The 71,191-nt window shown below is 45.9% G+C and overlaps 3 protein-coding genes across 5 annotated transcripts in view; 2 read left to right on the plus strand and 1 right to left on the minus strand.

The window, feature by feature from the left end:
- The first annotated feature begins 24,776 nt into the window (after positions 1–24,776).
- On the plus strand, positions 24,777–52,217 carry LOC140503522 (leukocyte immunoglobulin-like receptor subfamily A member 5). 3 transcript variants are annotated; one of them, XM_072607585.1, is made up of 6 exons: positions 24,777–24,989; positions 25,265–25,300; positions 25,493–25,768; positions 26,250–26,522; positions 27,380–27,546; positions 51,843–52,217. In XM_072607585.1, the coding sequence occupies exons 1-5, from the start codon at positions 24,956–24,958 to the stop codon at positions 27,523–27,525; spliced, it is 765 nt and encodes a 254-aa protein (XP_072463686.1). In that variant the 5' UTR covers positions 24,777–24,955; the 3' UTR covers positions 27,526–27,546; positions 51,843–52,217. The 3 variants fall into 3 exon arrangements, with proteins under 3 accessions (XP_072463686.1, XP_072463685.1, XP_072463684.1); XM_072607584.1 differs by lacking the exon at positions 51,843–52,217 and adding an exon at positions 34,795–39,442; XM_072607583.1 differs by lacking the exon at positions 51,843–52,217 and having other exon boundaries at positions 27,380–31,778.
- Positions 47,120–56,983, minus strand: LOC140503519 (uncharacterized). The gene is made up of 2 exons (XM_072607579.1): positions 54,285–56,983; positions 47,120–48,481 (listed from the first exon to the last, which is right to left on the minus strand). Exon 1 carries the CDS (start codon positions 56,000–56,002, stop codon positions 54,956–54,958), a length of 1,047 nt encoding a protein of 348 aa, XP_072463680.1. The 5' UTR covers positions 56,003–56,983; the 3' UTR covers positions 47,120–48,481; positions 54,285–54,955.
- Positions 56,984–70,498: 13,515 nt separating this feature from the next.
- LOC140507375 (uncharacterized) overlaps positions 70,499–71,191 on the plus strand; it is a 7,579-nt gene continuing 6,886 nt past the window's right edge. Inside the window, exon 1 of the mRNA XM_072615477.1 lies at positions 70,499–70,552. Within this exon, the coding sequence (XP_072471578.1) occupies positions 70,499–70,552 (54 nt within the window). The remainder of the gene's footprint in view (positions 70,553–71,191) is intronic.

Raw genomic sequence — 71,191 nt, forward strand, 5'->3', positions numbered from 1 at the left:
GCTGCCTCAAAAGGAGGTGGTTTTCCCGGCACTGGAGGTCCCCAGACAGAGACAGAAGGACCACGTGCTACGTGTGTCTGGGTGGAGATTTCCTTTAGGAGTATGTGATGGATGAGACAACTGCTGAAGTTCCTTCCAGGTCACAGAGCCTGTGATTCTGTGGCTCCTGAACCCAGAAGCACTGACCCTTCCCTTCCACTTATTGCCATGGATGCATTTCACAGCCCTAAGGAACAGTTGGAGTCTGAGATTTCCACTGGATGGATACAAAAGGGGGTTCTCTCCAATCATGGGGAATGGTGCTGTTGCCTTCACTCACCACTAAGAGATCACTGCTGCTGCTTTTGCAAACAGATTGACAATCTCATCTCAAGTTCCTACCTAGGCATGAAGACAGATATCTGTACATGCAAAGATGGGCAATGAGGAAATGTCTCTTGCTCCAAAGCATCATAGCAAGTGTAATCTAGATCAGTCTCCCAAAAAGTACATCTCTGACCCTAGAGCCTAATGGGAGTATGTATGTTTGTCCTTTGTTGCCAAAGAAAACCATGCCATCAGAGAAATAATGACATGACTTGCACTTGACTTTGTTTTGAGTGAAGGAGGGCTGTGCAAGTCACCAGCCTCACTTGTCCTCCAGAGCCATCTGAATCCAGTGACCAGATATTCATCAGGATGACGAGATGACCCAGGATGAGGCAATTGGGGTTAAGTGACTTGCCCAAGGTCACACAGCTAGTGAGTGTCAAGTGTCTGAAGTGAGATTTGAACTCCTGCACTGGTGCTCTATCCACTGCATCACCTAGCTGCCCCTAATGGGAATATGGCAGATGCCCAAAGAGATTCCTTACGCCAGTAAGGATGAAAGTAAAATTCTACACTTTGGTTTGAAAAATCAATCTCACAAGCTGAACATTAAAAGGAGGGGAGCGTATCGCTGGACATCATCAGCTCATATGAAAGAAAAATCTGAGTTTTAGTGGACTGCAAGTTCCACATGGATTAACAAATGAAATACAATAGGGAATAGCTATAGTGTAGGAGAAAGAATTGCAGGGGAGGTAGCCAGGGGTTCACAGGAGGCCGACTCCCAGAAAGGAGCCATGACTTTGGAGGTCCTCATCCAAATGCCCAAATTACAGTTGACATGCTTGGTTAGGGTGACTCTAGCCCTAGAAAACTGTACCCAACTATAGCCAAGTCCAGGCACATTAGTTGCTTTTGAGCATCTATATTCCCCTTAGGTGAAATTTTAAGGGGGAATTCCCAGTTCATGGAACATATAGGATTACAAGTTCCTTAGGAATTAGGGGGCCCTGCTAACCAATACCACTGCTAGAGAAGTTAGAGCAGAATGGTTTCTTTGTTTTATGAACTATGAAGGGTTGTGCATTGGTGATCTGGTGCTAGGCATCCCCATTAGAATCTAAAAGACTTCTTATAGGCCTTTCTGCATCCTCAGACCTGGTGGATCCTTCACTCATCGCTATTTTCCACCTCCTACTATGCCTACTTTTGTCTCCAAGAAGGAACAACGAGGGGCCAGGGGGAGGGTTGATACTTAGCCAGACATGTCAATGTTTAGTCTTATATAGAGACCCCCCCCAAGGGAGGGAACCTCATCCCTACTCATCCTGGCACTGAGTCAGGTCCCTAGCTATAGCTCCCCATGGGACTCTGAGAGAGGAGTTTTCAGTAGTGAGTTGTGTTTGTGTGGTCAAGCCTGTAGTGGACCCCTCATTCTGGGGAAAACATACAAACCAACACTAAACTTGCAGATGTGAGGATAAATTGGGGTGAGTGAGTCAGCAGAGAGAGAGGGACAGAGACAGACAGAGTTGCTCCCAGAATGCAGTTGGGGCTTACTGAGAATATCTCTGCTAAGCTTCCTGGAGACAGTGTAGAATGACTACCTATTGCCTGTGCCCAGAACAAACTCCCCTCCTCCAAACTGAATCATCTTTCTGTTCCTTATTCTTTCTTCTTCCCAGAGCCTGCTGAGCAGCCAGAATCCCAACTGCTCTATGGAGTCCCCTCTCCCTTCTCCAGAGTCTCATGCTGCCCCAGAGGTCATCTTGGGGAGACTCCCCCCTTGGCTGGGTCTCTCTGTCACCACCATCAGCCCTACCACCACCATATGAACATTTCCTTTGTAGACTCAAGCTGGACATGAGTTTCAAGAGTTTCTTGAGCACTTGATGGAAAGAGACAAAATGATCAATCAGCACCTGAAAAATCTTCGGAAACACCAAGTGATAGGGGTCAGAGGGATTTTCTTCCAGCCCTTCAGACTGAGGCAGGTGTTGGCCAGTGACCTGGGAAAGGGATCTGAGTTATTATGGGGGTAGGAGAAATGAGAAGCAAGGCTACAGCCCCCCACCCTCCATTGCACAATTTCCTCCTAAGATATTGTGGGCCTCCTTTGGGGAAGCCAAGAGCGAACGGTTCCTTCCACCACATCCTGTGACTGGCCCCAGAGGCTACTTCTTCCCCACATAACTAAATCTGAGCTAGCCAAGCTACTGCTGGTGATCCCTCCCACTCACCTCTCTGCTTGGCACAGTGAGCTCCAGAGCTGGGCTACAAGAGTCTTTTCTTCCATGTAATGCCCACTAACAGTGCCCCATAGCAGCATCATTGTCTTTCCCTCTTTCTTGATAAACACTCTTGGTGACTTTCATCAGCTCCCATGAATTCAATGACCATCTCTATACAGATGATCTCCAGACCTACATATCTAACCTTACTCCGTCTCCTGAAGTACAGTCACCAAGTACCTTTTGGATATCTCAAACTCACGATGTCCAAAATAGAATTCATGACCTTTTTTCCCCCAAAACCCTTAAGTGAAGTATTTAATAAGTGCCTATCATGTGCAAAGTGCAGCACTAACAGCTGGGGATGCAAATAGAAAAATAAGACAATCCCTGATCTTCCCAAACTCCCATTCTATTTGGTGAGAAAACACCAGCTCCATGTCAAAGGGTCCTTTGTCCTTTAGGAGCAGTGGCCAAGTGGATGACAATGTCCCTCCCTTCTCAGTCATTTCCACTGATAAAATCCTATGGATTTCTGATGCTGAGTATTTGGCTGAGCCAAGACTTTGATGAATCAAAGTGAACAAAGGGAAAGTTTTGTCTTTATCTTTCTGCTTTGTGCCTGAGGGAGTTAGAACTTTTTACTCCTTTCTGACAGGTTAGGTTGCTGTACTCCAAAATATCAACAGTCCAGGTCCTGCTTGAATAAATTCGACTCAAGCCTTCTTAAAGCCAAGGAAAACAAAGTTTATTAAAGATTCACCACGTTGGGTTGACTCTTTAAGGAGCCTAAGCATTCATAATGCTTGTATTCACAAGCAGGCCAGATAGAATCTCAGATAGACAGAGGCTGAGCTGGATTGAATCTGAACACCTTCATGGAGGCAAGATGGACCTTAAACACAGAAAAGACTGTAGGAGGGATCTAGGGGGTGGTCTGCTAGTCTAGGGTGATGGGAGGAGGGGTTTAGGGAGCGTCTTGAGGAGATTGGGGTAACTAGTGATGTCCAGTAACAGACAATGGAAGGCCAAGCTAGGCCAAGGGAAACAGATTTGAATGTGAAAGATTCAGGAAGATCTGGCTACGAATTTGAATATGAAAGGCCAGATTACGTGGCAAGATTCAGGGGGACCCTGTCTGCAAATTTGAGTATGAAAGGCCAGGTGGGGAGATTCAAGGGGAGTTCAGGGGAGGTTTTCAGAGTCTGAACCCCATCATTTCCACTCTCCACTATATCTTTGGTGTGTGGAAACCTTCCTCATTACATAGATCAGGGAAGAAAATGGGCACATGGGGATGATAATGTTTAATATAAATTTTGGACTTTAATAAGGGCCAAAGCTTGAATTAAGAAGAGTCTGGACCTAATAGTCTCCCTTGTTATCTTAAGTAATCTCAGAGAATGCCTTTTCTCAGCAAAGCAAATAGGGTTGACTTAGTAACTTCCTTAGGAGACCCTTCTCCTGGCATCTTAGTGATAAGGAAAAACACAGATGTCCTAGGTTGTAATTTCAATTGAACCTTTGTTAAAGGTACCCTTTCCTGTGTCAGCTATTTCAGCTACCTGTTTAGGACAGGAAGCCTGCCACCAGAGTGGTGGGATTTCCTTCTTATCTTATGTCACAGAGACATATGCTACAGAAAGGAAATTCACACAGCTTGGAATCATAAATCCCAAGTGACACTACTTTGTTAATTGTTTTGTCTTACTAAATTTATGATTTGTTGAACTAAGAGAGTTCCTTTCTCACAGTAAAATGTATATAAGCCAGAAGATTTCTGTACTGGGCAGTCAGATAATTTTTCTGACTCCATAATGTATTATGTTACTGTTTTCTTTAAAAGGGAATTAATTAATTAAATCATAAAATGTATGCATTTAGACTGTTGCCTTTTCTTTAACCAAGGTTTAAGGTTAACAGGGAGAAAGAAAGCTCTGAGAATTTTCCTATTTTTCTTTTCTCTTCTAGATTTATTAAAATTGCAACAATCCACGTGGTACATCTGGACCAGTGAGTGCAGAGGGAAGAGGAACATAGAGCAAAGAACTTCCCAAAGGGCAGGGGAACAGAGCCTCGATAACAGCAGCAATTTCTATTTTTAAATATTTCTTTATATCTACAAAATAAGAACCTGGGAATAGTTGCTTATATCTGAGTTGTAGTTTGAAAAATTCCAAAGTAGTTACCTCCAGAGAGGAAACAATACAGGTTTGGAGCAAGTTCTGTGGTCTGTAGGAGCAATTGTCACCTGCTAATGGATTAACCTTCTTGGCCTTGGTGATGGAGAGGGACCTACTGAGCACCACCTGCTGGACCTGGTGCACTCTCATGAATCCCAACCTCTTGGCTAAGTTTTTAATCATGGGACCACAGAATTGGTATTGAAGTCATGTTGGCTCAGTGACCCGTTGTTCTCAACCCAGCTTGTCAGTGTTGAGGGAGGAGTCACCCAGTCTGTAGTTTTCTTTTCCCTGCTATTCGTCATGTAGTAAGTCACCCCCTCCCTGTTTGCCCCTGATAAACATCACATAGCCATCATGTACAGGCGGTTGGGCTGGTGCTGACATGCAATGGGGTCATTCTCTTTTGTTGATGTTGACCTATCTGAGTTGTCTTTATCTCAGCATGAAAGTTATCAAGAAAGGCTGGTTCCATCGTGACTCCCATGCTGATCTTTAGTGATCACCCCATCACTACCAACACATTCCTATCTTGATGTACTTTTAATAAATCTTTAATTTTCTTTTCCTGAGTTTTGCCTTGTTAATCATGGTGAAAGCCCAAACAAAAAATTTGTCTTTTAACAAAGTATTCACTAATGGCACCCCTACCAGGATCCATCAAAGATGTTATCTATGAGAGGTCATCATCCTTGTTCCAGTTAATCCCTTTAGATATTGTATAGGTCAGTCAGGATGGAGAATCTTCATCAAAAAGATGGAAATTAACACTAAACATAAGGGTGTAAGAGCAAGGGAATGCAGAGGTTTTGTTCAGCCCATATAGTTTCTGGGCATGGGTCTGCATGGATCTGTCTAGATGTGACTGTCAGGGAGGCAAGAATAGATATCTCTAGAGTCTCCTCTGCCTACCTTCTACCAAAGAAAAGCTGGATTCCTGCCAGGAGTCAAAACAGGAGCTGAGGACCTGTAATGGCAATCAAATTAGGATCTTTTGCTGGTTTTGTTTTACTAAAAGTGCTTCTGATTGAATAATGTGATTGGGGAGGATCTCTCCCACCCATAGATCTCTACCTGCCCATTGTGGGAAGCTTGATTTGGGGAGTGGTTTTGTAGGAGGGTACCAAGTACCTTTTGTTTTTTCTATTGAACACTGGGTCAGAGCGCCCTCAAGCGCTAAAGAAGGGTATAAAGACGTTGAGGGTGAGGTTTCACTTTGGGGCTTTCTGATTGGAAGTGTTTCTTTGGCCAGAGAGACTCTGGGAAGCCACTAATGAACCCCACACACACACTATACCCCGCCCCTCAACCCCACTCCCACCCCCACCCCCCACCACCCCCACCACCACCCCCCGCTAAAACCCAGAGGTTGATGCTTCTCTCTCTGGCAACTGTGTATGTATGTAATGATCAGACATTTTGGAAGCATGTCTGTTGATTTTTTATTTTTCTGTGTTTTCTCTAAAATTTTGATTTTGATTTTCTCTGATACCTGTGCTTGATTCAAGTGATTTTTAACCCCTCAAAAACTGCCTTTCCTTTTATGATCTAAGATCTAAGAACCTATGATATCAGATACCCCTGTGTCAGTTGGGGTGCCTACTGTTAGAGGACCACAGAGGCTGACCATTCTGCTCTCCTCAGAAAAGGGGGAATGTACCAAGGTGGAATTATATCTATGTTTCCCTCAGTCTAGGGGAATTAATTTTTAGGTTCAATCTATACTCTTGATGTGGAAGGAGGGCCCCAAACTATATAACCAAGGCTTGATTCCCTTCCTAATAGATGGTGTTGACCTGAAAGTTTTGGCTAAAGAAAAGGCAATGGGTTAAATGCATACATTTTATGATTTTAATTAATTAAACAATTCCCCATAAAGATAACGGTTACATAGCGCTATGGAGCCAGGATCAAAACTGGCTGTCTGGGACAGAAATCTTCTGGTTTAAATACATTTTGCCATGAGAAAGGAACTCTCTTAGTTGAACAAATCATAAATTTAGTAAGATAAGACAATTAACAAAATAGTGTCAATTGAGTTTTATGATCCCAAGCTATGTGAATTTCCTCTCTATAGCATATGCCTCTGCAACATAAGATAAGGAGAAAATCCCACCACTCTGATGGCAGGCATCCTGCAGACACAGGAAAGGGTACCTTTAACAGTTTCAATTGAAATTACAACCCAGAACATCTGAGCTTTTTTTCCTTATCACTAAATTGCCAGGAGAAGGGTCTGTTAAGGAAGTTACTAAGTCAATCCCATTTGCTTCCTTGACATACCAAAAGGCATTCTCTGAGTTTACTTAAGATAACAAAGGAGACTATTAGGTCCAGACTCTTCTTAATTCAAGCTTTGGTCCTTATTAAAGTCCAAAATTTATATTAAATATTATATGTAGCAAATAACAAATAATCTCATTTATCCAAGCTGATAGCAAATAGAAATCAGAGAAGGTACACATATGAGAATATATATCATATTATACACAGAGTCAATGAGATCTAACACTGGGAGTGAGCTTTCTCAGCTCAACTGAAAGAGAGGAAAGTAGAGAGGAAGGGGGAGACACAGAAAGAGAGAAACAGATGGACAGGGACAGAGACAGAGACAGAGAGAGACCTGCATCTCATCCAGGTGGAAATTTTCCAAAGTCTCTTATGTAGTAAATTGGGGATTGGAATGTGACCAAGGTGACAGCTCCTCTACATGCTAACTTTTTCCCAAGGTCTTCCTCTTCGTTTAGGGGCCTAAAGAGAATCCAGAATTGAAGGTTTTCTCTCTTGAAGCTCAAGCCAGAAGACTAGGAGTTCTCTCCAGCTCTCATCAACTTCCCCCCATGATAAAGACACAGATCACTGAGTAGTCAATCTCCACCAATTGGGAGAGTCTCCTGCGAATATTATTTGAGCCAGAGAGTATAAGGGCAAAGAAAATAAAATATACACGACACATTCTAAATGAAGCCTTTTGCTCTTCAAAGGATCAAGTCACCTCCATCCCATTATGCCTTCCTACTCCTTTCCCAAAAAGTCCTCTACTCAGTGCTCTCCTCCAGTAAAATACAAATACCTTGAGAGGAATTCATTCTTGTCCTAGGAACTAAAAGCACAATGTCTTGCACATAGTAGGTATTTAATAAGTAGTTGTTGGGCTAAATTGCATATTTCAGTGAATTGCTGATATCATGAATGTGGGTACTCTTTCCATCACTGCCAATCCAAATCATCCAGACTTCATTCTGAGGGACTCTTATCTGTGCCCCCTCATTAATTACTCATCCACCAGCCCCCAAATGTTGCAGGTTGATAAATTCAGCAGTTATCTTTAAGGGTTGGGAAGACAGAATCAAGAAGTAATATCAGGATGACTGAAGGGTTTGTTCAGTTCCCTCATTGGAGTCATGATAGGGAAGAAAAAAGGCTTTTATTTAATTAACACATTGCCAACAAAAGTGTCATTTTGAAGTAGAATGCTATAGCAGGCACTAGATAATGATATTGGATTGGATTGGGTACCAAGTAAAGGGCACAGGATACCAAGGGAGATAAGAAAGAAATCATGGGAATGTGGGCAATCATAATAAGCACAAAACTTTCATCTAGGATTGAGGAGAGGAAAAGGATACACTAAAAATAGGGGAAGGGTGGAACTTACAGAATTGATTCTATCAATATGGAAACTGGTGGATGTTGTAGATAATTGCTTAGGTATCTTTGAGAGTAAGAAACAGAGGAAAAGATAGAAACACTTAAAAAGTACAGTCATAACTGAACTACAAATTATAATTAATGTAGTAGGTATGTGTAGGGTAAGAGTTTGGTTGTCTATAAAGATTGGGGTTTGAATTGTATATGTTATCATGGAAGGGTGTCAAAGTGTGTGTCTGGGTGTCAGCCTGTGACTGAACTAATTTAAGGAAAGTAGATTTTCATTTTACTGAAAAGGCAAAGCATAGAGGAGAGTATGATAGAGCAAAACCCAAATTGAACAATTAGATCCTTAAATGCTGATGGATTCAATCCCCCTATTAAAAGAAAAGAGGTTACAAAAATGAATCAAAACACAAAACTCTATAACATGTTGCCCACAGGAAACACATCTAAGACAAAAAGATACTTCTGAGTTTAAAAGGAGAGATCAAGGGAAAAAATTCACTCTTCAACATGGGAATTCCAGAAATCTGGGATTGTGTTTATTATCTGAAATAAATCTCAATCTGATTGCCAGTGAAATAAATGTGAACTATGCCATAATTAAAGGGACAATAAACAGTGAAAACATATCCATTGTATACAAATATATGTATACACATATATAGTAAATGCTATGCACCTAACAACAAAGCAACTAATTTTTAAAAGATATTCACTAACTTCTGAAAGGATTTAAGAAATGGAAACAGTGTCGGGTTTTATGTTGTTGGGCGCAAAGTCAGCTAAGTGCACGGTAGAAAAAGTGCTGAGCCTGGAGTAAAGAAGATCTGAGTTCAAATCTGACCTTAGAAACTTATTAGCTGTGTGACCTTGAGCAAGTCACTTCACCTTTGTTTGCCTCAGTTTCCTCATCTGTAAAATAATGATAATGATGATACCTACCTCACAGAGTTGTTGTGAGGATCAGATGAGATAATAATTGTGAAACTCTTAGCACAGTGCCCAGCATATAGTAGGCACTTAATAAATGCTTTTCCCCCCATATAAGGGAGTGGTACACAGCGAAGGGAGTTTTGCTCTGGGAAATCAGAGGGATGGCAGATTGATCCACAAGTTGGTCAACTGGTACACTCTTTCTAGAAGCAATGGTGGAATTGATTGGATTACTGTTCTCTGCTAAATCACTGTACCTTGATAAATCAATTGACAAATGTATGAAGTAGGTGTTAAGAGCCATCCCCGCCTAAGTACTGAGAGCTGGGAGGTGTAAAGACAAAAACAAGCCAGGCCCTGCCCTCAGGGAGCTTACTCCTGCACACAGAAGACAACATGGTTGGTTGGTTGTTGTCCTTCATCTTCAAAGAGGACCAAAATGACATCACCATGATAAAGTGAAGTTTCAGTGTGTCTGACTGTGGCTGATCAGACCAATACGAGCTCAGAATGCTCTACTCCAGGTTGGGCACAGATAGCCTGTGTGAATATTAGGGGTTGATATCCCAAATTTGCACATCCTACATTTCCTTTGTGCTGTCTCAATTCTGCTTTGCTCATAGAGCACAGCACCCTTTCTGATGTGGGCATACCATGCTGAGCGGTCCTGTGCCAATGCCTCCCATGTTGCACAGTCAAGTCCAAAGCAGAGAAGATACCATATAACTGTACAAAGTGTGACATTTTCCATCATGGTCATGTGCTTGATCTTACCATCACAAAGAAATGCACCACTGCCATGTTCATGAACTTTGGGGTTCCCATCTGATACTAATCTCTTGTCATTTTACCTCCCTCTGAGGATCATCCCCCTGAAGTGAAGTCCCCCCCACCCAGCCTCATTCTCCATCAGTTAACTATCCCAGTCTCCCCTCAATCCCTTTCTGTCATTCTTTCTCAGTGCCTCACACCGATTCCTTAGAAGGAAGAAGTCAAATGGAATTCTTTTGTATTTGTTTAGTACTTTATTTTTCCCCACTTACATGTGAAAACAACTTTTAACATTTCTTTTTAAGTTTTGAGTTCCAATTCCTCTCCCTTCTCCCCACCAGCCCCCCTCGTTGAGAATGAAAGGATTCCTTGTAGCCTCCATAATGTGACTGGTTGCCACTTGAACTAAGTTGGAAGCCAAAAAGGGCCAATGAAAACATTTCCGTAACAGTCATGTTGTAAAAGAAAACAGACAGAAAAAATCAAGAAAAATAAAGAAAGCAAAAACTGAATACTTCACTCCGTATTCAGACACCACCAATTCTTTCTCTAGGGATGGACAGCACTTTTCATCATAAATTCTTTACATTTGACTAGGAGTTCAGCTAGCCCAATTAATAAACTGATTATTACTTACACTGAAACTATCTCTCAGACGGTTCATTCATCTCATTGCCTGTGAGCCATGCTTCCCATCTCTCTCAAACTGATACACTCCATTCTGAACAAAGCCATCTTTATCCTTTCAGGCATTGCCAACATTCTCAAATGTATGGTGTATGTCAGTGGCCCCTGGTCTCTCTCCTCCCAGGCAGAAGTCAAATGTTAGCACCAAATTTCTCAGTGTTTTTTGAGAAGAATAGTCAGAATATTTAAAATCTCTGTGAGACTAGCTATTTAGGCTGTCATTACACATGTGTACTCACCTCCACTAACAAAATATCGGATTCTTTGGGAGCAGAAAAAGCTTCATTTTTGTCTGTGAGTAGCCAGCCCCTACCTTAGGGTTGTTCGTAGAGGAGGGGCTTAATAAATGTCTGCTTATTGAGTGGAATATCCTCTGGAGATGTAATCATATTTCTCTTGCCTGTTTTCTCTTGGGCATCTCTGGGAGCTACTGCTGCTTTCTGATGCTACCAATTGTGGCAGGGATGGGGCTCCTTCTCCTTAGTAGGAGGAGTTTCCTAGCTCTTTACTGCACCAAGGTGTCAATTCTTTCATCACATAAATCTCTTGACCATTTATTTAGCCATAGAAGCTCTTCCACATTTTAAGTCTGTCATTTCAATTGCTTTTTACCAGATGCTACTCTAGAGATCTGTTTAAATTTTTATTTGAATTATGGTTCAAAAATTTCCTTCAACTCCTTTCATGTCCTTGTTTCAAGAGATTTCAAATCTCTTCAATCATCCTGTGGATTCCACTCAGCAGAATTTTAAAGAAAGACCTGTGGTAAAGGGATTTCTTGCAACTTCCATAATGCAACTGGTTGCCACTTGAACTAAGTGGGAAGTCAAAAAGGGCCAGATGGGATCATGGAATTGGCAGCTTCATTCTAATTCCTACTCTCTATCCAAATCCAGTATACTCCCCACATGATCAGTTCTGTACCTTGTTGCTTATTTATTCTTGTTTGATGCATTTTGGAAGTGAGATTTTTATATATTTCTCATTGTTCAGTCATTTAGTCGTGTCTGACTCTTTGTGACTTCATGGGCCACAGCACATCAGGACCTTCTATCCTACACTATTTGAATCAAAATAATCAAAAACTCTCTTAGGACAGAGATTGTCTTATTTTTTTTTTCATATATATCTCCAGCACTTCGTACAATATCTGGCCAATAGCAAGAGCTTAATTTTTCCATTCATCCATTTGTGAAATTTTGTTATTCTGATTATGGGATTGTGTCAAAAACCAAATTATAGAGACAGTTAAAAAAAGATATTCAATATAGTTGCAAAATAATATGACATTAAAGCACTGGGGATGCAGATAAAGTTGTTTTTTATTTCCTTGAACTCATATGTGAACAAAGATAAAAAAAGAATAATGAGATGAGTTTACTCTGGGATACTTGGATGGGTCTTGTCATGATTAAAATTAACGTAAACTGAAACACAGAGTCCGAGCATATTAAATTTTTTTGGTAAGGCTAACAGTTGCCAACCAAAAAAAAAAAAAAGATCCTCCAGCTCCTCAAAAAGCCAAAAGACCTTAAATGAAGGTTGACAGTTTATTTTTACAAACAAAAGGAGTATCCAAAAGTCAGAAAGCAGCATTATAGATGAAGGAAACAATACAATTGGTTACAAAGCCAGAAGCATCCTACATGTGGTGGGTGATATGACTGGCTGAATGTTTGGTATGCAGAACTAGCCACAATTCCTCCTTCCATCTTGTTACTATGGACAGCTCCTTACTGGGGGCCCCTACATGACTAATTAGTGTCACAACGATAACAGACCAGACTTCTTGAAGGACAGCCAGTATTGCCGAAATAACAGACCAGGCTCCCTAGCATCCACCTGCATCCTTCAAGGATAACAGAATTCCTCAACAAAAGAATAAAACAATTATTATCAGGAGAACTGGACTTCTAAACTTAATTCAGAGACATTGAGTGATTTAGGTCATTACACAAAATGTCACAGGAATACAAAATGAAATCCATTACAGAACAGAATGAATTTCATTTCCTCAATGTTCATCTCGTCAACATCAGTATTCTCTTCAGAACTGAACATTAGATCACAACTCAGTCATGCCCTCTTTTGCTTTGCTGGTCTTGCCCATGTCTTCCAATAAATGCTCAATAGAAGGTCCACCTAACATGCTGGTGATCTTCCTCTCCATTTTAACACAGTATCCATTCAGATGCTGATGGAGTACCAAGGCCATAAAGTCATTACATCTCACATATACCTCACTGTCCATTAATCTTATGATATCCGTGAAGCCACATACTCTAGGAAGTTCTTAGACCCATGGGACAATACATGGTAGGAGGGAAAGGGACCATGGTGGTTGTTTTGTCCAACCCCATATTGATAGATGAAGAGATTGGAACCCAAGGAGATGACATGACTTGTCCATGACTTTCCAGGTACCATTTGTAGGTACCTCTGTAAGGCACCTCACAAAGTAGAACTTACAGTCCCAGATGGTGCTTTTGTTGGGCAGACAAAGAGGAAGTGGTTTGGCTTACAGCAAGGAGACCTTCAGGTCTAGAGGTCACCTTACATAGGAGAAGGAGAAGAGAGCTTATAGAGAGGTCTACCCTGACAATAAATGTTACGTGCAATGGTGTGTAGACATCTCAGAGAATTGGGGTTTGATTGTTGCTGTCTCTTTTCTTGCCTTTCCTCTCCCCTGTGATCCTCCAGTGATTTCCACTGCTATCCATTACATAAGATAACTATGTCTCATGGAGGTCTGCTCATTAATTCATGAGAAGCCTGAAGGCCACTTACACCTCCAGATCTTCTTCAGATTGAACTTAAATTTTTTCATTCATTCATTTGTGAAATCCTGTTATTTTGACCATGAGGTTATGTCAAAAACCAAATTATAGAGACACCTGACCAAGCCTCCCACATCTCATACTTGTAAACCTGACTTTTCAACCCTGAATTGAGGGTTTTAGGATTTAGGAGTTTGGGATCCTCTTTATTTATGGAAGGAACCTCAGCCATGTTCCTATGATGCTTCAGGGTCAAAGAGCTGTCCTCCTTGGAAGATTGGTCTGAGTTCATGAGAGCTTCAGGCATGCAGTTCTGTCCCTGAGCCTAGTCAGAGACCCAAAAGGAAAGTGCAACCATCTGAAACAACCAAGCAGATGATTTCTTATCTGAGGTGGAGTAGTGGCAGCTGAGGTGGGTTCCTAGGTCTGTACACACTTGGTGGCTAGAACCACACAAACATTCTTGGGTAGGAGGAAGGTTGTCCAAAGTTCCTTCCTAAGTTTCAGGGGCCTGCAGACTCCTATCTTTCAGTTCCTGATTTAGTGACAATGCTAAAAGGGAGTTGTATTTGATTGCAATTTTATTCTTGCATTCTTTTCATCTTCAATTATTAAGGTGGTATTAATTGGATTTTATGGTTCTCCAGTTCCTGTTACATTTTTTATATGCTTAAATCTGCCAAAACAAGGCAAATTTAGGGTTAGTCCACAATAAAGGGGTGCATTCCAGTGAGCCTGACTCCTGAGTGTAGCTTACTTTGTACTCATTCAATGGACAGGCCTCTCTCCTTGTCAATGCTCCAACCTCCCAGACACTGGGCACATGAACCCACTGATCAGTAGAGGCTCCTAGGTTTCTGGGAGCCAGGAGTTGGCCCGTGTGGGGAAGACTTAAGAAGGTGACTTGGTTTTCTGGGTGTAGAGGCCAGTGATTTGGTTATTGGCAGGAAAGCATAACCAAAATGGTCAACTGGCTGAGGGAAGCAGAGCACAGGACAGCTCCACCTACTGCTTTCATCTCTGTTGATTTTCATGGCATATAAGGGCATGGTGTAAGGGAAGGCTGGTAGGAATCTCTTCAATCCAGCTTTTATACTTTGCTAACTGGAACCCTAGAAACTAGGGCATGAAAGGAATTAAAAACAAATTTTCTGCACACAACTCTGATGAGCATTAGACTAAGAGAGTCAGAGGAGACCACCAAAGAGAAGTGTTCCTTTCAAAACCATGCATCTGGGTACCTCTTTAAGTGCTCCAGGGACAGGTTTACACCCCAAAAGGAGAATCAGACTGTTCTGCTCTGTCTTGGAAGACAAAAGTAGTGACAAAGGGGAGATATGGCCATGGAAAGATGGTTATGGAATCATGTTTAGGCCTAATGTCAGGGAAAGTCTCCTAATTATTAGAGCAATCCAAAAGAGCAGTAAACTACCTCGAGGAAAAGGGGGAAATCACCCTCCTTTGAAGTCTTCAAGAAAACACTGGATGAAGATGCAAGAGGTGACTCGTAACAGATTCTGGCTGGACTATCTGACCTCTTCTTTCCACAGCTGTCAGTCCCTTATAATTATATTCTCTCATTTTCCTTACAAAGGCTCTTATTTCTACAGTGCCCCTTCTGGGCCTACCCCCTAACTCACACTCAAGGTTTAGGTTCCATTGGTAGCAACACCTCTAGGTTCAAATATGCTTATGGGTCTATACACCTAATACTATGCTCATGAACCCCCACTGGTATACTTATCTTCTATAGTCAGCCCAGAGACACAATAAGCACAAAGCAAAGGCATTAACTGAGACAGCATTACAAGAACTACAAAGCACTATCCCCAGCCCTGCCACAAACTTGAAATAGAAATGCTGGAAAAAAACATTGGGGTGTGGATAGTCCTCCTGCTACTGGTTCTGGTCAGCTATCCAGAATGGTCCAGGAGAGGTTCTTTGACAAGCCATAGAGGCATCCAAAAAGGATATTTTTTCTTGGCTGCCCCATTACCTTGCTGTTCAGTCATGTCTGACTCTCTCTGTGACCCTGTGAACATCTGTCCTTTGGGTCTTCTTGGTGAAGATACTGGAACAGTTTTCCATTTCCTTCTCCAGTGGCAAACAGCTAGGTCCAAGGTCAAACAGCTAGGAAATTTCTGAGGCTGGATTGGAACTCAGGTCTTCCTGACTCTAGAGTACCACCTAGCTGTTTTTGGGTTGACCCTTTTGCTGACAGTGTCTGGTGACAGACAATAATTCAGAGAGTCCTTGGACTCCCTCTGTGAGGTCCACATGTGATCCCCTGACTAACAAGTGTTGGTCATTTGCCTTGCTGTCTATTAATCTGGAGGCTTCAACTCTGAGAGTTTGGAAAGATCAGGAGACTGAACTTTCCCCAAGCTGGCAGCATGGTTGAATTCAACACAGATGCCCTGAGAAGCAAGGAGCAGCCTCATGGAGTGATCACTGGGACCTAAGCCAATGGTAGCCAAGACAAGGGTTCTTCCAATGGTAATGCCACCTTTGGATATGAACTTGGTAAGACACATGCTATGGAGAAACTGTACTAAATCTGAGCTCACACTCTGAAGACTCCAAAGTAGGAGAGAGGAGGATATGGCTCTGAGATATCAAAGCAGGGGCAGGACTTTCTTGAGGATGCTTGAACATCAGTTTTGCCCCATTTTCAAGGTGTCTATATCCTTTTGTAAAAGCTAATTGATATTCAGGGGTTAAATGGAACTGAGGTACTCCTCAGTGGCAGGGAAAACACAACCAGAAGGGTCTCAAACCAAGAGCATCAGAGAAGTTATTCCCCCAGGCTATCAGAGGTGCTCTAGGGGAGTGGGAGCAGCCTAGCTCTGAAAGGGTGAGCCAGAACATACTCATTGAAGCACCTTCTCAGAGGGAAGGGGAGGGAAGGAAAAAGAAATGGAGGAGCTGGAGAGGAGGAGAGAGGAAGGGATGCCTACACGGGGCACCAAGAAATTCTAAGGAAGGTCAGAAATTAAATGTTCCCTATTTCTCCAGTTTCAGTGGGTGTTAGAGTTGGGGGTGGAGAAGGCAATGGTGTCACCAAATTATGTGGTCTGAACCCAGCCTTGCTGCCTCTTTCTCCTTCCTTCATCCAGCTGTGGCCAAGCAAATTGGTTCAGGATAGAGTCATGTTGCCCACAGTCCCCTCTCTGCTGTGCCTTCATGAGTGCCAAGGCCCCAGACTGGGCTGGAGGGGAAGAAAATTCTGAAAAGGTCCTTGGACAAGGGCTGTGTGGGACACATGAGACTGGGGAAAGGCTGCCTAGACACAAGAGACCACTGACACCTGCCCCTTCCTCTGTTTGATCCACAGTGAGTTAGTTGGATGGGATGGGGTAGGATGCAGAGGTAGAGTTGCTGGGGCAGGATCCCCTGTAACCTGAGCCTCTCCTTCAGGGCTGTGTCTGAGACAGATCACAGTTCCAGAGGGTGAGTCCTTCCCCTCAAAGTGCCCCTGCCAACATTCCAGCTCAGTATGGAAAACCATCTCCAAGGCAGCCAGTGCTAGGAAGGAAGGGCATCCCTTGTGGGTGGTGACTCTGGTTGGGAGAGTAAGGGTTGAGGGCAGGAAAAGGGCAGGGCTCTGAATTCCAGGTTCCGATTTCCTTCCAGGGACACTCCCCAGACCCTCCATTAGGGTTGTGCCCAGCTCTGTGGTCCCTAGGAAAACAGAGGTGTGCTTCTATTGCCAGGGCCCACAGGGAAGCAAGACTTTTCAGCTTTGGAAGGATGAAGCATTCTTTCTCTAGATGCATTCCTCCAAAGAGGATGTTGAGCTGCACTCTCCATATAAGGACAGTTATCATGTAGGCAACTACAGCTGACACTACTCACAGGGACCCCAGAGGTCAGAGTCCAGTGCCCCGCTGCAATTGGTGGTGACAGGTAAGGAGGAGCCTGGGAAGACCTGGCTCTGGTGATCCTGATATCTGAGTACCAGGGTCCTCTGTGGGATGTCATTTTCCCTCTCACAGTCCTACAAATCCTGGTTTGCTGAAGAGGCCACCTTTGTTTAGCCTCTGAATCCCTTTTCCCTAGACTCTCCTACCCTGGAAAGGAAGCAAAATACATCTTGTCTTAGTCGCACTAGAACCCTGGATAGCTCTTTTTCCTTAGGACCTCTGCTTCAGGCTGGGGAAATTCTTGGCTGGAACTGATGCTGGGGTTTCCCTTACCACTCAGGCCTATGAGATTTGGGGTGGGGACATACCATAAAGACATAGAATCTCAGAGCTGGAAGATATAAAGAATTGCATAGATAAAGAAGACTGCGGAGTCATGTCTAGTGGTGACAACCCATGTGGGATATGTCTCTGTTCTCAGGGAGAGAAAGTGGTCCTTCAGACACACACACTGAGCAGGAGCCCATAAACGTGACTGCTTCAGAGGAGCCAGCTGAGAGATTACAAAGCAAAGTACTGTTTGGGTGATGTGGGGCTATTACATGAAGAGGTTTCACAGTATGAGGTAGAGGACTCTGCTCAAAGAAACTCTCAGATGAGGCATGAGGAGAGATAAGAGGGAGTCAAGGAGGAAAAGGAAGTGAACCCAGAAGGAGCCCCTAGAAGCAAGGATGCCTAGCAGAGAGCTCAAAACCTAGTCATGAGAGCCCCCCACAGGCTGAGGGTGCAAGTGGAGGGAGGAAGATGGAGACAAAGACTGTGAGGAAAGTAGAAGCGATAGGACGTGGCCATGGACACACACACATACAGAGAAACAGACCAACAGATACGGAAAGACACACAGACTGACTGACAGACATAGAAAAACAGACACCCAGACAGACAGAGAGACATGGACAGACAGACCAATATGTAGAGAGACAGATTGACAGACAAGGACAGACCAACAGACACACAGACAGACAGACCATCTCTTACGTGCATACCACGCCAAGCACTGAGAACCTACAAGTGGAAAGAAAGACAGTCCCTGCCTTTGAGGAGACCAACCATATAAAGGCACTAAAAAGTGGGGGAGGGGCACAGTGGAGCAGTCCAGTGTCAGGAGTGTGTCCAGAAGAGAAGAGACGCCCCGCTGCTTAAGGACCTTCTGACCAATCAGAGGAGGGAGCCACCAGGAAGGAGACATCATCCAGGGTGAGAAGGTGACTGGGATGGAGGCACAGTACAGAGAGGGATGAGCGTGGCTGCTTTGGGCACTTTCTCAAAGGAAAGTTCTGGGTGGGGACTCACCAACTGCAGGAGGAGGTCCCAGAAGCAGAGACAGCTTGTGGGGGGAGAAGTTGAGGTGCTGGTAAAGTCTGAGAGTTGGAATCAGAGGCAGAGGAGGCAAGAAACTGAGATGGCAGGCTTGAGGGGCTGGGAGAACCGGGGTGAATCTGAAAGGACTAGGGGAAGTCAGAGGTGAGGAGAACTGGGATAAAGATAATGAGTGTGTCTGTCATGGTGGATTTGAGATGCCTGAGAGGCGGCCAAAGATGCTGGTGAGGACTGAAATTCAGGAAAGAGGAAAGTGATGTGTGTGCATGTGTGTGAGTGTGTGTATGTGTGTGTACGTGTGTGTGTGTTGTCACTGTTCATCCTTTGTTTTTGAAAAGGACCGCTGACATCCCAGGAGACGTCTTGACTTGCTCATGAATTGGATTTAACTGAAGCAGGATTGCACAAGGTTGTCAGCCTCACTCTCTCTTCCAGAGTCATCCCAGTCTGGGCTCAAGACAGAAGGGAAAATGATTGGCGATAGCCTGGGATGCTGTGGGTGAACTTGGCATCTTTGATGTCTGCCCATGCTCTGAGCACCACGCAGAACCTACTTCAGCTACCTTCATGGCCCTAGGAACACATTATTCTCATCCTCCCATTCCACCAGGGGAACTCTTTATACACTTGGGGAAGATACCCCGCCCCCATTCACTGATGGATTTGAGCCTGTCCTTTACCCTCAATCCGGTTTAACCCATCTGATGAACTGCTTTTATCAGGGTGTGGCTGCTGTGCAGGTTATAGCTCCTTGGAGCCACAGGTGACAGTTGGGTGACAGGTGGACACCAGAGGTGGAGGATCAACCCTGAGAAGCCCTCACACCAGAGGTGCTAGTTCTCCCTTAATACACCTTATATACATAAGTATACATATGTATACATATGTGTGTGCTTCTGTGTGCATGTATACATGAGGAAGGGAGAGAAAGCAAGACAGAGAGTCAGGGAGAAAAGAAGGGAGAGACACAGAGACAGAAAAAGTGAGGGAGAGATTGAGAGAGACAGAAGGAGAGAGAGAAATGGAGAAGAGAGAGAGAGAGAGAGAGAGAGAGAGAGAGAGAAATCTGGGAATCATCTTCATGGAGGTGATAATTCAGTGGATGGAAGCTAATAAGATCATTGAGTGAACTAGTCTAGGGAGAGGAGCAGCAGGTCCAGGACAGACTATTGGGGGACACCCATGGTTAGTGGGCATTAGCTGGATACTAATGCAGCAAAAGCCCCCTTCTCTCCCGGGACACTGTCTTGTTCATAACCCAGTCCAGCCACAATACAGGCCTAGGACAGTCTGACCCAGGCTGAGGTGGAGGATGCTGCCAGCCCAGCCCAATCCCCATTCATAGGAGTATTACATCATCAGATCCAGAGGCCCACCCCTCCCACCTACTGCCTGGGAAGGCCTGGCATGCTGGCCATGGCTGTGTTTGATGGGCAGATGGCCAGAAACAGAGGAACGTCAACTTAAGAAGCCCATTAAGAGGGGGAGTGTCAGCTACTGCCTGCTCCACTGGAAAACATTAGAGGGGCAAGTGAAGGTTGTGGTCCTGACCTCTCCCACCTCCAGACCTTTGCCTATCCAACATCCCTCCACCATGTCTAGCTGCCAGTTGCCCTTCCTTCCTAACAAGCTTTCATGAGCCTGGCCACATACCTCACACAGTGGAGAACTCTCTCACTCCGATTCTTACAGTCCTTGGCCTGGACAAGTCCTTTACATTTACCATAAGCATCTATGAGCTGGCCTGAGACATCCACTATACAAGTCACTTAACCTTTATGCCTCACTTTTCCCATTTGTAAAATAGGTGTAAAGTGGGTTGTTGTAAGAATCAAATGAAATAATCTTTGTAAAGCATTGAGCATAGTGTCAGGAACATAGTAGCTGTTATATAAATATATGTTCCCTCCCTCCTCATTAGATTATAAGCTACTTGAGGCCAAGGTCTATGCAATGTCAATTTCTTAGCTCCAACACTGATCATCAGACCCTGTACGCAAGTGGTACTTAATACATGTTTGCTTTAACATTTTCCCTTGCATGGAGCTAGAGAAAGAAAAGGCAGGGCTAGGTTGGGGTGGGATCAGTCTATAGGACAGAGGAAGGAGAGGCAGTCCCAGCCCTTGGCCTCATCCTTTCCTCATGGCCAGAGCCTCCCACCAACCTGGCAAGATCTCCTGCTGGTAATCACTAGCAAAGCTGACCTGGCCAAGGTCTGGCACTCATAAGGAGCTGAGAGGGGTAAGGAGTGCCCCTGACTGAGTCCCAGGATTAGATGCACAGGAAGATAGTGGGGGAGCATTCAAAGTAGCCACTGAGGAAATAATCCAACCCCTTCCAAGGGAGGAAGGAAGCCCAAACCATAGGTTCCCCACCCCAGAACCCACTCTGAGATACTCTTGGTTACATTATAAACACTGAAGGGGCTGTCCATCCAACCTTGTCCCCATCCCACCTCTGTAAATAGCCCCAAATACTTGCTAGGATGCCTCCCTCTCTGTCACAGGAGCATAGGACCAACCAACCAATCCATCAGCAAGAATTCTTTAAGCACCTTACTATGCGCCAGGCATTGTGCTAAGTGCTAGAGGTCATCTAGTTCTACCTCCTCATTTCACAGATGTGCAAACTGAGGCCCAGAACTGTAGAATAATCATGAGATGGCTACTGGGTAGAGCATCAGAGCCAGGTTTGGAACTCTGTATCCAAATGGTCCACCCCTTTCCCTTCCCCTTCTCACCATAGTCAGCATTCCTGGTGTTCACTGAGGATTAAAAGGAGAAAGCAAAAACTCATCCACTCCCACATAAGCTATGACATCCAGAAGGAATGTGAGGGTGTGAGGAAGAGGGAGCTGTCAGCGATGACTCTTGGATTATGAACCAGAGGGCCTGGGAGGATGGGGATATACTCAACCGAAAAGGGGAAATCTGAGGAGGAACAGATTCCAGGGAAAGAGGATGTGTTGCTGTTTCCATGGTTTGAGTTGGAGGTGCCAGCAGAGCCCCCAGGGCCCTCAGAGCTAGTGAGTTAAGGGTGAAGCCCTGGCAGGCCAATGCCAACTCCCCCATACAATGGATCCCATCCATCTTCTCCAGCTGGTGCGGTGGGAAAGCCCTGAGTTTCGTCCAAGGCCCTCATTCCAAAGTTTGGTTTTGCTTGCCCACGTTAGTCTGCCAAATCCTTCAGCCTCAGGTTCACAACATGTAAATGAGCAAGTTGTCCTAGGTAAGCCCTAAATTGTTGATCTAAAGAGTGGATAAAACTGGCCCTGTTAAAGTGTAGGTCTGGATTTTAGGGTGGGAGAACGCTCCTCCCAAACTCTGAGGCACTTAGCCGCTCTGGTAGATCTGAGGTCACTCCTCTTACGCGGAGGATCCTCCTGTGCTGGTGAGAAGGAATCACCTCGTCGTTGTCACTGTACTCCTAGCGCCCAGCGCAGCGCTTGGCACAGAATAGGCTCTACTGAAGGATGAGAATCTCAGTGGTAATAACCCACATTTATGTGGTGCTTTCATGCATACAGAGCAGTGTATGAGGCAAGATCTCAGCCCTGTGAAGTGGTGCTATCACTATGCCCATTTCACAGAAGAGGAAACTGAGGCAGAGGGGGACCCAGCCCTTCCTCCCACCATGTCCCACCTTTCTCTCTAGGGCACCAGAAGCCACCAAGGGCTCCTGAATGTGCACATCCAAGCCCATTCTCTCCTCTAGTTCTGTCTCCAAACCCCTCCCAGGAATCTCTCCAAGTTGTGTCTCACCAACACCTCAGACTTAATGCAGGGTCCCTTCTAACTTCCCAGTTTCACCCAGGCACCGATGCTCCAAATTTCACAGGCTGATTTCACTCTGCAGTGGGAAGAACTCTGGTTTTAATTAGAGACCTTGGCCTGGCTCTTTCTGAGAGGCCCTGAAAGAACTTCAGTTTCTCCAACAGTAAAATGCAGGTTTAGGCTGAAACAGGCTTGGAGGTCCACTTCAGTCATGCTTCTGTGGTGTTTGGGTCCTATTCCATTCCATTAGTCTTTCTAAACTCATCTCTCTCTTCACCCTAAATCCTTCAGTAGCTCCCCATGGCCTAAATGTTTGTTGATTGACTAAGAACAGAAGTCAGAATTCAACAGAACCCATTAACCTTTTCAGGCTCTCCAGTCTTCCAAACTTCCCAGTTAGAACCACAGGCACCACTATCCTCCCCATCACCACGGCTCACAAACCTGAGTCATCCCCTACTCCTCACTCACTACACATAACCAATCTCTTATTTTTCTCTTCACAACATCTCTCATGAAAGTCCCCTTCTCTCTGCTCACACAGACCTTCCTCACCTCCCACCTAAGACTATTGCAAAAGCCTTCTAATTAGTCATCCTCCTTTGTCTCTCCCCGCTCTTATCCATCTTCCCCTCAGTCAAGAGTGGCGCAACCACAGCAAACTCCAGCGGCTCCTGCTGAACTCCAAGAGCCAAAAAAGATCCGGTTTGGACTTGAAGGCTCTTTACAACATGGCCCTGTCCTATTATAGCCACGCACTCATGTTTGAGTCTTCTTACCCCTTCCTTTGCTTTCTTCCAAGGACCTATGATCCAGCTCCACTGGCCCATTTCCTGATCCTAACACATGACCCTCCATTCTTAAGTCTTTTCCTGACTGTCCTTCCTCACTTCCACCTTCTGGCTTCTCTTCAGGACTCAACTCAAATCTATCTCCCACAGGAAGCCTTCATAGTTAGATAAAGCCCATGTCTTCCATTAGAATGGAAGTTCCTTGAAGGCAGGGTCAATGTTTTTACCTCTCTATTCCCACTGTTTAGCACAGTGCCTGGCAAGAAGTAAGTGCTTAATAAATGCTTGCTGTTGACGAACTAATTTACCTGGTTGTTGTATTGACATGTTTGACTCTGTTACAAGGGAAGATTTACTTATATAAAGTAAAAATGTAAAAAATATAAAAATATATTGTAACAATGTTACAATAATAGCTCATTTTAAGTTGGGGTGGGAGTAATATAGTAGTTCCTAAGATTCAATTGATTCCTCCCTCAGCTTTAAGAAGTTATTTTAGATGAAAAGTTCCAGGTTCAGTCATAATAGCTCTGAGCCCCCAATTAGGAAAACTCCTAAAAGCTAGGCAAAGGTTGTGTTCTATGCCTAACCTTAAATTTCCATCTGTATCTAATTAACTCCTGACCTCTTTGTAGTTAAGGCTAAATTCGGTTTACTGAAAACCGCTGGGTAACAAAACAGCAGATCCTATTATAGTGAATGAATATATAGACATCAGGAGAGGAATGGGGAAAGAGATGACCTTTGCTTAAGACTTCCCCTAGTCTTGATCCTTCTCTTAGAGACACCTGTAGAGATGGTGACTTTGGGGCAGCTAGGTGGTGCAGTGGACAGAGCATCCACCCTGGAGTCAGAAGCACCAGAGTTCAAATCTGGCCTCAGACAGACCATCTGTGTGACCCTGGGCAAGTCACTTAAGCCTGATTGCCTCTGGGGGAAAAACAATAAAAAGAAGAAATGATGACTTTCCCTGATATCTTCCTTCTCTGCCTCAGCTCTGTTCTCCCTTTGCTTCACAAAGAAGAGTTGGAAAGTCATCCATGCTGCCTCCAATCTCTCAGATCTCTCCCTCCAGGTCCGAGGCTATTTCTTCCTTTTATACACACTTGGGTTGATTCAGTGAGGTATACAGACCCTAGTTAAGGTCTTCCACATTAATCACAGCTTTTGAAGAAGAGTGGATTGCAGTCTAGACTGAGGGCAGAGGCAGGGAGAATCAGACCAATAATTCCAGCACCTTAAAGCCCACAGTACGTAGAGCTCACTGAAGGCAACTCTTGCCAGGATCTTACAGAGAACAAAGCTGAAGGAGAGAATCCCAGAATGTGTGGGGGGGGGGGAGGGGGGAAGGGGGGCAGGAGGCGGGGAATTGAATTGTCCCTAAGAAGCCACCTCCCAGAACTTGTCATTGGTGGGTGTCTTCTCCCTACTTCTGCCACCAGATCCTACATCACCCTGCCCTTGCGCTGGGCACCCCATGGGGGAAGGAGCTGGGACATTGGGAAACTTAGGGCAAGATTGGCTCTGACCACACCCGGTGCCTTTGCCCAGCCGCCTAGCCAGAGATCAGCCCTTCCTCTCCCCGGTGGCTGGGTTCACCATGTCCCCCTCTCTCATCGCCCTAGTGTGCTTTGGTGAGTCCTGAGGAGGGGGGATCCAGGAGGCCCTGGGCAAGGGGGCTCTCCTAGATAGACAGAACCTGGAGTCCAGCCTCCCTTCCCTACATTCACATATCTTTACAGAGAAGAACAGATCTGTTAAAAGATGCATAGTGTAGGGGTAGGGGGGAAGGAGCAGGGCTCTACTTCCGGTCTCCAATCCTTCTCAATGCAGTTCCCAGACTTCTGTGCTCTTTCTCTCTGAGAAGGGTGTGGTAAGTCACATCTAATGGGGGGGTCTTCTCCAACAGCACTATGTCTGAGCACAAGGATCAAGGTTGAGGCAGGTAAGCTCCTTTTTCCCCTCTCCCCTCCTTCTCAGTCCTTCTGTCCCCAATCTGTACTGCCGGAGCAGCCGGGATGCTAGAACAGAGGAGCTGATGGGAAGGAGGGGGATTCTAGCAAGAGCCTCTTGGAGGGGAGCCTGGTGATGGGCAGGGGGGGGTGCTGGCCTTTCAGATTGTTCTGATTATCTTCAGGATCCTCATCTCAACCCTTCCTCTGGGCTAAGCCAGGACCTCTGATCCCCTATGGGGATCCCGTGACTCTCTGGTGCAGGGGGCCTCCTGGAGGCCATAGATACCATCTGTGGAAAGAAGGAAGTTCTAAGCCCAAAAGTATGCATACAGCCGAGGGAGGGGCCGAGTTCCCCATCTCCTCCATGACCAAGGACACCGCAGGGAATTATTACTGCTTCTACCACAACCAATTTCACTGGTCAGTAAGCAGTAAGCCTCTGAAACTGGTGGTGACAGGTGAGGCGGGGCCCTCAACCAGGCCAAGGTCTGTGTCTCCCTCCCCCACCAAGGGAAGAAAGTGATGGGGAGAGGCTCCTAGGACCCCCATGACAGCTATACCCTGAGGGTCTCCAGAGAGGCAGGAGGAGCCCCAAGGTGACTCTAGGGAGAGATCCACCCCCATGGCAGTACCTGGGCCAAGGCCCATCTGCCCCTCCCCATCCTCTGCTACCTCCCTTTCTCCAACCCTGGTCCCTCCTCCCGGAACCAGATCCAATCTTGGGGCCAGAGAGAAGATGGGCCCTTCAGCTCTGACCTCTGGAGACAAGGTAACCTGGGCTCCCCTGGGGGACAATGGGGGCTCTCCCATCCCATTTATCATCTTCAAGAAAGGAAAGAGGAGAAGAGAGCCAGAGTGAGCCCTGGGACCCTCTCCCAGTTCAGGCCCAGGCACGGGCAAGGAGGGGACAACTCCTAACTCCTAGCTCTTCTCCCTCAGGCTTATACAGCAAACCCTCCCTCTCAGCTCTGCCCAGCCCCAAGCTGGCCTCAGGACAAAAAGTGACCCTCTGCTGTCAGTCAGAATACAAGTTTGATAGTTTCGCTCTGATTAAGGAGGAAGGGGCCAATAGCTCCCAGCTCTGGGAAAGTAGAGTCCAAGCAGATTTCCCCATTCCTGCTGAGACTGCTGCTTACCGATGCTACAGCTTTCACAGTCGGCACCCCCTCCTCTGGACAGCCCCCAGTGACCGGCTGGAGCTCAGGGTCACAGGTGAGCAAGCCCCAGTCTGGCCCCTGTCCTGCCCATCAGCCCATAATGCACTCCTGTGGCCAGGCTGACTCTGTAGGTGCCTTAGTAAATGCTTCATCCCTTCCTTCCCCTTCCCTTCCCTTCCCTTGTTCGGCTCTGGGAGGTTTGTGGTGAGGGAGCCCCTGGGCTCCCAGGGAGGGCTCTAAGGGGTGAGGAAGGGGATGGAGATGGAATAATTTCAAAATATGATGTGGAGAAATATTTGAAACCCCCAAAAGAGAGGCCAGACCCAATTGGAAGGGAGAAAGAGTATGAAGAGGGGTAAGGGCAGAAACAACAGAAAGTAGCCCCATCCTCTCCCTACTCCTGATCCCATTCCAAGGAGCCACTGGGGATGATCTGCACCTTCAAATTCTCAGCAAGTTCTGGGGGCCAGTAAACTCACCAGCTTGTGAGTAACCAGAGACTTAGTATAGCAGCAGTGTGTGGCTTCCCCACTCTGCTTCCCCCAGTCCTAGCCTGGGGGTACCCTTGCTGTGTCAGGAGGCTCAGGGTTCTCTCTCTGAAGAGGAGGGAAGGCTTAAAGAATTGGGCCACATGTCCCCCATGGAGCCAGGATGAGAGAAAAGAGATGAAAAATATTGGGGACATCAGTGCCCTGGCTGGGGAGGAGGTCATGAGAGCTGACCCCAAGCAAGGGAGAGGAACAGAACAGAAAAAAGAGGAAAGGAGAGTCAGTTCAGCCCAGGACTCCTCATCTCTCACCCACACAGGCAGGCTTTCTCCTCAATCCCATGGGGAAGACCATGCTTTCATCATAAGATGTGTAGAAATAGAGACACCCTATTCCTGTCTCAGTGACAACTTCTTTCCCCCAGATGCAGACCCCCAGGATTACACCATAGGAAATCTCATCCGCCTCAGCCTGGCTGGACTGCTCCTCCTGATCCTGGGAGTCTTCCTGGCTGAGGCCTGGCATAGCCGGAGGAGCCACCAAGAAGCAGCCCAGAAAGCCCTAATCTGAGCACTGCAGTCAGATGAGTTGGTAAGAGCCTCCATTTGGACACCCCTGGAATAGGAATAAGACATGATTTGCCATCCACATGTTTTCTGCTCTATTCAAGTCCCCTGCCCCTGCTCCTTACCAAACCCTGACCTTGGAGGACCATGTCCTCATCTCTGAGCTGGAGAAAATCAGGAAACTGCTGACTCGGTCCAGAACATTGGTTTTTTCTTAAGGTTATCTCTGTAGTTACCTCTGTCAAGGAATCTTGTATAATTCTAATGTATTCATGAGATACTTTTAAAAAATAATCCATAACAGAGTGCAAAACTTGTGTCATCTAAACTTTTCAGTCGTTTGTGTAACTGTGAAGTCTCATGACAATAGCTTGTTTTATGTCTGGAGGCAATATAATGGTTCTTAACTATTAATTACCCGCTGATGAACTGATAGATTATTTAGAATCATTTGAGTGGGTCAAGAAGTCAAGTTAAAAAGTGTCTAATGACAAATACTAAACCCCAATCACCTAGAGGACATTTACCTGTTGTGGTATCCAGGGAATGGGTGACTTTGCAGCCCCATAGATACTAACTCAGTAACTGTAGGGAAAATGGACCCAAAGATGAATCCATCACACAAAGACAAGGAAGAGGAAGGCCAGTTGCCCTGAGGCATGAATGTCACCATCAGAAGGAAGTCAGGAAGGCAGATGATCCTTCTATTACAACTCTAAAGGAGATGGGCCTTCTACAGGCCACATGAATCTGGGAAGACAACACAACACAGATGGAAGAAAAGTTGTGGACTACAGGACCAACTTTGGAAGAAAACAGTGACACCAGGAAAGGAGAGAGCCACAGCCTCACAACCTCCCCAACCATTCCTAATGGGGTTTTTTTCCCATCAGGACTTGTAGAATCTCATAAAGGGATGACTGAAAATTGAGAGCATAGACCGTGGAGCTGAACTAACCATTGTGTTCCAGTCATTTTATAAAAACCACTTGAAGAAAGTATCTATAGAGCCATTTGGAGGATTGAGTGAGAAAAATCTCTCATTACCTGGGATACACTGAAGTAACTTTAGAACTGCCTGAGCATATTGCTGGATCAACAAGGCAGTGGACATTCTGACCCCGTGCACGCAGACCCAAGCTGAATAAAAGGAAATGGCAGCATTCACTGGAATCAATGTGAATCTATGGAGTACACTCACTGGATGCTACAAATCATGCACTGGAACTTGATCCCTGCATACCTGGACCATCAGTACAATTTGCACAGAAGTCTATAGGAAAATAGAGTCAAGTTGTCACAGAGAACAACATCAGACTCCTGGCCTGTTAGCTTCAGGAGTAGATCCAAGGAACTGATTTGGAAGGTTCCCCAGTCCAGGGGAGTTGAGAAAGAAGTTTATCAAGAAGACAAATGTGTTCTCAATGCATGAATAAGTTGTGGGATGTGCCCAAGGAGGGGCTTCAAAGAGCCAGCCCACTGACTTACAACCATTCCCAGAAAGATCTAGAAAAATTCCTTTGTCTGTGATGAATTATGTCAAGAACCCAATGGCCTCATCACAGAGTCTAACACAACACAATAGCCCATATGCCTCACTCATAGTGGTGGTACCAATGAAGAATAGAAAGATACATTTGTATGTTGATTCTCACACCTTGAACCAGAGAACCAAAGGTGGACCAATATGGCAGGCGAAGAGTTCATGATGCCCTGGGTTGTCTGTCAGACAGCCAGTGTTTTTCTGTTTTAGATCTGTACAATGGCTCCTACCAGATCTCTATGGCAGATGGAGACAAGAAGACTGATTCCATTGCCTAGTTTGAGAGCATTCCTAGAGACATCTCAGGAGCACTTTTTGCTTTTCAAAATCCGAGAAGTTAGTTGCAGATGTGAACATGCAAGTTGGTATACCTTGATGATGTCATTGTCTTTGGAGAAGACTTTGGAAAGACATGAAGAAAGACTGTTGCTGCTGTTTGGTTGTTTGTCCTTTGTTCTCCAAGAGGACCTTGATGCCATGACATGCAAGAGAATTGGATTTAAGTGAGGGAGAACTGTACAAAGTCTCCAGCCTCACTTTCTCCTCTGGAGCTATTTGGAGCCAGTGGTCAAATATGGATCAGTATGACAGGAGATGGCCCTGGATGCAATGGGAGACGTTGGCCTTTTTAAAATTTAACAGAAAGGTCTTTAACAGAAATATTGATTAAAATGTTAGATCAGCTCAAAAAAAGATTGCTCAACTCTTTCATTGACAAGGGCCAGTTCTATAGAACCTCAGGTATATGGGTTACACTGTATCTCAACACAGTGCAGGCAGTGACTCAGGGAAGGTAGTGACCACACTCAGAGAATCTTCAAGAGCTGGGGACTTTTCTAGGATTTAATGGTTGTTATCACAAACTTTTTATTTAAAATAATAATATTCTCAATCAGTCTCTGAGTGACCTCTGTCAAATATTTAGGACTGAGGATTCATGGAAGCAGAAAGATAAAAAACACAAAACTGCCTTAAAACCAACAAAAATCCTTCAGAGCCCAATGGAAGACAGAGATATGTGAACGAGCTTTCCAAGACAAGAGTAGCTACCTCCCATGGGGATCCAAAGCCACATCATGGACCCTCTTCTCTTTTCCCTCCATGCTACTGTGCTCAATGATCTAAGCAGATCCTCTAAGTTTGGTTATCTTCTGTATGCTGATGATGCCCAGATTTCTATCTCTAACCTTATCTCTCCTCTCCAGTCTCGCATCACCAGCTATCTTTTGAAATTCTTGAACTAGAAGTCCCGTAGGTATCTCAAACTCAACGTGTCAATAACAAAACTCATTATCCCACCCACCCTCCTCCCAGTATTCCTATTGCTGCAGAGGGCCCCAGCAGCCTCTAGTCACTGTGGCTTAAAATGTTAGTGACACCCTAAATTCCTCACTTCAGGGGGTACCACCCCCCCATTGGAATGTAAACTCCTTGAAGGCAGAGTATGTCTCACTTTTAGATTTGTGCCACCAGGATTCACTTGGTTGCTGTCAAACAGTCAGTTTGGCAGCAGGCCAACCACGGATACACTGGGCATTCTGTTGTCAAGTCAACATGGGTACATTCATTAATAACTACTCTTTGACTCTACCCATTCAATCACTTCCAAATTCACTTAATTGTACTGCTATCTAGCCCACACTTCTGTGTTTTAAATGATTCAAACATCTCTGTGTCTCAGGCAACACCCTAGAGCCTGTGTTCTAAATCTTGGGGGACAGAAGAGGGAATTGTGCAGTGATCTAGAAAAGACCAGATTCTCCATGAAAGACCTGAAAATGCACCAAAAGGTACAATCGAAAAGAAAACCAACGACAATCAGCCACCAGCACGTCTATCCCAACCAGGATTTCACAGAAAGACTACAGAATCCTGCAAATGCTTAGAGAGGAGACAAGCCAGAGCTGGAGAAGTGTAAAATACAAAACAACACAATCCCCCCAGAGAAGTCAGTTCCAATTAAGCCTCCAAAGCAGTGGAAAGTGGGAGACATGACTGGATCAGCCCCAAGGTAGCCCACACTCAACCTAGGATCTAGACATTCTAGGTCCACACCACAGCTGAAAGCAAGGCCAGATGACTCCTGCAGATGATGAAGCCTAGTCCTAGCCACCAAATGCAAGATTAAGCAGAACCTTCCCATGGCATCCAGGGATACAGGGATAGAGTTTCACCAAGCAGAAAGTGAGGACTGAGATATGAGTAAACAGAAGAAAATGCTAAACCCAATGAAGACATACCTTGGCCTGAGAAAATTTCAAGGAGTAAACCCAAAAAAAGAGAATAACTCTCCATGTGAAGTCCATGTAGAACCATAGAGAAAATGTTCTGGCCACAAGACTACAGGAGCACCTAGAAGAAATTTGGGAGAGACAGAGAGACAGAGACAGAGACAGAGAAAAGGAGAGAGAGATACAAATGGAATAGTGATGAAGGGGGGAAAATGGCAAGGAGAACTGGTACCTTAGAAAAAACAGTGGTAAATCTTATTCAAAAACTGAACAACCTGAAAGTCTAATTGAGGCAAACAGGAAGCAACAATGCCATGAGATAACAAGAAATATTCAAATCAGAAGATTTTTTTTAAAAACAGAAAATGTAAGTCATCTCATATTTTTTTAAATGACCTAGAAAATAGATCAAAGTGAGAACTTCTAGAATTATCAGCCTTCTTGAAAATCATGACCAAAAAATAAAACAAAGCTTGGCTACCATCTTTCAAGAAACATAAATTTCTACCCAGAAAACTGCCCATATTTCTTAGATCCACAGGACAAAATGAATTGCCTTCCATTGGTGGTGGTTTTTGTGGTGGTGTTTGTTTGGTGTTTTGTGGTGGTGTTTGTCCTTCATTCTGGGAAGGAAAAGTAGTGGATCATCAGGCAGATATGCTAATTAGGTGATAACTTACAGCCTTGGTCACTGGCATCATTCACTACTGGAAATCAGGGGATGTGGTTTCTTAGGGGTATATTTTGGGTTTGTTACATCTGTAGCAAGATAGTTTTGAGAGTTGATGTCTATAGCTTGACCTCTGGATTGAATATGATAACTTTGGAAATCAATACATGATAATTCTATCGTTACTAGATAGTCCTGTTTTTACAAGAGAATTTCTTCAGAGGTCAGCTTATTCTTATTATGGGAAAAGATTGCTAGGTATAGTTTCCTTAGGCTGGGAAGAAAACTGCCAGGGATAGTGTTTTAAAGCTAGGGAGAAATGCGATCTTGGGACTGGGGTCCAAGGACAAGCACCCAAGTGCTCCATCAGAATCAACTTAAGGAAAACATAATCCTTCAAATAAAAATACTTGAGGACAAACAGATTCTTCTGAGGACCTGAAAGAAAACTACCCCTTGGATAAAGGTGCTGAGAGGATCTAGTTGAAAAATGGATAATGAGTAATGTAAAAATAGCTGCAGCTCATTGTGCCATTGCTACTGACTTTGTATACATGGGGACACACTGGTGGGGTCCCAAGGGCTATGGTAGTGAATAGCAGGAGTATATTTCCATTCTTCGCCTTGGTTCACTCTTAGACCCTGAGACAGGTAACTTGTGGCAACATTGTTGTGGCTGTAGTCACGATTAGGGGTGGGCTAGCGCCAGCTCATGCCAGTGAACCCATTGTTAAATGTTTAATGTGAGCATTGACACCCTAGAAATTGTTCAATGCTACAAATCAGGGCTTATTTTATTGCCTAGACTTAAGAAAGTGAGGGAGAAAATGGTAATGATGCAGATTAAACTTAAAAATGGGTCACATTTGCTTTTTTTCTCAAAGAGCTGGTTGTTAAACATTTACTACCACACTCCTGCCCACATCGTACTCTGGGAAAAACCCTAGACTTGAAAGCATAAGTGAAAGTTGGGGTTAGTGGACTTGCTGAGAGAGGGAGAGAGAGAGAAAGGGAAAGAGAAAGAGAGAGAGAGAGAGAGAAAGAAAGAGAGAGAGAGAGAGAGAGAGAGAAAGGAGGCAGGTGTGGAGGTCACACTGGGTGCCATTCTCACGATAAGCTAAGAATAAATAGAATGTCCTCAGTTATACCCTCTGGCACTATTAACCAATTGATCAACAAGCATTTCTTGGGCACTTACTATGCCCCAGGCACTGAATGAAACCAAACAGTTTGGGCCTTTAAATAGATTATATTATATTCAGGAAATCTGCACACACATATATCATCTGACATAATCCATCTGATTTCAGTGCGTCTATTGATCAATCCATCACTTTCCCTCTTAACCCACCCCCTCCCATCCCCTTGCTCCCACCTATTTCCTTCTTGGGTTGAATGTATTTCTCTATCATGCTCTGTGTGAGGGGGGGGAGGGGAAGGGGAGGGTGTTCAATCTTTGCTTTTCTGAGTTACATGAAAATGAGATATATTGGAAGCCTATTTTCTTAAAGACATTAGGATTCTGAGAAGACACTTTTTTCTTCTCCCTCTATTAGGGCGTTAAGTAATTAACCTTCATATTGCTCTGTCGTGTCCGACTCTTTGTGACTCAATTGGACCATAGCACACTGGGCAATTCTATCCTCCACTATCTCCTGAAGTCTGTTCAAGCTCATGTTTATTGCTTCTTCCTGATTAAGTTGCAAATTTTCTAAGGAGCTCCACCCACTATATTGGTGTTACAGTGAACCTTTGCCACCTTGACTTGAAGAATGCTTGAGTCTGAATTCATTCCAGATGACCCTCCCTCTACCAAATCTCATCAATTCTAGCAGTCTTCCTTATACAAATGTTTTTTTCTGCATCTTTCTACAGCCAAGAAGCTCACCTAACAAAGGGGCAGTAGCGTACACCAGGAAAACCTTTGTAACAATTAACATTGCCCAAAAAACCTAAGTTATATGATAATGATGATAGAACACTGTAATTAAATAAAATTTAAAAACCAAAACAAAAAACAAAACACACACACACACACACACACACACACACACACACACACACTGTCGGCAATGGGAAAGACAAGAGCTCACCTCCTTCACTCCACACAAGGGTAGCATGACGTAGCAGATGGAATGCTAGACTTGTAGTCAGGTAGACTTAAGTTCACACACACACACACACGCACACACACTTACTAGCTGGGTGATACATCACAACTTCCCTGGTCCTGTTTCCTCTTCTGTAGAATGAAGGGGGTGAACTCAATGATTTCTAACGTTCCTCCAGCTCTAAAGCTCCAAGAGCTTGAGGGACCAGACAACGTGAGGTAGAGGTCAACTTCTAGAAATATCATCCCTGTTTGTACCTACAAGGTTGGAAGAACCAATTTATATGGGGGCAGGGGCTTAGGGAAGCCTGAGAGTAAGTTGGGGACTGATAAGGAGGCCAATTATTTGAGGAAAAAAAGGTGGCTCTTGAAGGACAGCCAGCCATCTATGGCTTAGATAGGCTACTGACCAGCCATTCAGTCAACAAGGCTTTATTGAGCTCTAGCTGTGAACCTGGACACTGGGGGCAAATCTATCCAAGTAGAATAATCCCTGCCCCCAAGGAGCTAACATTCTAAGGGGAGACCACAAATTATAGACAAAATCCATACAAAAGAAATACAAGATGATTCTCAGAGATTGGTGGAGGTGAGGGGAGGTAAAAGGAGGAGGTCAGAACAGGTCTCTTCTTAAGATAACAGTGTTTGGACACAACTCAGAAGAAAAGAGGACATCGGTAATTAATATTATTAATAACAGTAACAATGCTTCCTGATAGGTTGAGAGAAAGATTGGCATCAGATAGATCCACCAGCACAAGGAGAAACAGTCTCTGCAGCAGCAGGAGTGGACTGGCTCCAAAGGGAGAACTGGCATCACTTCAAATCAAACAATCAAACGAGAGAGGCTGCAGGAAGAAAATCCAGCTCGGCACTTTCGCTCGGTGTAACCTAAGCCAGCTAATGAACAACCTCACAAAGCTGTCTGGGTTTCTGGAGGCTTTCAGAGAACCTTCACTCACCCGCCCTGATAGTATCAGTCATGATAGGTTACTGGATTCCATTCTGTGATTCTTTCTTATTTCTTCCCTACATAAGAATAATTACCTCTTTTATACATGCAGACTTTTTTTAACTTTTCCTACTTTCTGACCTGGACTTCTCTAAGGAAACCCTAGACCAAAGTCAAAAACAGCTCAACAGTCCTTGGGAAGTCAAGTTGAGAATGAGGAGCCAATGATGATAAGAATTCGGACAGAAGTCTCTTTGCACTAGTGAGAAGTCAGGTTTCCCCCAGAGCAATGAGTCCTGGGAAATCATAATGGCAAATAAAAGACAGAAAATGGTGCAGTCACCAGTTCCTGGGGTACCTTTCTGGCCCCTGAGCCAGACCAGGAAGACCTGGGCTCAAGTGTCACCTCTAATGTATACTGGCTTCTTCAGCTTCAGCTTCTCAGTATCTTCAGGCAACTTTCTATGACTGGACAACACAGAAGATGTTGCTCTGCAGGTCAGTTTCCTCACTTGGAGGTTCTCTCCAGCAATAAAAGAATAGGTCCAATGACACTCCTTATAATGATAACACATACATACTGATACTTTGAAGGCAGAATTGCAGTCACACACAACAAGATGCACACATTTAAAGATATCTCCTTCCCAAATGTTCATGTGGACTATTTGTGCCCGATCTGTGGTAGAGCCTTCTGAGCTCGCATTGGTCTGATCAGCCACCGTCTTACACATAGAAACTTCCCTTTATCATGGTGATGTCACTTTGGTCTTTTTTGAACACAAAGGACAAACAACTACAGATACTTGTATTCAGTTACAAAAAGCACTAGAGTTTTTAGAACAAGTTTTTAAGGCAGGGTAATAATCCATCCCAAGAGCATTTCTATGTGCACTTCATCACAAAAGAGATGATAGGAATAATAATGGTCACATTTACATGAAACTTTAAGATGATCTCATCCGATCCTCTCAAAGACTTGTAAGTAGTAGAGGTACCTTATTTTCATTTGCCAGATAAGAAGACTAGAGGACCAATTGACCAAGTCAAAGCCAGATTGTGAACTCTAGAGCTCTTGAGACGGGAAGAAGCCAAGGGACAATGGAGCAAGTGAGAGGATTTGGGAGGTCATGAATTTAAGAGAGGTCTCTGGGCTATTTATCCCATACCAATCATTATTCCATGCTCTTTCATTGAATGCTATTCGGTATCTCTTGGGCTCCAGACTCAATGGTAAAAGCCAGGTTGTGTTTTCACAACTCTAGGCATAAATGGATTACTCAAGAAGTTTCTTAGAGATGTATATTTTTCAATGAGCCTCAGGCTGAGAAAAGGATGTAGTATAAAAGTCATGTACTTTCCAAGGGACAAAGGAAAGCAATTCACCCAGAAGAGGCAAAATCCCTTTATGTGATGGGTTCCAAGGGACTTCTCCAAGTCCCTTTCACCTACCTCATCCCCATCCCTTCGAAGGCTCTCCTCTGTCTTCTCCCCTGTTCTGTATGACTGAGCCCTCTTTTTCCCCCTGCAGAGTTTGGCATATGAGTGAGTTCTAGGGGGATATCAAAGACTGGCTGCCCCTCCCTTGGATGTTTATCACTTCCAGGGGTTCTTGGGTACCTAAGGAGAAAATGCACCTGTGGATCATCAGTGCAAACCAGAAATGAGGCACTGGAGGAAGGGGGCATTGAGACTGTGTCAGGAGGGCAGAGGTTGGAGGCCAAAGATAAGGCTAAGATTTCCTCCAGAGAGAGGAGGATCCCCTGCTGTCTTCATCACTCTTCATGGGGCCATTTCTGTATTAGGGACAAGGAGAAGGTTCTATCAGCTTTCAGACTAGGCTTCTCCCATTGCTCCTCTTTCTGTCTCAGGCTCCTCTGCTGGGGCTTCTGGGGCAGGAGGAGGGTATGTGAAGCAGAGACACTGAAGGGAAGTCTGAAGGGTTGGGCAACAAGACAAGGAAAAGAGGTCCCCCAGGATCAAAGCTCACCACCATGGACATACAAGAGGTGCAGGACCTCAGGGCTTGGCCAAGGGAGGTTAGGAAGATGTACTGAGCCTCCCTACTTTCAGAGGGACACTCCATTTGAGGTTCCTGCTCAGAAAAACAAGCAGAAAGAGTCACATCTGGGGCTTCAACCTACTCCCCACTCATTTGCCCCTCGTGTCCCAGAGACCTCTCAGCTTCCTTCTTGAACTCACTTGAGTTGGGTGAAATAGTGACTGAAGATGGCTGAGAGGCAAAGGAGGAAGAGGATGGAGACTCAACTGAGGTTGAAGATAAAGGTGGTCTCAAGCACTGAAGGGAGGGCAGAGGTGGTCCTCCTGCTGCCCTAAGCCTAGCATGTGCCCATTCTTCCACCCATCCTCACCAAACTCCAACAATTGGGAATAAGAGCTGGGCTCTTCCAGGGAAATTAGAAGAAATGGCTTCCTGTCTCCTTGTCAGAAAGCTTGTCCTCTTCACCTGGACACCAGAAAGAAGCAACTTGGGTTCATTCCCATGGCCCCAGGATTGGAAGGGAAAGCAAGTCTTTGCCTTCTCTGATCCTCCCCAGTCATCAGGGCTGAGACACTTCTCTATGGTGGCACAGGGCTGAATGGGGTCGCCGTCTCTACAGGATCCGTGGTGGGTCCCCTGCGTCTGGACACTACTGTCTATACCAAGGCAGCGATGGCATTCCCTGGATGGCTGGAGGTCACCTAGGTGATGAGGAATACAGCCTCCCCCCGGGCAGGAACACTGCCCCCTGAGCTGGTTTTCATCTCCCTCCTTGTACAGTGCAAACTTCATGCCCTACATTGACAAAGGACAATCACCTTTCCCCCTGGGGCCACCCCAGGGACAGCTTAGCCATCGTGTCTGGAACCCAAGTTGGGGTGGAGCCCAGAGTTTCATAGGGGCCTCTTCAGGGAAGAGGAGTCAGATCTGGACACTAATCCTGGTTTTCCACCTCACTTACTTCATGACCAGAGGCAAGTGGCTTCCCCCTCTGGCCTACTTTTATTAGAGAAGAGGAGGAAAACAGTTTCCTCATCTGGACAGTGAGGGGCCTAGATAGAACAACCTAGCTGTAGGCCCCTGGGTCTCTCACCTCCGCTCTGATGCTCTCCATTTCCATTCCTGAACCCAAACTCTACCCCAACCCTGGATCTCTTCTCAACATTCTAGACTGGAATGTTAGCTGGAGAGGAGCTCAGAAGCCATCCTGTCCACTCCCCTTGTTTTACAGGCAAGGAAAGTAAGGCCTAGAAAGAGGGAGGGACCCCCAGTCTTGCCACACAGGTCAGAATGACAGAGGTGAATCAAACATAGCCCTCCACTTTCTATGATGAGGGTGTCAGGGTAGAGTGAGCTTAAGGGTACCCATCAACCCCCAGGTGGAAACAGGTGATAGGAGTCTCAGATTCTTGGACCCAGAGTCGTTTTCTGGACCCATCATCATCTGTGACTACCAGCTGCTCAGCTCTGAAAACCTGAATGGGGTATTATACATAGCCAAGAGCGCTAACCCAGACTCAGGATGAGCTAACTGACATGGAGACCAATAGCCTGTCCCATAGACCAAGTGCACAGGGATCCCCATGGAGGGAGCAGCAAGTCCAGACCTTCCTGGGAAGACCAGGTTTAAAGTGAAGGGCCATCAGCAGGGATACCAGCCAAGAAAAAGGGACAAGACCCTCCCTGAAGGCTCGTTGGCAATCAGAGGGGCTGAGATGGCACGGAGCCCTGAAGGGGACAGCAAACCTCCCTCACTGAAAGAGAGGTTTCGGTACAGCAAGGAACTATCTGCACTGGACCAGCTCCTTTACAGCTGGGCCTCCCAGTGGATAGAGCCCTCAGGTCAAGAACAACTGAGCTCCAAAGGATTTTAAATGCTTCAGATACTTACTAGCTGTGTGACCCTGGGCAAGCTTACCTTCCACAAAATGAGGATGATAATAATGCAGAAAGAAAATAAAGTGGGAAGGTCACATGAGATGACACATAAGACATTTTTACAAATCTTGAAGCGCTATATAAAGGGGGGAAGGGAATAAGTGCTTTCTAGGTGCCAATGGCTTTGCAAATAACTCATTTGATCCTCGATGTCTCCATTTTACAGTTGGGAAACTGAGCAAACAGAGGTTAAGTAATTTGCCCAAGATTAGCCAGCTAGTAAATATCTGCGGTCACATTTGAACTCAAGTCTTCCTGACTCCAGGCCCAGCACTTTTGACAACTGTGGCACCACCTAATTGCCTCCAAATCAGCTGCCAAATCCTAGCTATTTTAAAACAATATTATTTAAAGTTGTGAGTTCCAAATTCTATCCTCCCTTCCTCCCTCCCCTCCCCCATCCGAGATGGTATGTAAAACATTTCCATTAGTCATTTTGTACAGGATTCAAATAAAAGAATGAAAGTGAAAATAGCATGCTTCAGTCCGTATTCAGTCAATATCGGTTGTTTCTCTGGAGGTGGACGGTGTGCTTCATCATTAGTTCTTTGGGGGCTTGTCCTGGATCGTTGTATTGCTGAAATAGCAAAGTCATTCACAATTCATCAGAACACTGTTGCTGTTACTGTATACGGCGTTCTCTTGGTTGTGTTCACTTTGCATCAGTTAATGAAGTCTTAAAGTGGACTTTTTAAGAGAAAACTAGTCTGTTAAGAGTTGATGTAATCAATTCCATTTTATTCTATATTTCTCAGGGTTTTGGGGCAGGAGTGGGATTGTTTGGTTTTTGCCAGGCATTATCTCAGCACTTACTTCAAGGATAGTTTAGAGCAAAAAGTCTCTCCCCTTCACTAGCTCCCTCCCATTACTTTACCATCCCCTCCTCTTAATCCTATCTAATTAATCCTCTTCTCTTAGGAGCTTAACAAATGTTGATGATCTGATTAAGAAAGTACTATTTCCTTTTATCTAGGCTAACAGGAACATTCTTTTCTTAGTACCAAGTGAAAATAATCTCTTGTAAGCACATTTTCTGCTTGCTCTACCTTACCCTCTCTAACTCACCCACTGAAAAGGCTTGCCTCGCTCTTGAGTGAATAAATTGTAGCTTACGTGTCTGTGCTGGTTTCTTTGGGCAGTAGCTACTTCTTTCTCTAATTCTGGTGACCATAAAGGGACTTCTGGCTCATTCTCTCAGGTTCTCCTCACTTAGAATGTTCCAATGCACACATGAAAATGGATTCTCCAATTTGGGAACTTGTAGATGTAATTGGCACCAATGAGAGTTGCATTCTGGCCCTTTCATGTTCCAAGTGGAGAAGACTAGAGACCTCAGAGTGTTCTGTGGTTCTGCAGTGTCTGTCTTAACTCTTTGTACCTAAGAAAACTGTGTTTTACCTGGAGGCCCTCTTCTGTTTCTGCGTAAAGGATCTGAAGTAGAATTGGGATTTTCTGAACCTGGTATCTCTTCACATTTTTTGCAAGCAAATAAGCAACAGACTTGCCTGTGAGACAGTGTGTCCCATGTGATTACCATGGAGTAGATCACCCTTCCTGTCTAACTTTCTGTTCAGTTTCTAAGGTAACGCAAAACTGGATGCTTATTATTGATACAAAGTCAACATAAGGCTCAATTCTGACCCGAGCATTCAGTGTTGATTATGGGATTTTCCAGATTCCCCTTTCAAATAAAGACAAAATTGTCACATAAGTTTCAAATCTTGGTTGGAGTTATCAGTGGGCATTGTGGCATCTGGTTCAGAGCAAAGCAAAAGGGAAGGGCTCCACTCAGTCGCAGTCTGAATACCTGGGGAATGAGGTTAATCTAAATGGCCAGCGAGTGGTAGCTTTTTTTCATGAAGTTTTACAAATTCTAAAGCGTAAAGGAGAGCTAATTCTCATGCTCACTCTCCTAATAAATCGAGACCTCTTTGATTCTTTGATTAAATGTTCAGTGTGAGAAAGAATCTTCAAATCATGCAGGAAAGAGTGGGAACTCTTCTGCTAGAAATTTTAAAGCTTTGAAAAGATAATCTCATCTTCGTGCTCCTAATTCTAGCTGGTTGGGAATTCGGAAGAGAGAGCCTAACTTAGAGGGAAGTATAGTTATCCCTTCCACATATCCCCGTCCTTCCCCATCGCTGGTACAAGATATATCTCAAGTCGGCAACAGAAATTAAATGATAATTTGCAGAGTTTTTCAGAAGCTACAGACAATGTGCAAAGGCCAGCAGACAACACAGAAAAAGTTTAGAAACTCAGAAATGCATAAAATATATGTATGATATTGCATAATATCAATGCAAATTTTACAATAATGTACTGTAAATACCCCATTAAAAGAAAAAGAAAAAATCCAGACCTTCTCTGGTACAAAAGGGCAAAAAATCTTCCGTGGATTTTCCAGCTTGCAAGGGCACCATGCCCCTAGCCCCTGAGATGTGGAAGGGATGTATATGCAGCAAAGCTCCAAGTGTGGACAGATCACATTCAGCTGACCGGTATCTTGACCAGTGCCAACTGGGATGCTGCTTGCCAAAGATGAGTAGCAGCTCTGGCCAATTATGATTCTATCATATGCTTGGCAAGGACTAATGCCAATGCAGACGCATTATCCAGAACACCACAGAACACTAGAACTGTGAGGATACCAGAAAAAGGGGTCAGAGCAATCCGGGGCACTCAAGCTACTGGGCTACACCTGGCTGGAATTGTCGCTAAGAGCCTGGTGCCAGTCACCATGCCAAGTGTGTGTCAACCTTGTGATGCCACTCCAGACAGCAGAAGGCACCTTACTACTGAGTCCATGGCAGAATTTGGAGCTATGTGATGGAAGGCTATATCAGAAAGTGACTGATTCCAGACATGGAACCAGGAAGCAGCTGGTGCTACCCAAAGCATTCCACTCAATGGTTGTTGTTCATTTAGTCAGGTCTGACTCTTTGTGACCCCATGGACAAGATACTGGAATGGTTTGTCATTTCCTTCACCAGTGTATCCCTATTTTACAGCTGAGGAACTGAGGCAAATAGGGATTAAGTGATTTAACCAGGGTCAAAAAGGCTAGTATGTGTCTGGGAACCATATCATTTATAGGGCAGCTAGGAGGTAAAGTAGATAGAGCTCTGGGCCTGGAGCCAGGAAGATGAGTCCTCCTGAGCTCCAATCTGGTCTCAAACATTTCTTAGCTGTGTGACCCTGGGCAAGTTACTTGACCCTGTGAAATGAGCTAGAGAAGGAAATTGCAGACCACTCCAGTATCTTTGCCTGACCCAAGTGGGGTCATGAAGAGTTGGACATGACTGAAATGACTCAAAAACATATTTTGTACAGCAGTAATGTCAAAATCAAATAAAGATAGGAGTCATTAAATTGTACGTAAGGATCCCTCCAGGCCATATATTGATCTAGCTTTAAAATGTAATATTACATATGCTGTTATATCTTTATTTGGTTAATTTTCCCAATGACATTTTAACCTGATTTGGGCTACACTCAGGAGTGTATTAGGCTGCATGAGGCCCCTAGGCCATGTATCTGACCCCTCTGATGTGCAGGGTTCAGGTAGAGATAGAACAACAGTACATGAAAACTGAAACTCCAACTTTTCTCTACATTTTTACAGATAGCCAACTCTGATGTTCTTCCTACAGCCCGGATTTTCATTAAGGTTAACGCCATAAGATTAGAACACATGAAGTATTTACTGGATGGCCAATAGGATTAGGTTTTATAAGGCCCTACTAAATTATCTTAAGTCTTCTTACCAGCAAACTTAAGCAGCATTACTTAGGAAACCTCCACAAGAGGCTTAGAACCTGGAAAGTCAATCTACTGGAACAAACACATTTGCAAAAGCTACAGAAACAAGTTCCTGTTCACAACTGACCTTCAGCTAAAGGCACCAAGATGTTGATTCGGGAATGCTTGTATTTGACTTGGAGTAGACCAAGCCAGACAGTCTGTGGACAGTGGTCTACAGAAATAGGACAGAGCCCTTTGACACAGAATATCCAAGGGAAAATGTTTTCCAGAAGACTTCATGAAATAGATAACCAAACCCAAGACAATGGAATAAGAAGCCTGTTGATATACAAATATAAATATTAGCATATATATTGTGTATCTATGTTATATAGATTCTCCTATAATTAGGAAGACAAAAAAAAAAGAATATTTTTTGTCCATTATGTGTTAGAGTGCCCTGACCCTTTTGGAAAAAGTATTCAGGCAATAGATTTAAAACACAGCTGGACATGCAAACTCAGATCCTGCAGGTTCCAACTCCTTGGAGAATTACTAACTCTTATGACACGAAGCTCCTAGCATCCTTCTCAAGGTCCAGGTTTCCCACTTCCAAGTGTTATTGCCCAAAAGTATGTTTAAATAACAGCTCTAGAAGCTGTGTAGGGGACTGAGTCTGAGTTTGAGATTCTAGGCTCTCCCTAGAGACTGTTTTAGGAATTATGACCTTCCAGTCTGAAAAAGGATTTGTTCACATCATTTACATTTTTTTTTTTTCATTGCAATCTATACTAACTGAACTTGGAAATCTTTGGATTAGCCCAGAAATCATTATTTTTTAAATCCAGGGCCAAGGAAGTGTACGTTGAAAGAACTAAAAGTGGTCTGTTAAGGGTGGACGCAACCAACTTCATTTTGCTGTTCTGTGTGCCAGGAATTTTTCTGCTACATGTGATAATGTTTAATATAAAATTTTGGAATAATCTCTTTGCTCTCTCTGAAGCAAACTCAGAGGGTGCCTCTTCCTATGTCAACAAAAGCCAGCCAAGGCTGACTTAACATTCCTTAAGAGACCTTTAACCTAAGACACTATCTTGAATGGATGTTTTCCATATCTTAATATTTGTAGACATATACTATGTTATGGCATGTTAATGGTAAATACAGACATCTTAGGTCATAATTTCTATTTGAAACTTTGTCAAATTTTATCTTATTGTATTTACAACCTATGCAATTAAGAAATTCCCTTCTAATGGTCTAGTTAATCACTTATGGAGATCATAAATCTGAAGGACACAGAACACTTCTTTGTCCTAAAACAGATTTAAGGCTGCCCAATTCTTTGTATCAGTAGCCAGAACATTTTTCTGGCTCCATAATGCATTGTTACCATTCTCTTTAATAGGGAATTGATCAATTAATTAATTAAATCATAAAATGTATGCATTTAGCCTGTTGCCTTTTCCTTAACCAAGTTTTCAGGTTAACACGTGGTTTCTCACTATGAACGTAGGGAATCGCTTGCAGTAAAAGGTCTTCTCCAACGTCTTTCTTCCTCCTAATCACTTTACCAGAGGACCTCAGGAAGCTGTAAACAAAGCACTTAGTGGGGCTTTACACATGTTGATTAACTGCTAAAGACTGTGGTTTGTCCTTCATTCTCCAGAACCCCATGACTTGCAAGTGAATTAGATTTAAGGGAGGCAGGGTGGTGTGCGAAGTCACAAAATTCTGATAAATAAGACTGAGTAAATGGATATGCTAATAAAGATACATTCTTTGCTAGGTAAGAATTTAAGGCTTCTTCCTTGTTGTAATAAGTACCTTTTCCTTTTGCACCTGCTGGAACAAGCTGCTTAGTGAGATGTTACTCTCTGGCTCCAAGATTTGGAGGGTATACACACACACAAACATATATACATAGACACATATACATACGTACATCTATACATGTTTACATGCATTCGTACACACATGCGTACATGCATACATCTTCTGCTGAATTAGCATACATAAGTCCATCACCTACTGTTGGTGTTTGTCATGATGCAGTGAGTAAACTTCAGCTTCAGTTTACATCTTAGCTGTAGATGGGGCAGTGGATAGCATCCTGAACCTGGAGTCAGGAAGACTCATCTTCCTTCAAATCTAGACTCAAGACACTAGCTGTGACCCTGGGCAAGTCACTTAACCCAGTTGGCCTCAGTTTCTTTATCTGAAAAATGAGCTGGAAAAGGAAATGGCAAACCACTGCACTATCTTTGCCAAAAACATGTCAGAATGTGACATGACTGAAATGACAACAACCAACCTCATGTAGGCAGCTAGGTAGCACAATGGATAGAGTACTGGGCCAGGAATCAGGAAATTTGTTGTTCAGTCTTTCAGTCATGTTGCACTCTTGGTGACCCCATTTGGGGTTTTCTTGGCAAAGATACTGGAGTAGTTTGCCAGGAAAGCCCTCTCCAGCTCATTTTACAGATGAGGAAACTGAGGTAAACAAGGTTAAATGACTTGCCCAGGGTCGCATAGCTAGTGTTGACCTGAAAACTTGTTGAAGAAAAGGCAACATGGCTAAATGCATACATTTTATGATTTAATTAATTAATTGATCAATTCCCCATAAAGAAAACAGTTACATAATGCATTATGGAGCCAGAAATGTTCTGGCTACCCAGTGCAGAAATCTTCTGGCTTATATACATTTTGCCATGAGGAGGAAACTCTCTTAACTAAGCAAATCATAAATTCAGTAAGACAAGACAATTAACAAAGCAATGTCAATCAAATGTTGGGATTCCAAGCTGGGTAAACATATGTCTCGGTGACAAGGAAGGAAGGAAATCCCACCACTAGCAAGTGGCAGGCTTCCTGCCCCGAACAGATAACTAATGCAGGAAAGGGCAAACAATGTTCAATAGGAACCCAGGATGCCTATTTTTCTTTACCATTAATATCCCATAACATAGTATGTGTCCATTATTCAAGATATGTCATAACATAGTATGTGTCTATAGATAATAAGATACAAAGGAGAGTCCCATTATTCAAGATATGTCATAGGTTAAAGGTCTCCCAAGGAGTGCAGAGTCAGCCCTGGCTGGCTTTTGCTGACACAGGAAGAGGCACTCTCTGAGTCCGCTTCAGAGAGAACAAAGAGATTATTCCAAAAATTTATAGTAAACATTATCACTAGTAAGTGTTTGAGACTGGATTTGAACTCAGGTCTTCCATCCACTGTGCCACTTAGCTGCCCAGAGTCAGGAACACTTGAGTTCAAATCCAGCCTCAGACACTCTCTAACCCTGTGACCCAGGGCAAGTCAACCTACTTTTGCCTCAGTTTCCTCATCTATAAAATGGGTATAATAAATAATGGCACCTACCTCCCAGGGTTGTTGTGAGAATAGTGCCTGGCACATTGATACCCTATACTGGCTCATTAGGCAGTAACTAGTAAGGACCCTGAAAATTCTCACAACACCCACTAGACCTCAGAGCATCTTCCCCTCACACCTGGACTGCTAAAACCCAGTTACCATACTATATCCCCACCTGAGCCCCTTCCCCTTCTTAATGAAATAGATGATTAACTGGACCTCCTCTATTCCAATCACCATTAATCAGGGTGATAGGATTCCATAGGGGTGGTGATTACAAGTTCTGTATATTAGGCCCAACAATGGGAACTACAGGTTATAAGTTCACTTGCTTAATCATAGGTAGCTAAAAGGCCCTCCACTGTTTTTTTCTTGTTATGCTGACCAAGCTAATGTGGCAAGTGACTCAATTATATGGAAAGCTCCCCAGCTATCTTTGGTTCCCCCTGTCCCTTGTCATCTCTCTACTGCCCAACCTGGGGAGATGACCATGAGCATTTGGTCAGTCAGTGACCCTGCTTGTCCCTTTCTATCAGCCCATTGACCCACATAGATATTTTGAAATTCGTTTATTGGTTCAGCCCATAGGTCTGCTCACCAGATTGATGGGACCTCCTGAAAGGTCTGTTGAGTTGCACTCACTAGGCCATTTGTCAACAAATGGGATTTTGCATTTTATGCACATTCTCCTAGAGGGTCATGGGGCAAGGTCTATCCACCAATCAGACTCTGTATTTGTGGTCTGCTCCACCTGTATTGTCCGGGTATCTAGCGTTCTACAAATAAGACCCTAGAAGGGGATGTGTCTCAGATCATGAAGAAGGTCTGAGGTCCACTTCATTAGAGGGGTCACAGACCCTTTCACAAAGTGCTAATGGCTCAGAGCACTGCCTCAGTCTCTTATTGTAGGCTGCACAATTTTAAAGTCCACATTCCCCATCCTGCACACTCCCCTTGGGTCACTTTCCCAAAGCCAGCTCTGAGCCACCCCTAAGGCCACACAGCACCACAGACAAGCAGGACACCTTTGAAAGTTCTACGTTGAATTAATTATATTTTTGTCAAAGCCATGTACAATTGAGATGGACATTTCTTTTGTTTCTACTCTACCGGACACATGGACATATACATTTTTCTTTGTATTTCAGTTCAGAATTTTTTAAAAAGAACTTTAAAAAAAGGCCCTTCCAGAGTTCCCCAATTCCTCATCCTGGCATTCACAGCCTTCCTCAATCTGGATCCCCACCAGGTCTTCTGCTTTCATCTCTCACAATGTCACTTCATACCTTATCCACTGGACAACACAGTCGTCCTGGTTTCTCATGGCACTCCTTCCTTCCCTCCATCACTTCCTTTACTTTTGTGCCATCCCCATGCATGAGAACAGTTCTTGCCTTCTCCACACCAACCCAAAGGCCATCATGCTGCCTTCATCAAAGGCTCCAAACCACAGTAATGTTTCTTTCCAGGTCCTTCTTGGACCACCCAGCTGGGGGAAAGCTTTCAGCTCCTCTCAAGACCACTCAGATGAATACATTTCTGAATTATAATAATCACTATCACTACAAGACTAAGGGGGTAGGGTAGGGTTGATTTCCTCAGTGCCCTGTGCTCCACAGGCTTTTAACGCATACGTGGGACCAAATGGATGAAGACACTGTCCCAGGCAGAGCTAAGAAAATGTAGGGAGACCAGTGAGCTTTTTTGTCCCTAGGGGAAGTCAAGACAGTTAACAGGAGTCAGGGAAAGGCATCCTCGAAGACATCAGACGTAGTCCAGTCAATGGTTTCTGTAAAACTGAGGGGCTGCTAGCCTGAAGATGATGGTCATAGCCACTTTGTACCAGCACTTTGTACCTCTGCCATCTGGCAGAGGACAGCAGCAGAGAGCTGGGGCTGGCCTGATGCAGGTGAGAAAAGTACCATAGCTAGAAACCAATGGCATTCCGGTGCAGCAGGGAATGTCCGAGCAGCATAAGGGGAGGGGAGGGCCTTTTCCAGGCCATGTGGCCATTCCCATGGTCCCAGGAGAATGACAGATCATCTCTTTGCACATGGCCAGGCACAGGGAAGAAAGAAGTCAGTCCCCACTTGATCCCCCAGATCTTGCTCCTATCCTGCCCATGTCACAGTGGCTCTGAGGAGGCCGGGAGCCTCTAGCATTGCTCAAAGGGTGAGTCTGACGAGCATTCTGCCCAAAGATAAGAGGATCTCATGCCAGACTGGCTCAGGAGTCAGCAAGGGGTCTCAGGTATATTCCACCTGTCCGACCATGCCTGATGTCCCCAGAAGTGCTTACAAGGCTGGCCCATTTCCTACTAGCCAAACCAGATGATAAGATCTTCACCAGGGGAGCCCCCAGTTCTCTTGGATGTACCAGCTTGTTGACCTGTGAAAAAAGGTAATAGATTAGGCTGGCATAAGGAAGCCTGCTGGCTCTTTGAATGTCCACTCATCTCTTTAAGAACACATTCTAAAGTTGTTCCAGCAAACAAAAGCAAGGTCACTGGCCTGTCATTATCTAAGTTTGTTCACCTCTTTTTTGAGCATCAGATCATTTGCCCTTCTCTAGGCCTGTAACGTCTCCCCTATACCCGAGTCTTTCAACTAGCCCTGGCAGGTGCTCAGTCACATTTGCCAACTCTCTCAGGACCAGATGGAGTTCATCTGGGCCAGGAGCTTTTAATTCGGCAAGGCCAGCTAAAGAGACTACTACCTGACCTTGCTTCCATCTATTACGTTTCTATTTTAAATCTTACTTGGTGAGTTTTCTGCCCATTGACATCCAATTGCAAGATAACACATCTATTTCTTCATCAGAAGCGCCCTTGTCTTCAGAATTTCACTCCAGAGTTTATCATTCCTCCCAGCTAATGCCCCTATCAAACGGAATTTTAGACGATAACGTCTATACTTCCTTTCAACTCTTTGAAATCTGCTTTCCCCAAATCTCACAGTGCACCTCAAACTATTCTAATTAACCCTCCTCTACAGCTAGTCAAGAGGAAGGCATAGCTACTTCCCCCAAGGTTCTGGTCATTTCCATGAGAATCGGGATCCAGGACTGAATTCCCTTTAGTTCACCCAGCTTGAAGGATGAAATCATTGTTAAGTCAAGTCCTTCTTTTGGCGAAAGTTCTAGCAGATGTCTGGAAATTCAATTTTCCATCGCCACTACATCAAGCTTCTGTGACAGATTTATTATTTATTTCCCAAGCTCCTTGCCTATTTCCTCTTTCTGTCCAGGTAGGGAAGGGAGAGATATTAGGGTGGGTAAATCATTAGCCTTTGGAAATAGATGCGAGCTAGAGTGAGGAGTCAAGATGACTTGACTTGGTTGTGAGTCAGGGTAACTGGGAAGACAGTGATGCCCCAGACAGAAATATAAAGAGAGGAATATTAGTAAGAGTATGAATGGAAGGCTTGAGAAGGAATGAGTCCAGTTTTGCATATGCTGAAGTTAAGAGGTCAAGCGAGAGACCAGAAGAGAAAAGGGCCCAGGGCAGAACTTTTAGAACATTTATGGTAATTAAACATAACCTGAATGAAGATCCAGCAAGTGTTATCAACAGAATTCTGAATGCAGTCCAGACTGGACCAGTCTCTAACCTGAGAATGGCCAAAGCCAAACAGAGCAGGCTGGAGGACACAACGTAGTGGTATAATTTATTTCAGAGTGAGGAAAACTACTTCATCGCGTGCGTACATGCGTGCGTGTGTAATTTATATGGACTATGACAATCATTTTTAGGTCTTGAGTTAGCACTCCCTCAGTCCTGTGAGAACAGTTTAGTCCTAAGTCTTGGGAGTCCATGATTATCCTATGGAGTACAGAACCAGAGTTCCATGATGGCAGCAGGGATTGTGAACATGTCAGAGTCATGATGGATATTGACTCTCAGGTCTCTGGGAAATAGTGGGGAGTGAACACCTGGTGCAATCCACTTTGCCAGAGGGTGAGATCATCCAGAATCCAAAAGATAATTGTTCTGCCATACTCAGGACACAGCTTGCTGGCTGGGCCTTAGTTCTGGGAAACAATCTCCAAAATATTTTGACAGAGATATGGTCAGGAAAGTAGCAGAAAGTACCAGGAAAGAATACCATCATGAAAACCAAGAGAGAAGAACGTAGCAAGGAAAGAGTGATCAGTGTTGTTAGACTGACAATAAAACCCCAAAATTGAAGTAATTTAGAAAATCATTAGGTCGTCCAGCATAAGGGAAAGCTAAAAAGGGGTGGTCTACTCCCCCCAAATATATTGTGAGAGACATTTTATAGGGATTCAAGCAAAGAAGCAAGAAAAAAGTAGCAGAGGCACTTTCCAGATAAGAAGCATGGGTTGCTTGAGACACATGAGTGGGAAATCATCAGATCTGAAAAACTTCTGGTCCTCAGAGCCTAGGTCTTGAATTCAGCATTAAACAAACCTGGTCTCCAAGCAACCCATCTGGTTTCTCAGCCTCACAAGGCTAGGTCCAAAGCATGCCATCATCATTTTCCCACAACTTCCCAGTTCTTGGGCTTTATGCCCAACGTTCCTATGCCAGGGGAAGTGCCACTACAGAAGTAGAGAGCTATGCTGAGGTCTAAAATTACACGAGTCCCTGAAGGCATCTCCTTTACGCTCATCTCCCCAAAGAGTTTGACAGCATTCCTTCACGGAGTAGTGGGGACCAGATGGTTGGCAAATCAGAGGGAGAGAGAACAAGCTGATTCAGCATCAGCGACTTGAAGTCAGGGCACTTAGATGGGTACCAGGAAACAAGTACATTACCCCATACAGGGAGATTCCCAGACAGTTAAAATAACACATGTGCCACAAGTACCACAAGAAAAAGAGAAAGAGAAGACATAATTCACAATCTCATGTTTCAACCAAGCTCCAGGCCTTCCAAACTCACTCTCAGGGACTATCTTCTTCACTAGTTCTTCCTTCCACATCACCTTTCTTTTATCAGTCATTGCCATCAGTAGACAGCAGGAAAGACCTTACCTATACTCCTATAGTATTCACTTTTTTGTCTGAGATTTCGTTTTTTAAAAATCAACAGTGGAAGGTCCCACATGTACAAAAATATTTAGAGCTGCTTTTTGTGTTGGCGAAGAATTGAAAATTGAGGGGATATCCATCCATTGGGAAATGACTGACCAAGTTATGATATATGAATGTAATGGAATACTAAGAAATGATGGGCAGATAAACTTCAGAAAAGCCTGGTCTTATAGGAACTGATGCTGAGTGATGGGAGCAGAACCAGGAAAACACTGTACACAGTGATAGCCACATGGCACAGTGACTAACTTTGACAGACTTGGCTTTTCTCAGCAATTCAAGGATCTAAAACATATTCCAAAAGGCTCAGGATGGAAAATGCCACCCACATCCTAAGAAAGAACCATGGAGTCCGAAAGCAGATAGAAGAATGCTATTTACTCCCTCTTTTTGTTTTGTTTCTTCTTTCTGGTGGTTCCTCCCGTTGGTCCTCATTCTTTACAACATGACTAATGTGAAAATGTTTAATATGAATGTCTCTGAAGAGCCCATATCAGATTGCATATCATCTTGGGGAGGGAGGGGGAGAAATTTTAAAATTCAAAAGCTTATGAAAGTGAATGTTGAAAACTAAAAATAACTTTAAAAAATAATTTTTAAACATTGTTTAAAATAAGAAAATAAAAATGAATCCATTTAAAACATTTTTCAAAATAGAAAATAAAAAAATCAGCACTCTTATGTTCTTTCTTAGGGTATCTTTCTGGCTATGGAAGAAGGAAGAGCGTGGGCCCAAACAGCCTCCAGAGCCTACCAAGACATCAACTTCCAAGACTGAAGAACAAGGGCAGTAGTGGGGAACAAAGCTAGCCACCCCTTCCAGTAGCACTGGAAGAGGGCAGATGCCACTCATCCAGTGGCTGAAGAGGTCATGAACAGGAACAAACAGAAAACCACTACTGTGATAAAGAAAGACTTTGGATGAAGGCAAGTCCAAAGTAAACTCCCAGAAGGACACAGTAAATCCAAAATAATCAAATAGAATCTCAGGAAAAGGAATGGACTGGCCGCACACCCTCCGAGAGTGGATCAAAGAAATGAAAGAGTGAAAAGATTAAAATGTTAAATAATAAAAATAGCTAACATTTCTATTGTCCTTACTATGTGCCAGTCACTTTCGTAAATATTACCTCATCGAAGCCTCACAACTTTTGGTGGTAGGTACTATTATCTCCATTTTACAGATGAGAAAATTGAGGCAGAAATGGCCATCCCTCCAGTCGTACCTTTCTTTCTAGTTCTCCCTCCTTCTAGGAATATTCTCTCCTCTGCTGTGACTACCACCACCATCCCTGCCTTCCTTTAACTCCCAAATGAAACCCCCCACTACCACAACCCATCTTCATTCCAGTGCCTTCCCTCTTATTTCTTAGTTATCTTGTATATAGCTTGCTTTGTATATACTGATATTACAATATCCATTGTAAAGAGTTCTTTGGGAACAGGAACTATCTTTTGCCTCTTTCCGTATCTAGAGCTTAACACAGCGCCTGGCACACACTAGGCATTTACTAACTATTTGGTTTTTTCCTTCCTTCCTTCCTTCCTCCCTCTATAAATTGGACATGCACAAGTATAGATTTCCAGCTGGAGAGTTAGAGTTTTTGTCTTTTTATCCCCAGAACCAAGCACAAGTAGGTGTTTTTGGAAAGAATGTTCCCTGATTAACTGATTTGAGTGATTGATTGGCCTACTTAGTGCTTAGCACTCGAAAAGAATGAAACAGCCCCTGTCCTCCCATATATAGAGTTTACATGCTATAATAATGATAGAAGAAGCTGCATTGGGATTAAGTGAACTGTCCAGCGTCACATAGCTAGGGATTTGAATTTTAAGTGCTCTATCCACTGTGCCACCTAGCTGCCCCTAACAGCCCACATTTATAAAGGTCTACTAGGTGCCAGATATGCTAAGTGCTTTACAAAGATTATCTCATTAGAGCTTCACAACTCTGAGAAGCGGGTGCTGTTACTGTCCTCATTTTACAGTTGAGGAAATTGAGGCAGGGAACAGTTTGGTGACTTGCCCAAAATCATGCAGCTAGTCAGCATCTGAGGTTGGATTTGAACTCAGGTCTTCCTAACTCCAGATCCAGAGAAGGCACTTAAGACATATTAATTAATTGAATGTTTGGCTCTAAAACAAAGATTAAGTTTAGATCAAGTCTAAGGGCTTGCAACAAAGGATTAACAGAGAAAGGCAACTGATGTACAAAGTCAACAAGGTATAGGACAGCTATTTATTTCCTCTACCACCAAAAAGGTACCTCCAACATGACTCCAAACGGTACATTGACAAACACTTAAAACAAGAAAGAGTAACCTAAAATTCCTTTTCTATTCTTCAGGGAGGGAAAGATTCCTGGGAGACTGGTGGGAAAGTGGTATAGATTTTGTCCTTTCCCTCTACCTGTATGTCCAAACGTCCTGGTCAAAGCCATACCCTAGCTTGAGCTGTCACATAATTTTGTGTGATTTCCTCTGGGCAAGGGTCATCTTTTCTGGTGAAAGTTGTTGCAGATCTCACCCCCTTCTTCTGACCCTGCCCACCTCAAGATCAAGGTCAAAGTCATGTCCCCACTGCCCCCGTTCATGCAATTGTGATGGCTGGAGCCGGAGGGAACAATCTCTTCTACCAAAGTCCACTCCCCTCCCCCCACCCACATATACAGAGAGACAGGACAAAAAGATCTCCTGCTGGAGATCTGAGGGATAGACTTCCTGAGGCCCAAAGACAGGAAACAGTTTCTCCTAGATCAATGGCCAACTTTTTTCCATTACAAGAATCAAGGAACCAAGCAAGAACTTTGACAACTGAAGAAAGGGAGCCCACCACTACCCACCCCCACAAGTGCTGAAGTCTGTAGGGAAGGGTGCTCCTGTCCCACAGTCGGAGGGCACTTCTAATTACTCTCATTAGACCCCACCCACAGCCTTCTCTTCTACCCAGTCCCTCCCTCTTGGCATCCCAATTCCTTCTCACACCCCACCTGGCCAGTCCTAGGTACATGGCCCTGCTCTTTCTTCCATCTCTCTCCAGGCTGACCTGTTCCCTCTGTGGACATCTCATCTTTTGAGTTAGTTTTTCACTGTGTCAAAGAAGGCATTTCCTCCCCTATCCTTACCCCACCTCTTACCAGCAACCTCAGTCTGTCCTTTCTTGCACTGGAGAGAAATCCTTGAACAGAAGAATGGTCCCATCTTCCTCCCACTGTACTTGGGACTTGGATTTCAGGCCTTCCACAAGCAGGGACTTAAGAGTGAGGCCAGAGGGCTGTTGCTGGGATGATGGTGGGCACCTGGGTTGCTGTGTAGAAATGTGGGAGGCCACAGGTGGTAGAGGCCAGGTCCATGGCAGAAACCTTGTTGCTGGAACAGGACCTAGACTGAGAGTCAGGAGCAGCTTGGAAGAGGAGATCCAAGAGCTGCCCAAGCTCCCAGGCCTGATGCACTCACCAGAATGGGGAACAGGCAGGTAGAGGAACTGGATGATTTCCCTGCAGTCCAGATGCTTGTTAAGCTGTGTTCTTCTTTCCCCGTTTTTCCTCTTCACATTTCCATACCACCTCCATACACAAGTAAACACATATATTTATTTTCTCTCATTTTACAGAGGGGGAAACTGAGGCACAAAGTGAAATTACTTCCCCTCCCTCCAATCAGAGTCAGTAAGTGGTTGAGATGTAAGTCAAATCTAGGTCTCGCCATAAAAAAGTATATACCATTTAAATATCATCTGAGGGTCATCAAACAAGAGAAAATGGGGTCACTGGCTGTGGGGACATGCCTTCCTTGGGAGCAGAGTGATCTATAATGAGCCTTCCCCATCCTGGAAAGGCATTTTGCTCTGGGGCATCGGAAGGCCACCTTCTTGTTGAGCTTGGGGCACAGGTGTGGAGGACCAGAGAGGTGGGGTGGGCACAGAGGGTTCCTCTGAATGCCGCTTAAGATGCAAGGCAAGGTGGTCAGAGCGGGAGAAGGCCTTTGGACAATGGCAGCATTTGTGGGGCCGGTAGCCAGTGTGTCTCCTCATGTGCCGGGTCAGCTCATCGGAGCGAGTGAACTTCCAGGTGCAGTTGGGCCACATGCAGACGTAAGGCTTCTCACCCTGGTGGACACGCATGTGTGCCTTAAGGTGAGAGCTCTTGGTATATGACTTCCCACACTCTGGGACATGGCACATGTGGCTGGAGCTCTTCCCCTTCCCCCGGACCCTTCTTCTGGATCTAACTGTTTCCTGAGGCTGGGGGACCAGCCCAGAGCAGTTCGAGCTGGGGTCTGCAATGGACAGGCGGGCCAGAGCATCTAGCTCAGGGCTGCCCAAGCACTGACCAACATGCCCACCCTGAGGCAATGGCTGAGGTGGTAGGAACAGAAAGGGGCCTGTGCCTCGCCCAGTTGGCTGCCCCTGGAGCCCCTGCCTGGCTTGCTGCCCCTGGAATCCCTGACAGGCTGGCTGCCCCTGGAACCCCTGCCAGGCTGGATGCCCCTGGAACCCCTGCCCAGATGGATGTCCCTGGAACCCCTGCCCGCCTGGATGCCCTTGGAACCCCTGCCCAGCGGGATGCCACTGGAACTCCTGCCCATCTGGATGCCACTGGGACCAGAAGGTCAATAATTGTTCCTGGCCTTGGTACCAGCTGGGTTCCTGGGAAGGTCCAGGAAGCTCGATGGGGGCCTCTTCTAAGGGCTCAGTCTTTATTTCCCAAGAACCATGCAATGACTGCCCTTGAGGGATGCTGGGGCTTGAAGTCTCAGACCCTGGAATTTGGGCCTGGGGTGGACCCCTCACATAGGCTTGAGGCACTTCACCTAGACAGCTGGGACCAGAGCCATGGGGAGACAAGCTCGGCATTGTTTGTACTGGCAGCTGCCTTGACAAAGAGCTCCAGGTCCCAGCTAAGACATCAGGGCCAGGAACTGGGTTGGGGCCTATGTGTTCTCCATGGGCCCCCCAGGTGCTGCCCCTGGTACTGAGGGGCCCTTTGGGACACCAGCCTGCCAGGTTGCTGGAGGTTAAAGCCGTCTGAGTTCAGCAGACCCTCCTGGGTCAAGGCAGGCCAACACGACCTCCTTGGAGCTAGTTAGGAGCTGGTCTGGTATGCAGGGGAGGTGCCTGCCTGAAATGATTGTCTCCTGGAGTAGAGCTGGGAAGAGCTCGGTCTTCTCGAGCAGAGCTGGGTCTCCTTGGGCAGGGCAGGGCCGGGTCTCCTTGGGCAGGGCAGAGCTGGGTCTCCTTGAGCGGAGCTGGGTCTCCTTGGGCAGGGCAGGGCCGGGTCTCCTTGGGCAGGGCCGGATCTCCTTGGGCAGGGCTGGACAGACGTTGGTCTTGAGCGGAGTTGAGTCTCCTCCGGCAGGGCAGGGCTGCCCCCTTCTCCTAGGGCAGGGAGCCAGGCAGTACCTTCTCCTTTCCCGTTGCCGTGTGGGCCGCGGCAGATCCAAAGCCGGCACCAGCACGTGGCGGCAAACGAAACTGACCAGCGTCCTAGCTGAGGGTTTTAAAGGGCCAGGGACTCGGCCCCACGTGGCAATTGGCCGCCCTCGTGCTCCCTCCGAGGAAGCCGCCCTTCCATTGGCCCTGCTGGCCAGGGGGTGGAACCGTGGCGAGACGGGGGTTGATTTCGTCAAGTTTCCGCGGCCCACCCACTCGCCTAGAGCCTGAGTAGGACTTTGATGAGATTAGTTTAGCGTCGGGTCCTGACGGGCTCGGGAGGTTCCTGGGCTCGCTGCCCAGTTTGGGGTATTCAGTATATGAAATGGCTCTGTAGGATTGGTGGGGGGAGAGAGGAGGGGGCTGGACTCGGGTTTATTTAGACGTCCGTCCGTCCGTCCATCCATCCATCCATCCATCCATCCATCCATTCATCCATCCATCCATCCGTCAGTCAGTCCACGAGCTCTGATTACGCACCCGCCAGAGCCAAGCTTTGAACTCGGGACTGCGGACCAGGACAAAGAACGAACCGCCCTCTGCCCTCTAGGAGTTTAGACTCTAAATGGCGGGGGAGGGGCAGGGCAGCTGCCTACGTGAGATTTCACAGAATTCGCTGAGAGAGAACGAAGGGGGGGCGTGCAAACCTGACAGTAGGAAAAGCTTCCCTCCCCAAATCCCCTCATGTAAATCTGGGTCGGGCGCATCCAATGGGTTCTCCGATCCAGAAGGTAAATGGACGTGCCGGGAGGTGTCTCAGAGGAGCATTTTCCCGGGGATAATCGCTGATAAGCAGGTTCTTCAGGGACTTAAGTCCCTGAGAGCGAGAGCTGCCCTGAGCCCAGAGAGGTACGTCTCCGAGACGGAGCTTGGCCCCAGGTCTTTGTGGGTCCCAGACTGGCTCTCTGCCCAGCACCCCACTGCCCCTCATTCACAATCTCACTCCTCATTCTCCCCCACCCCGCATGCTCATCCCATCGGGAGCCAGATCTTGTCTTTTCTACTTCGAGTCTCTCCCCTCAAAGCCACCTCTCTAATTCAAGCCTTCATCATCACTCCCTTCTACCTGCATTATTGCTACAGCCTCCTGATTGGCATGCCTGCCTCTAGACTCTGCCATCAACTTGTATTAAGTGCCTTCTCTGTGCCAGGAGCTAGGATGAGGGCTAAGCATCCCTGATAAAGCTACAAAAGGGAGTTTCCTTAAGTGCATCGTCACCCCTCTGCTCAATAGGCTCCCTCTTACCTTTCTGGGGTCCAAAGTCCTCCATCTAACCTGCCTCTGCTTCTTTCCAATCTTTTTACACCTTACTTCTCACCATGTGGCCAGATAAAGATCAGGAGGACTGAAGGCAGCCCTGGGTGCAGTGGGAGTCCTTGGCCTTTCTAAGCTAAGGCCTTTAACAGGTCTTAGTTTGGAGGCAGTATCTGGCCACTGGACCCAGATGGCTCTGGAGGAGAAAGTGAAGCTGGTGATTTTGTTCAGCCCTGCCTCACTTAAATCCAATTCACTTGCATGGCATGGTATCACCTCTCTGATGTGATGCTTCTCTCCGAGAAGGACAAACCACGACATCTTCTCCACGTACTCCTCGATCTGGTAAGATGGGTGATGCTGGCCTCCCGGCTGTGCTGCAGTGAACAGTCTCTTGGCTTGGGGCATTCTCTCTGGCTGTCCCCCAACTGGAATGCTCCCCTCCTCATCTCTGCCTCCTGGCTTCCCTGGTTTCCTTCAAGTGCCAACTAAAATCTCATCTTTCCCTGGAAGCCTTTCCCAACTCCTTTTACCGACCAGATCTATTTGGACATAGATGTTTGCTTATTGTCTCTCCCATTTCATTGTAGGTTCCTTGAGGGGTGACTGTCTTTTGATCTCTTTGTATCCACGGTGCCTGGCACAAGAGGCACTTAATACATACTTGCTTCTTTCCTTCCTCCCTCTCTCTATAAATATATAAATATCCTCCCCTATAGGTTTCCAGCCATAGAATTAAGATCCTTGAAAAGAGATCATTTTTTTTTGTCTTTTTATCCCCAGAATCAAGCACAAGTAGGTACTTAATATAAGAATGGTTTTTGATTGATTGAGTGATTTCTAGAACACTTTGTATAATCAATCAAGAAGTGTTTAAGCACTAGGGGATAGATAAAAACAAGGGCCTTACTAGGTGCTAGATGCCATGTTAAGTGCCTTACAAAGATTAGAGGCAGATTCTGTTACTCTCCCCATTTTACAGTTGTAGAAACTGAGGCAGGCAGAAGTTTTGTGACACACAAAGTTTGAAGTTGGATTTGAACTTAGGTCTAGCTGCCTAACAAAGTCCTATCTGTACAAGATGTATCCCCCTCCGTTGCCAGATGACCTCGCATTCCCTTTCTGTCTGCCCCAGAAATCTCTTTATCCTTGAAGGCCTGTCCAGCCCCTATAGTCTGTTCCCTCTAGTCAGACAGCTAGGATGGAACACCTCTTCTCCCATTCACCTCCTTTTTACGTGTTATCAGTCCTCATTAGGATATAAGTTTATCAGCAATGAGACCCGTGGGCCTGGAGACAGAAAGGTCTGTGGTCCAATCCTGCTGCAGACACTTCTTATCTTTGTGACCCTGGATTATTCACTGAACTTCTATTATTTCCCCATCTGTAAAAAATGGGGATAAGAATGGCACTTACCTCACAGGGTTGTTGTGAGGATGTTTGCAGAATACTTGGTAAACCTCAAAGTGCTATCTATAGAAAAGCTGGGTGTGATCACAGTTGGCAGAAGCTCTATTCCTTTGCTTGCACTATATCCCCAGACCTTAGCACTGTCCTTAGCACCTAGGAGTACTTCATAAAGACTGCTAATTAACCAGGGGTCCAAGAAAGGCCTCTTACAAATCAGTGAAAGGAGAATTGAGCTTTAAAGAAAGCCAGAGATTCCAGGAAGTGGCAGCAAGAAAGGAATGAGCGCATTCCAGGCATGCAGCACAACCTATGTAAAGGTATGGTGATGGGAGATAAGAGTACTGTGTGTGAGGAGCAGTAAGTAAGCCAGGCTGACTGGAATGTTGGCAGTATGGGCAGAGAACTGTGTAAGTGGACTGAAAAGGACAAGAAGACCAGTCTATAAAGAGATGGTAAATGCCAAACAAAGGAATTCTACTTCACCCTAGCAGCAATAAGGTGATTTACTGGAGTTTATGGATTTGGGCAGGGAGGGGAGTGACAAAGTCAGACTTGTCCTTTAGGAAAAACCGTTTGGCAGTTTTGTGGAGGATGGTTGAAGGGTATATGTTTGTCCTTCGTTGCCAAAGAAGACCATGCCATCAGAGAAATAATGACATGACTTGCACTTGACTTTGTTTTGAGTGAGGGAGGGCTGTGCAGGTCACCAGTCTCACTTCTCCACAGCCATCTGAATCCAGTGACCAGATATTCAGGAGATGACCCAAGATGAGGCAATTGGGGTTAAGTAACTTGCCCAAGGTAACACAGCTAGTGAGTGTCAAGTGTCTGAGGGGACATTTGAACTCAGGTCCTACTGACTCCTGCTCTATCCACTGCACCACCTAGCTGCCCACCCCCCCCCCCCCCGCACCCCCCCCCCCCCCCCCCCCGATTGAAGGGAGGGAGACCCAGTGGAGGCAGGCTATGGTAACAGCCCAGGCAAGGAATGAAGAACACCTGAATAAATTAAGGCCATGAGCGTGGGGTGGAGAGAAAGAATGCTGGAAGAGCTAGAGGTGAAGTCAAGATTTGGGTTTTGACTGACTGTGCAGAAGAGGGGGATTTGAGGGGAAAGATTATAAGCTCTACTTTGGAGCTGTTGGATTTCAAATGCCTCATGTTTCAAAGTGTCTAATAGGCTGGTGGAGCACAGGGGAGATATTAGGGCCAGAGCTCATACATACATATGCATTTGTTCTTGTTCAGTCCTTTCAGCCTTCATGACCCCATTTGAAGTTTTCTTGACTAAGACACTGGAGGAATTTGCCTTTTCCTTCTATGGCTCATTTTGCAGGTGGAGAAACTGAGGCAAACTGAGGGTTAAGTGACTTGCCCAGGGTCATACAGCTAATATGTGTCTGAGGGTGGATTTGAAGGTGAGTCTTTCTGATTCCACTGTGCCATCTAGCTGCCTACGAACAAACAGATGGAAATGGATTGCTAGATACCCAGGTAATAGATGGATAGGTGATACATACCTACGTGGACTATGTATGTATGTGTGTAGACATAGATGTATGTATGCTATTACAATTGAATCCTTGAGAGTTGATGAGTTCATTGCATTTTCACTTGATGTGTAGAGAGAAAAGAGGGTCCAGGAGAGAGCTTTGGGGTGCCTCCCAATTAGTAGATGTGACACGAATGCTGATTTAGCCTAAGAGACTGAGAAGAAACAACCAAGTAAGAGGAAAACTAAGAGAAAAGATGAGCCAATGTCCAGGAAGAGGAGGTGGTCAGCAATGGGAAATGTTGCAGAAAGGTCAATCACGAAGAAGCTGTAAACCCTGTAACCACAACATGCTCTCTGGAGGCAGTAAACACAATAGCCTATGATGCCAAGTATTGTGGTTTGTCCTTGGTTCTCAAAGAGAATCAGAAAGGTCATGCTGTGACATGAAAGTGAGCTAGATTTAAGTGAGGCAGGGCTGTGCAAGGTCACCAACCTCACTTTCTCCTGGTGGGGGGGAGGGGGAGGGGAGGAGAGGGAGTGTCTGTGTGTCTGCGTGTGTGTCTGCGTGTGTCTGCGTGTGTGTCTGTGTCTCTGTCTGTGTCTCTGTCTGTCTGTCTCTTACTACACAGAGAGCCAGCCTTGGGCTCAGGAAAGCTGAGGGTCAAGCCCTGCCTCTGGTGTCTTGCTGGGGTGACCCTGGGCAGTGCCCCAGCCACCATATCTGACCAGGAGTCCCTGCTCTCTCTACATTAGGAAAGGTGGCTTCCTTCACAGGAGCTCCATCCCAGACCTTGAACTGGGAGGTCACTGCCCTTGTCCCATAGGTGTGTGTGATGGAGTGAGCCATGGGATCAGAGAAGGCCTAGCAATGGGCACTGAGGGGGGGGCGGGGCAGCAATGAATTCCAAGTCAGGGCTCTGAGTAGGAATCCTGGCCATGCTTCTTCCTACTTGGGTGATCTGGAACAATCAGTTCCTCCCCTCTGTGCTTCAGTTTCCTCATCTGCAAAATGGCAGGCTCAGGGTGGGACCAAACTGTAAACCCTTAGCAAGTGAATCAGTCCCACTCGGCAAGCATTTATGAAGTACCAAGGGGTGAAGGAGAAGGAAAGGAGCAACCAGAGGGTCTATGACGGCCCCAAGGTCCACGCTGTGGGGGTGGAAGAGTCCTGAATGAGGTGCCCCTAGGTCCTGAGAACAGGGGAGAGCCTCAGAGCTGGCCAGGCACTGTGGGGCTCTGGGATTCAGGGCTGAGCAGGCATCTCCCAGCCTACCTTTTTCCTCAGTGATGGTGATGACAGCAGAGACCAGACAGGGATGAGGCCTCCTGCAAAGAGAAAGTGGCCTTGTGAGGACCCGGTAGGGGAATGGAGGGGCCTGCTCCAGTCCTACTTTCTTACCATGGGACCCTAGCAAGCAGGCCGGAGTTCCATGAGACACCTGGCCTTGCACTCAATGTGGGCAGGTTGGGTTCCCCCCCAGGCCTAAGCAGCTCCTTAGACACACACCTGACCTCCCTACGCTCTCAGGACTTCCCACTACCCATGAGGTCCTGGAGCACCTCTGGCTGGGATCCCCTAGATGGGCTGAAGAAGGTTCTGTGGCCTCTGACCCAGAGAGATCCTAGGATGTCCTCTCCTAGCCTTGAGTCTGGCCTGGGGCTCCAGAGAAGACAAGTCATGTAGCCCCCCAAGGTTGAAAGATGCCCCAGGATACAGACTCCATGGGAGAGGGGGGAGGGCCTGCCCTCCACAATTCCTCTTCCCCAGTCCCTTGGGGCTCCTCCCATAACTGACTCTCTCAGACCACCTCCACTTTCCAAGCATTCCCCCAACAGGCATCTATGTCTAAGACCCCTCCCCCAGGTATCATCTGTTAGGTTACCTGAGAAACCGAAAGTATCTAAGATGTTGAGGGTAGATGCTGCCAGAGTGGGAGCCTCTATCCCTCTAGCCAGGCCAGGCCAGCAGAACCCCTAGTATGGCCACTAGAAGGCCTCCAGACCCATCAGGAGGAGATTGGGCACTATGTAATCCTAGAGGGTGGGACCTGGACAGACATACCCTGGAGTCAGTAGGAAGAGGGCTATCTGGATGGAGGCTGGGACCCTCACACCCACTCCTTATTCTGCCCAGCCCTAAGAGCTCCCAGTCCTCACCAGCTGCTGTTTCTGGCCCACTGGTACCTCTGTCCTCAGTGGGGGCTGGCACCATTGTGGGGTGTGACTCAGCCCCAGCCTCTCGAGACATGGAGGTGCTGAGCTTCCTCAGTAAGTGGGGTTCACTCGGGAGGACCTCTAAGGAAGGTAAAGGACATCAGAGGGCTAAAGTCAGCTCTTCCCCACCTTTCAGTCCCACCTTTCCTCAGATCTGTCCCTTACCTGTCATCACTAGCAGCAGGGTGTTGCTGAGCTCGGACCATTGAGTCAGCAGCTGGTAGGAATAGCAGTAAGGCCCAGCATTGAGTCATGACACACTAGAAATGAAAAATGAAACTTCATTCCTAGGCCAAGGTTGGTGAGTCCCCTGCAAAGACTCAAGTCTCCTCGCCTTCTCCAAGTAATACAAGCGGGCCCCAGGTGGTCCCCGACATCAGATACTCACAGATGACCCCACGGAGATGGTAGAACTTGGTGTGGCCCAGAGGGAGGGTTTACGGAGTTTCTCTGGGAAAGAATCAACCTGCAATCCCACAGGGGTCCACAGGCCCCCAACTCTATCCCCTCACCATCACAAGATCACAGAAGTCAAGCTGGGAGAGACCTAAGAGTCCACCTTGTCAGGGAAACTGAGATGTAGAGAGATGTAACACAAATAGTAAGGGTCAGAGGTGGCATTTGAACTCATTTCACCTAACTCCCAATCTATCCTCCACTTCCCAGCTCCACCTCTCAGACACCGGCTGCTTCTGTACCTTCAGGGTACCTAGAGGTACAAGACTTACCTCCTCTTGCCCCAGTCATGTAGCCCAGACAGAGCCCTGAGGGGAAAGACTCAAATTAGTGGCAGCACTGAGCCCAATCCCCATCCTGCTTGAAGCCTCATCTCTAGGGATCCTCCTAAACATCATGTTCCCCCTGCCCCTACTTCCCCTGACGCATAATTGTAGAATTTACCTTGTTTTATGGAGGATAAAGTCAGGCAGTGAACTGCCCACCCCAAGTTAGTTACAAGACTCATTCCTCCCTCATCCTTGCCAGGGTCCCCGGTCCTCAGGCAGAGCAGCATAGAATTCCAGAAACACATGGTCTGGTGACCCTGGCCAAGGTCCTTAGTGTGAAGAGCTCGGGCCTAGAGCCTGGACATCGACAAAGGATGTGGTAGAGATGCATCTGACACCTGGCCACTCACCCAGCCAACAGAAGGGCTCAACTTCCTCTCAGAGCAGTCATGGGCTGGTGGTGCTGTGACCCGAGATGAGTCACGAATCCTCCCTCAGTCTTCTTTTCCTCATCAGTGATGAAGAGTTGGAGACATGCCCTCAGATCCCACTCCCAAACTTTATTTACTGGCTGTGGAACCTTGGGCAAGTTACAGCCTCTCTGGTTCAAACCTCAGTTTCTTCTGTAAAATGACAGGGGATTGGATTCCATGGTTTCTGAGGTCCCTTCCAGCCTGGACCTAAGATGTTGTGTCAAGGTTCTCCCCACCTTGAGAGACCTTGCAATCCACCCAAGGTTGGTTCCCTGTCCCTCCTTTTCCTGAAACATCTCCCAGCCCCTCCATCACCCTTCAGAATCTTCCCTGGAGAGCCAGGCTATCTCCTCTGGCCCACTAAAGGTCAGCTCAGCCCTGACCCTCCCAGCTGCCATAAGAAGGGGAACAAACACCAAGGGAGAATCAGCAAACAGTCATTATTGCAGAAGAAAATACTGTCCTCTGGGCTTTAGGCATCAGCCTAGCAGAAACCATTTTACTGAAGAGAGACAGAAACAGAGAAGAGAGAGACAGAGAGTGAGAGAAAGAAACAGAGAAGAGAGAAGGCCACTTGACTAGCCCTGGAGAATCACTTTCTTAAATCTTTCAGTCCCTCTTTGTCGGCTGGGACGGAGGAGGCGGATTGTGATCAGCCAGCCCCAGTTCCTGAAAAGAACTCAGGCCATCTCAGCCTCCACAGGTGAATCTTTCATCCCCATCCACTTCTTGCATGTTACAGTTATAATGCGTATAATAATGCCTATCTTCCTGATGCTCTTTTATTATGCTTTGTATTATTCCATAAAGGTCTTTCCAGATGCCTCTGAATTCCCCAGACTTCTTGACCTGAATCACAGCCAAGCATTTCCTTCCATGAATGCTCCACCATTTATTTCAGTATTTCCCTGTTCAACAGCATCTAGTGTTTTTACCATTACAAATAACTCTGCCATAGCTATCTTCGGTGCCTTGTTTCCCCTTCTGAGCCTCTTGTGTTCATGATTGCTTTAACTCAGAGTTCACATGATCCAGATTCTTTCTCTTTTAAAAACTGAATCCATTCCCATTCTCCACAGCTCCTGGGAGCCTGCCATCAAGGGCTCAGCAAGGCTTGAATACATGAAAGGCAGCCAGAGGCATTCTTGATATTTCTCCTATTTTAATTCCTTCCATCATTCTCTTCTGTCCTTGGGTGGTCTGGGAGCCTTCTCCACAGTTGAAGAAAATGGAGATGAAGTCTGCCTCCTCTCTAGAGTGAGGAATTAATCAATGGAGTTCCCCCTCCCCTAACCCATGATGAAATTATGGGATAGAAAGTCCAGATAATAGAGGGGATGAGGTATTTTCAGTTTTCAGGTACTTACAGTGACAGCTGGTGAAGGGGAGGAAACCTTGAATAGCTGACATCCTGAGGAGGAATCAGAAAAACTTGGGAGGGGCTCATTCTATACATAAATGAGATTTCAATCCCTTCAGACTCCCAATGGGGCACTAAACAAGCAATTTAATTAACTTGAAGGAATCATAGGCTAGCTACTGACTGAAGGATTAACCACGTCCTTGGCAATCTTGAGGAAGGAGATCATACCTGGCAGTTGAGGATGTCCAAATGACTCTTAGGCATCTCAAAACATGTCCAAAACAGAACTCATCTTTTTTGTTTATTTCAATTTTATATTATTTTCAATTCCAAATTCATTTTATTTTCAATTCCAAGTTCTCTCCCTCCTTCCTCCCCTTCCCTGATCCATTGAGAAAACCAAAAAAGACTATGTTTAACCAACCAGAAGAAATTAGACATGTCCAAAATAAATTCATGCTCCAACCTACATACTCTTGGGTCCGCCAGCTCACTATCTGGAGGTAGGCAGCATGTTTCATCATAAGTCCTTTGGAATTGTGGTTGGCCATTGTGTTGATCACAGTTCCCAAGTCTCTTAAAGTCTTTATACTATTACTGTATAATAAAGTATACCCAAATTGTATAAACATGTATAAATTGTTCAAGTTCTGCTCGCTTCACTCTGTAACAAGTCACACAAATCTTGCCAGATTTTTTCTGAAACAATCCCTTCAATTTTTTTTTACAGTCATCTCCCGGGGTCCTGATCTGTGTCTCATCAATGGACTCCAGAAGAGAAAGTGAAGTTGGTGACTTTGTACAGCCCTACCTCCTTTAAAGCCAATTCTCTTGCATGTCATGGTGTCACCTCCCTGAGGTTGTGGTCCTCTCCAAGAACAAAGAACAAACCCATCCGCAGCAGCAGCGGCAGCAACACAGTATTCCACCACAATCATCTACCATAACTTGTCCAGTCATTCCCCGATGAATGAGCCTCCTCTCATGTCCAATTCTTGCCACCACAAAAAGAGCTGCTACAAATTCTTGTTCAGTCCTTTCATTTTGTCCAACTCTCGGTGATCCCCATTTGGGGTTTCCTTGACAAAGATACTGAAGTGCTTTGCCATTTCCTTTTCCAGCTCCTTTTACAGATGAGGAAACTGAGGTGAACAGGGTGAAGTGACTTGCCCAGGATGACACAACTAGTAAGTGTAGGGTGTCTGACCCCTCACTTCACTGGACATGATATTGGAGGGTGTCTGAGTGCCTACTCCCACCCCACTGAACATGGAACTGCAGGGTCACTGAGCCCCTACTCTCACCCCACTAGATGAGACTATAGGTTGTCTCAGTCCCACCCCACCCCACTGGACAGTTCAAATCCTACCTCAAACATTCAATAACTGCGTGACCCTGATCAAGTCTTTTCTCTTCTGTCTGCTGCAGTTTCCTCAACTGTAAGAAAGGGAAAATAATAGCACCTACTTTTCAGGGTTCCGGTGAGGATCAAATCACTTAGCACAGTGCCTGGCACACAGTGCCTGGCACGCAGTGCCTGGCACGCAGTAGTTTACTAGTAAATGCTTCTTCTCACCACCCACTGTTCCTGGGTTTCCACAGCATTACTCCCTTCTAACTGGCTGACCTCTCCTCAGTCTCTTTTGTAGAGGTTCATCCTTAGAATTAAATCTCTGAAGATTCATGGGTAAGAGAAATGTGTTCAGTGTGACACACATAGGAAAGGCATCAGGAGACACACAGTCCTTTTTGAGCTTTGGAGGGAAGTTCTATAAATGAATGTAGAAAAGGCTTCAGTCAGAACCCTTCCTTGGCTAAACGTCAGAAGATCCACATGGTGGGGGGGGGGGGGGGGGGGGGGTTGAAAATGTAACGAATGTGGAAAACCATGCATTCACAATTCCAAACTTAGAGGAGAGAAACCTCACAAATGTAAAAAATGCAGGAACTCATCCACCACGAAATCAACCCGTATTCAACACTAGATAACTCCTGTTGGAAGGAAAGCTTTAGAAAGGCCACAGATGTGGGAAAGCCTTCACTCATGACTCAGCTCTGAAGTGACATTGTCAGGACTCACTGGAGACAAGTTTTATAATGTGATGAACATAAGAAAGCCTTTTGTGCCACATCAAACCTCATTAGTCATCAGATAATTCATGTTGGAGAAAAGTCTTATAACTTCAACAAATGCAGGACGGAATTCAATCATTCTTTGTACTTTTTTTTCAACAACAGATGAATAATTCTAGAGAGAAGGCAATAAAGGGGCAAAAGCCTTGTGTGGCAGGTCCAAACGCATTAAACAGCAGAGGACTGCTGCTTGGCCTGTCACACTGGCTGCTTCTCTGTCTCCTGCTGCTGCCCAATCTGTCGACCTCTGCTGTGAGGGGCTACCACCACTTACTCAGCCAGGTACAAGTGATGTACCTGATTACAAGTTGTAGCATTCTCCCTCTCCCACCTCCGACCCCATTCCAGGGCATCAGCATCTCTGCTGGTACCTAACTGATGGCAGGGTCTGAGCGCTTCAAAAGGTGCCCTCTTGTCCTTCAGTGCCCCCATACATGTTGGGCCTGGGCAGCAGAGGGTCCATCCCTATGCTGAGTGAGCTCCTGTGCCCAGCTGAGCACTATCTCCCTGCCCTCTCACTCCACTAAGTTTTGGCCAAGCAAGGCCCTGCCCAGGGCTACCTCATTGCATCAAGGACTTGTTTGCAGGTTCTTTGAGGTTCCCTAATGTCCCCCCAAACCCCATGGGCCTGAGCATGGGTCTCCATAGGGAGCACTCTGGTAGGGGATGGTGAGAGGGGAGGAGGAGGGTTGCCTTCCATCGGTTACTGTCACATCCGTCCATTGGGGGAGGTCCTGGGGCTCGGTGTCAGACTTGATCAGTATCTTCCATTGAAAGGGAAGGATTAGAGGGTCTCTAGACTCCTTCAGGGCCATTACTGGAGGATGTCTGACTCTCCCTTCCACCCTGTGGACATTAAAGGAGGTCTGGCTAGCCTGAGGCTTCCTTCTCAGTAGGGAGCGATCTCTGCCTGTCCCCTGCATCCTAACCACACATTCCTGCCTCCTCCTCTAGCCCCTTATTCCAAACACCCCCTCTCTCCAGGAGATTCCTTGGGGGCTCCTGACCAGACAGTCTCCCAGGGCCTACATCTGTCATATACCCTTCCTTGCTGCCTGATACCCCCCATCTCCTGCCCAGGATACCTCTGGAGCTGAGTTCCCACTGTCTCCCACACAAGAACCACACTCCATAATCTGCCACGAAATTCTTTGTTTTCAGTGCTGTCTACACCTGTCAGGGTGAGGGCCTGGCACCAGGGGTCCAAGGCCAAGTTTGGACTGTTAGGGCCACCAGAACATTGAGGACCAGGACAGCCATGATCCCCTGATTCCCCCAACCCCAACCCCAGGCCCAGCTGTGTCCATGTTCCCTGCCCTTTTGGTCATCCCAGCATAGAATCTGACCTCCAAGGGAACCCAAGGACTTTCAGCCCCACTCTCACCCTGGTTCTCAGCATCATCAGGCTTGGATTCTGAACCTGGAAAATGGGGGTCTTCACTTCCTCCTATGAGTGAGCAAAGACAAGAAAGGGATTGGGACTACTGCCCCTCAAGCCCCCCACTCACGCTGGACCTCTCTCTCTCCAACGGAATCCAAAGGTCCACAGCCCTGGCTTCTAACTCACTGTTTACAGCTATGGGCCTCAACTTCCTCCTCTATAAAATGGGAAGATCAGAATTGCTGTTTGTTCCTTTCCAACTCTAGATACGGGGGGTGTCCCATGATTCCTTAGAACTCTACCCCCCCTCCACAACCCTAGCAGAGTGCTCAGTCCACAGCACAAGTACGATAAATGCTTTTGGAACGAATGCATGAAAGAAGGAAAGAGAGATGGTGCCATTAGCCACGGACTGACCCTGGGTGGTTTGAGGCCTGGGGTTCTACGCTGGGATGACCAAAGGGGCACTGGGCATGGAGAAGCTGGACCTAAGATTGGGGCAATAAGGGGATCATGGAGCAGAAGGGCAGGTGGGCTTGTCTTTCTAAGACATTCCCTCTGGAATTCCCTCAGGAGTGGCCTCCTCTCCGTAGTCCAGGCTGTGTTGGACCTCAGTGTTCTGGTGGCCCCAACCAGCACAGGTGTCAAGAAGAGAAGAAGTCCCATGGGCTGCGCCTAGGAAGCAAAGGGGTCCAATAGTCCAAACCCCCAACCCAGATGGGAGCTGGGCCCAACTTGAAAACAAAGGATTCCCCAGGCTTTCCTGCAGTTTCTTCTGTCCAAGGGAGGACACCAATACTCTTCAGAGCACACCATAGAGGTGAACACGCTGCCCTCCCTGAAAGATCTCCAGGGATGGGGAGCTCAGTGGCCCACCCATTGTAAGGCCCCTGAAATCCTGAGCAGCCCTGGCATGGAGCCCAAAGCAATCCCTGTAATTTCTGCCCAGAATTCCCTGCTTCCCTCCCTCCCACCAGGATCCAAGGAGCAAGCCCTCAAGCCACCAAGTGCCTGGAGACACATGTATCTGCAGCCACTTGTCCTGCTCCTCCACAGAGACCTCCCCAATCTGCCTGCCCTCCTCTAGATGCTGTCAGCCACCCCCTTCTCCTTCTGAGGCCAAGAGGCCAACAAGTATCCCACTACCTTCCCCCAGGGTCTGACAGGGCACTAGCCCCTCTCTGGAATTCACTTTCTTGCCTTGCTCTAACTGCTGACATCTCCCCCGCAGACTGCAAGGCTTGCTCCATCACCAGGGTCTAGAAGCATCTCCCACCTTTATATTCACAGTCACTTTTTGGAACCCAAAGGGAGGGTCTTGGGGATTGTGGGAGGGTCCTCCGAGGTCACTGAATCCAGTGCCCTCATTTTTCAGACAAGATAACCAAGGTACAGAAATGGGATGTAAGTGCCTGATACAGGCCTGGAAGCCTGTCTTCTGGAATTCCCAGTGAGTGCTTTGCATGGTGTAATGACGCGGTACCTGCTCCTAGGCAGTGACAACTCTTTGGGGGACAATGAGACAGTAAGGCCAGTCCTCAAAGCTGAGGAGTGGGGACTGAGGGCCTCTGGCTAGAAGAAGAGGTTTTTAAACAAAGGAAAGAGCATGGGCCAGAAGGGGATCTGCTTCCTTGGCCATGGGGGCCCCCTGCTGGTGCCAGGGCAGAAAAGACAGCCCCCTCCCCTGGAGGTTTCTCCTCCCCAAAACCTGGCAGTCTCACTGACTCACCCACCCAGAATCCTCTGGGTCCTCCAGAGCCACCACTCCCATGGCTCCCACTGAGGCCCTGAATGTTCCCCTTGGGTTCGTCCTGGGATGTCCTTGAAATGGGCACCACTCCCCCCTCAGAGGGCACATTCTCCAAATACCTCCTCACCCTCCCTCTGTCTGCCCCTGTCTCTAAGTCCTTTGGGATCTGGAAGGGTCCCAAATGTCCCAGCAGACGCAGGCCAGAGGTTTACAGTGGAAGAAACTGAGGCAGAGAGTAAGTGATTTGCCCAAGATCACACAGCTTCTAAGCCTCTGAGGCTGGATTTCAACTCAGACCTTCCAACTCCAGGCCAAGCACTCGGCCCACTGCTGCCTTGAATATTGATTTAAGGCTGGCAGGTGTCAAGTTCAACCTTCTGATTTTACAAAAGAGGAAATTAAGGCACCCAGGTA

The sequence above is a fragment of the Notamacropus eugenii genome, chromosome 5, assembly GCF_028372415.1.
Source record: "Notamacropus eugenii isolate mMacEug1 chromosome 5, mMacEug1.pri_v2, whole genome shotgun sequence".
Classification (NCBI taxonomy): Eukaryota; Metazoa; Chordata; class Mammalia; order Diprotodontia; family Macropodidae; genus Notamacropus; species Notamacropus eugenii.

What these genes read in the sequence shown, in the direction of transcription:
- LOC140503519 (XM_072607579.1), bottom strand. Translation starts at nt 56,002, where the DNA reads ATGCCGAGCTTGTCTCCCCATGGCTCTGGTCCCAGCTGTCTAGGTGAA.
- LOC140503522 (XM_072607585.1), top strand. Translation starts at nt 24,956, where the DNA reads ATGTCCCCCTCTCTCATCGCCCTAGTGTGCTTTG. An exon ending in CATCGCCCTAGTGTGCTTTG is followed by an intron (nt 24,990 to 25,264) that starts GTGAGTCCTGAG and finishes CTTCTCCAACAG; the next exon opens with CACTATGTCTGAGCACAAGG. An exon ending in GCTGGAGCTCAGGGTCACAG is followed by an intron (nt 26,523 to 27,379) that starts GTGAGCAAGCCC and finishes TCTTTCCCCCAG; the next exon opens with ATGCAGACCCCCAGGATTAC.